The following is a 72,089-nucleotide window of genomic DNA, read 5'->3' as shown; positions in this document are numbered from 1 at the left end:
CAGACTTGGCTCTAGGGATGACTCAAAACAACAAAACAAATCGTTGTACAGATATGTAGGATCTTCAAAGAGACACTTCCGAATAATACAAATGTGATAACAGAGCTTTGAGCGCACCGTCAATACGTTCATGGTGACCTCGAGCCCTCGCCATGTTTCGGAACAAAGGGCAAATAACTGTTGAATTCGGAGACCATCCACAAATTACGAATGTACTGTTAATCCCTACCACGCCATCTCACTCCAAGGACCTTCGTATCGATCGGCATGATGACAGGTGAGAAAAATATACAGAGAACCCCTCAACAAGCCTCCGATTGATGACACCACACAATCTATTTCCGGGCATTGGTAGTGTATTGATGAAATAATAATTACCAACTTTGTAAATCATTTAACAGTTAGGGAGGGAAATAATCAAAGCTATCAGGTTTATGTAGCAAACGTTTGTAGACAGAGCTGACGACTAGGTCTGTTTTCCTAAATGGCATTGATGGTTTTATTGTGTTGTTGTGCTGGAATTGTTTCCAAGCGATTGTTAAAGGAAAGATGTTGATTAATTCCTGATGAACCAGTTGTGGATATTGAAATGTTTACCAGTTCCCAATCGGGTAATAACAGCGGAGGTAATCCAACACCCAAGCTGCGACTAATGCCAAACCATCTCTATGCATATTAAATCGGCAAATGACATTCGCTGAATGTGTAGTCATTTCCAAATTTAAATATGTCAAATTGTTTGAATTCAATTGGGAAGGTCGGGTAGCCAAGTGGTTAAAGCGTTCGCTCGTCCCGCCGAACACCCGGGTTCGATTCCCGACATGGGTACAATGTGTGAAGCCCATTTCTGGTGTCCCCTGCAGTGATATTGCTTGAATATTGCTGAAAGCGGTGTTAAAGCTCACTCACTAATTTAATTCAATCAATAAATAGTTTCATCTGAAACATTTTCCATGTTATTTCCAGACCTTTCCTTCCTTAACTTATACTATCTCTAGCCCTACGTGAGTGAGAGTGTTTATAAAGACTCTTTGAACAGTACTCTAGTTGTATCACGGCGTGTCAACTTGGTGTGGGAGGTGAGGTGAGGTGAAATGGGGTTTAACGTCGCGTCCAAGATTATTGCACTTATATAGCGACGTGCATGTACGTGTGTGTGTTTGTGTGGCTGCTTGTACTAGTCCGGACTGATGCCGATTTATAGTGCTAGCTCTCTGAGATACCATGCCGCAGTTTAACATGAATACCCCACTCAGACACAGTATACTGACTCCGAGCCGACCAGTCCTTGGTTTAGCCTCTTAATGCCGAGCGCCAGACAGGGTAACAACAACTACCATCTTTTAACGTCTTTTGGTATGAACATCTGAACAATGAATTGCGGTGCCTAAGACGACTGGGTCACCCGTGTCCCAAATCCTAATAACTGCGCGGTGGGGTAGCATAGTAGTAAAGACATTGGCTCGTCACGCCGAAGGTCTGGTTTCGAGTCCAACATGGTGTATGAAGCCCATTTGTGGTGCCATCCGCCGTGATATTGCTGGACTATTGCTAAAAGTGAAGAAAAATATTCATTTTCGTGTCTTGTATTGATAAATGTCGCTTGTTATCTTAATGGTGAGTAAGTGAGTTGGGTTTAAGGCCGCTTTTAACATTATTCCAGTTATATCACAGCGTGTCAGCTTAATGTGGGAGGAAAGCCCAAAGTGATGCAGGTCTTAGACGTTTACCGCATTGGTTAAACCCACGAGCACGGGTATGGTGCTGACAAACCTAGAAACATAATCGGGGCGAACCGGGATTCGAACCCACAATCATAGGTTTCTAGCATGTCCAAGGGACGCCACACTGCACAGCGAATCGCGGCGCCTTAGACGATTAGGCCACCCGTGTCCCCATGTTATCGTATTGATTATTGACACGATACAAACTTAATACATGCTGTCATTAATAACAGAAATACCATGGAATTGTCTAACTATGGGCCTATGAAAGAAAGAAAGAATAAAAATAAAAATAAACAAAATAAACAAAAAAATATACAAATGATATTTATGGAAGAAGAAAGGCTGATATCCCGTGGGATCGAACCACTGGCCTTCCACTCTCCAGGCAGACACTTTATCCACAACACCACAGAGAGTAGCACCTATCAAAGAATGTGATAGAACGTCTTTTTCATACAATATCCTAAAATAGGCCATTATAGTCAATGAAATACGTATCAAGAACAATTGGAATCATTGCCCCTGGTTTTCGAAACCCTTTAATCAATAAAAAAATCGATTTAACTTCGGTCTCTTATAAAGATAAGTGGCACTAGACATGCTAAGGAGCTGAAGGTTCGTCCATAAAATTATCGTCGAGACGTTTATCACAGTAGCTGGCTGTTAGAAAACAAAACTTATTTTTTTCTTATTTATTTTTCGAAAGAAAAGATCGATGAAAGCGATTTCAGGGAATTAAAACTAAGCTTCCAAATCTGATTTCCTTTCATCAATGGGCATATGGACTACTTAACTAAAAATATCATGGATAAAGTGCATATTCCAGTTTCCAATAGATAATTTCCGAAATAACCTTTGAATGTATACTTGACACGAAACGTGTCCATTCCGAAATCCCTGTATGGTAATCTAATCCCCAAAACATCCCATTTCCTGTTATACGACAATCAGTTATCATGGTAAATGTTTTCAAACTTTCCTTAGAGACGAGTTCTGGAGATGTTAGAAGTTAAACTATCAATTCGATCAATAAGATCTATCAGCTTTCACAGACATAACCAGCTTAAAAAGATGTATGAAACGATTGTCTTGATATCAAACAAGATACTTTTTTCAAAAATGTTCCCTCGACAGGAAATATTGCAATGGCGTTATCTGTTTTCTTCTCCCTCTACGATAATGAATAAATCGTGGTCAATAAATCTTTCATAGTCCATCAAGGTCGAGTTGTTTTGTTATCTCAAACATGAGTTGATGTTTTCTGTTGGTGTCTCTATATACATTTATATATTAAAATATCGGATTCTTCTTAGGTAGTCATGGAAGCATGGTCTTAAAGGAAGACATCGAGTGATATCCAATGGCTGGAAGATCTAAGGTAACACGTGATCTAAAAACGTCAAAATGGGTGTGAAGTTGAAAATATATAATGTTATGAAAAAGAAAATATTGTCTGAGTTAAATAGAAGTGTTTTTCTCCTTTTAGAAATCAAGATTGTAGATCTTGAAGCTCTGACTGAAACTATACATTTTCTGCCTCAAACAAGAAAAAGATCCATCCACAACACCGCACCACACAACACCGCACCACACAACACCGCACCACACAACAACACCCCACACCCACCATGCCACACAAAACAACACCACACAATCTCACACCACACAACACAATCTCACACCACACTGCCCCAAACCCCAATTTTAAATGCTTCGCAAACCCCGTGATTTGAAATGATATCACACGAGCGTAAGTAAAGATGTCAAATAAGCAGCGCTACAAATTGACGCTCGATGCCTTCCTCTAATCTCACGACGACCTTTCTTCAACTTATCCTGTTAAGAGCGGTCGACATCGTACGTCAGCTGGTGGGACGTGTCGTAAGTAGAGTTAACACTGCTCCTTCAGCGTGGCTTGTGACGAGATTAGCAATGTCTGTGTCTAACAGTTGGCTGAAACACATATGGTAACTGGATTAACCTAGCGGAACAGCCCTAGATAAAGACCTTGGCCTGAATATAAAGTAAGGCATGGGTAAATGAAATCAAGCTATCGCCAAAAACGCTTTAACGAGTCCACAACCAGCAGGGTCGACCTCTAATACGTTGTTGTTATAGAAGAAAAAGAAGAAGTAGAAGAAGAAGAAGAAGAGGAGGAGGAGGAAGAAGAGGAGGAAGAGGGAAACTAATACAAATGAAAGAAGATAACGAAATAGAAGAAAAGAAGAGGTGTTAGAAGAAAATGAAGAAGAAAGAAAAAGGAAAAACAAGGGGAAAAACGAAAAAGAGGAAGAAGAACAAAAAAATAAGAAGAAAAGTAAAAGAAGATCAAGAAAAAAGAAAAGAGAATGAAGAAGAAAAAAAGAAGAAAAATGAAAAGAAAAAGAAAAAATAACTGGAAGCAGAGGAAAATGAACAAAAAGAAGATAAAACGAAGCAAAATAAAATAAAAAGATAAAACAAGAAGAGGAAGGAGAAAAAGAAAAAGATGAGGAAACAGAAGTAGACGATTTATTCTCAGTAAAATCTCATAAATCACAACATGAGTAATATTCTTCTAATGGAACATACACACACCTCTTTATCATAGTTTGCCAGTTTAACTGGAATGGGCTTGACATCAGATGACACTAAATATCAAAATTAAACAGTCGTTGGATATTAACAAAAGTAACCGCCTCAGTAACAAATTGGGACGTTCCAACAAATTATTTTTATCGATGCATTCAATCTGTATATACTGTTATATACAAAGTTATGGATCGAGAGTCTATTGTGGGGATATGATTTTGTTTTGATGATTGAGCACATTTTGTTTTGATGATTGAGCACACATGGTTTTAAAAATATCCCCAAAATATTCATAAGCTTTTTTATTCAGTCTATGATAGGCAAGTGAATAGAAAAAACAATATTTTTAAATATTTTCCTGAACGTTGTCCGAATAACACCGATCGCTTAGTAAAAGTCCATATATTAAAGTGGTATTAAGAAGCTGTAATATGACAACGAAGATAGAATTGACTGATTAATAATAGCATCAAGGAAGGGTGTTTTTTCTTTAAATATCCTGTTTATAAGCCAGAGTACTGGCATAGTTTGGCACCGTCAATATATGACGTCACACCATGTTATCAGGGTCGGGCACACAGGAGTCACTATACACATAGGACACGTGACCAATGGCTACTTGACGACCATTAGGACGCTTTTTACTACAACCGTCAGTCTCTGTGGTCGAAGAATCAGCAATAAAACCTCTACTGCGGAAATCTGATAAAGTGAAGCCACGTTCTGTTTGGCTGGGTTTATTACTACGTCTAACAACGCTGTATTTTTTTCTTTGACTCATTCGTGTCTCTCGCGTGTACCTGTAGGTGAATTGGTCCCTTGGCGTGATAAAGTAAGTGCCAATCTGGCAAGGGTCGCCTTGAGATAGATTGCGCAATTAAAACTAACGGATTGGTGACTCAACAGCCTCCCTGTGCTCCTTGCCTCATACGAAATGAATATAATATACGTGAAGCCATACTCTATGACAAGAGGCAGGATATAGCGACGGTCCTTAAAGTAAAACTATGAATAAAACGAATTCACCTTTTTACTGAACTCTGGCGTCCCCCGTCACCTATGTACCGAACTCTGGTAACCCCCGCCACCTATGTACCGAACTCCGGTAACTCCCGCAACCTATGTAACGAACTCTGGCATCCCCGCCACCTTTGTACCGAACTCTGGCATCCCCCGTCACCTATGTAACGAACTCCGGTATCCCCCGCCACCTATGTAACGAACTCCGACAGCTCCGCCACCTATGTAACGAACTCTGGTATCCCCCGCCACCTATGTAACGAACTCCGACAGCTCCGCCACCTATGTAACGAACTCTGGTATCCCCCGCCACCTATGTAACGAACTCCGACAGCTCCGCCACCTATGCAACGAACTCTGGTATCCCCCGCCACCTATGTAACGAACTCCGACAGCTCCGTCACCTATGTACCGAACTCTGGTATCCCCCGCAACCTATGTACCGAACTCCGACAGCTCCGCCACCTATGTAACGAACTCTTGCATCCCCCGCCACCTATGTACCGAACTCTGGCATCCCCCGTCACCTATGTACCGAACTCTGGTATCCCCAACCACCTATGTAACGAACTGGCATCCCCCCGCCACCTATGTACCGAACTCTGGCATCCCCCGCAACCTATGTACCGAACTCTGGCATCCCCCGTCACCTATGTAACGAACTCTGGTATCCCCCCGCCACCTATGTACGGAACACTGGCATCCCCGCCATCTATGTACCGAACTCTGGTATCCCCCGCCACCTATGTACCGAACTCCGGTAATCCTCCGCCACCTATGTACCGAACTCCGGTATCCCCCGTCATCTATGTAACGAACTCTGGTATCCCCCGCCACCTGTGTACCGAACTCCGGTAATCCTCCGCCACCTATGTACCGAACTCCGGTATCCCCCGCCACCTATGTACGGAACTCTGGCATCGCCGCCACCTATGTACCGAACTCCGGTATCCCCCGTCACCTATGTACCGAACTCTGGCATCCCCGCCACCTATGTACCGAACTCCGGTATCCCCCGCCACCTATGTACCGAACTCTGGTATCCCCCGTCACCTATATACCGAACTCCGGTAATCCTCCGCCACCTATGTACCGAACTCCGGTATCCCCCGCCACCTATGTACCGAACTCCGGTATCCCCCGCAACCTGTGTACGGAACTCTGGCATCCCCGCCACCTATGTACCGAACTCCGGTATCCCCTTCACCTATGTAACGAACTCTGGTATCCCCCGCAACCTATGTACCGAACTCTGGCATCCCCCACCACCTATGTACCGAACTCCGGTATCCATCCGCCACCTTTGTACCGAACTCCGGTATCCCCCAACTCATTGACCACTGTGTCAAAACAACAGGCTGGGCGAAGACGGTAATAAAATGATCGAGCCACGCCATCCTGTCCTTAAGATACTGTGATTGTGCCAAAGATGGGCATCCATTCACAATGTGTTGGACTTTCTCATTAAATTTATAACATAATCTACATTTCATATTTACATTTTGATGCAAAATTACGCACCGACGGTTTCGAGTTGGAAGTGAATGGTCCTGAGCAGCAGAAAGCCTTCTGTTTTACTTTTCAGGCCAGCCAGGACTCTGTTGGGTTGCAGACCTTCTCAACACACTGTACATAAACTCAATGCAGTGGTCGTTCAGATAGATTATTAATATTATTATAATTACAAAAAAGACAAAACCTTTTCATAATCATTAGGGGCACGGGTGGCCCAGTTGTCTAGGGTGCCGCGATTCGCCGAGAGTTGCGTCCCTTGAGCCCGCCAGAAACCTATGATTGTGGGTTCGAATCCCGGTTCGCACCGATTATGTTTCTAGGTTTGTCAGCACCATACCCGTGCTCGGGGGTTTCACAAAAGTGGTAAACATCTGAGACCTACATCACTTCGGGCTTTCCTCCCACATGAAGCTGACACGCCGTGATGTAACTGGAATACTGTTAAAAGCGGCGTTAAACCCGACTCACTCACTCACCATAATCATTAGAAATATGTGCTAAAAGCAGAGTCCATTGTACGATTCCGACAAGATACACTTTACATTCATCAGATACTATACCATTACATCACTTTGAAGTGGATCATATATAGGCGCACGTGCGTGTGTGTGTTGTCTGTGCGTGTGTGTGTGTGTTGTCTGTGCGTGTGTGTGAGTGTTGTCTGTGCGTGTGTGTGTGTGTTGTCTGTGCGTGTGTGTGTGTGTTGTCTGTGCGTGTGTGTGTGTGTTGTCTGTGCGTGTGTGTGTGTGTTGTCTGTGCGTGTGTGTGTGTGTTGTCTGTGCGTGTGCGCAAGTGTGTACATTCCTTGTCTCTCTACTTCTCGCCTGCAATCAAATGTCTGAACAGAAAATTAAGGAGATAATTAACCTCATTATTTTCCTCCAAGCTGATTCCGAAACAACTTCCCCATTGAACAATAATCGATACCCTCTTAAAAGGTGTAAAAATCAATCAACGCAAGTACCACGGCGAGGTGATGCCCCCTTCATTAGGAACTGCGAACGATAGTTGAACTTCTGAAGTGTTATTGACCCGATTGACACTTTCAATACATGCTTTTTGCCTTGCTGTCCTTAGTCCATTGGTATTTTCGCTGTTCTGCAAATTAGTTAACCACAACCTCGTGTGGCGATATCACCTTGTTGGTTCACAACCAATATTTGTACTTTAAGATAAAACCGTCGGTTTCTCCGAAGATATAAACGTCGTTTCGTCCATTTTTATTATCTGAACTTACATTTGTGGTACTGTAAACTACGTTTATAACGAACACACTTACAATAAACTGACGGATATAACGAAGTACGCTTATAACGAACTACGGTTATTACGAACTAAATTTAGTGGTCCTTTTAAGTTCGTAATAACCGTAGTTTACTGTATATACCAGACGTTGTATCTGTTCGTTTTATCTCAAATAATAAACATTCGTTATATATTAAGCTACATCCGTTCGTCATATCCGAATATTTATTCGTCCGGTATGTTCAAAGTTGCAGGTTGGATTTGACAAACAAAAAAACGTTATCAAAACGTTACTAGGTTGAAAACGGCCCCCATACACCAAAACGTTAGGTCCAAAACACAACTTGAAACCCGCATCAAGTACATCGCAATGGTCGGTTGGTTGGTTTGTTGTTTAACGTCGCACTCATCAATACTCCAGCTATATGACGGCGGTCTGTAAATAATCAAGTCTGGACCAGACAATCCTGTGATTAATATCATGATTATCGATCCACGCAATTGGGATCGATGACATGCATCAACCAAGTCAGCGAACCTGACCACCCGATCCCGTTAGTCGTCTTTTACGACAAGCACAGTCGCTTAATGTTCTGTGAGGAGTGGTGCGTAGGCTGTAGTTAAATCGCTCACTTGTAGCATCGAAGTCCTGGCTTCAATGCACCACAGTGATACAATTTGTGAAGCCCATTTCTGGTCTCACTCACACACTCACTCACTCACTCACTCACTCACTCACTAATTCACTCACTCACTCACTCACTCACTAATTCACTCACTCACTCACTCACTCACTCACTCACTCACTCACTCACTCACTCCTAAATGTTTAACAGACTCTATTCATAGGGCTTAAGAATACTGCATCACTTCAGAGAGATGCTGTTTACTTTTAATAAATCATGATGTGTTCCGCATGGTTCGAGTTGATGGAAATCGACAGCAAATCGTGCGAGAAGAAGCTCCATTGTGAAAATATATTAAGAAAACGTCGACTTATCTGACCAACGACCGGACACCACCAAGAAATAGACGTTATAATTGAGGTCGTTTCAATAAGCGTGGGACTCCTTGTGAAGACTTTAACGTAAGTGTGACCGATAAAACCAATAAAGTGTCTTGTACGTCTCCTCCACATCGTGCTCTTGGCATCCCCTGCCCTCTCGGAGGTCCAGCAGTTCCTGCTCTGATGATCAGCATGAACACTAATTGCCGCCAATATCCCCTGTCACCTGTTCCTCTCACTAGGTCACTCGCCAATCACCCCGTTATACCGGACCACGTTTATCCGCACACTTCTCCTTACGGTCGAGAATGTCTGTTTGTTTACAAATGTTTTTTATTACGTTCCTATGAGTACTTATAAATTAATAATCTGGAACCCCGTGGAGATTCTGGATTAAACTAAGCCCCAGTAACCAGCAAATTAATTTAATTATATTTAAAGAAGTTTTAGTTCGAGGCCTAGGGTGAATCTTTTTGAGCAACTAATCAACTTTCTACACTGAAACCCCGATAATCGCGGGATTAAAGTGTTCCGGATGAAATCTCCCAGATTGTGTTTGTTTGTTTGTTGGTTGGTTGTTTAATGCCTTACTCAGGAATATTCCAGCTGTATGATAATCTGGAAATAATCGAGTCTGGACCAGACATGCTCGTGATTGACATTATGAACAACGATCTACGCAATCCGATGGTATGCATTAACAAAACCAGTGAGCCTGACCACCCGATCCTGTTAACGCATTTTACGACAAGCTTGGGTTACTGTAGAAAATTCATAGAGTAAGCTGTTGCTGAAGGCGTATTATATTCTAAATCCCCAAACGAGGCTCAATATAATTTAGTGTCACTGAGTTTTTCACATATGTCCTGCTAAGTTGTGGTTAGTACACAGGCGTTTTGTGTAGAAAGGGAAACCCATTGTGACGTATTATGTCACGTGCTATTGCAAGTCTTCCAGCCTTTGGGTATATCTCGATGGTGTCCTTTAGACTTAGGTAGTAGTGCTGAGCTCGCTTTGTTGAACAGGACCCCAAATCGATATCGTTTCTTCGATCCAATGAAGTGTGTCGCACACCGGGGCACCTTTAAGCCGAGTGATCATGAGACGAGCAACGAACACTAGACAGTAGATCAGTGATCCTGCCCGTATTGTTTCCGCTCGTAAATAGAAATAATGGTTTGGTTTTTTTTCCTAATTTCCAGCTGCTTTTACACTTGATTCCCTATTCCGTGAAAAAATAACGTTAAAATAAGTTTTTTTAAATCCACTTAGAAATCTTTGTGCGTTCGTCGACACGATCGAATTCTCTATGACGCTGGTTCCCGTTTGTGTGGGAGAGATCGGAAACCAATTCAAATATGTTGAAAGGACGTAACTCAGTGCTTAAGTTCAGTACAAAGATTTATGAGTGTTTCTTCTCTATCATCTATCAAATGTGCACTTCAACACTTAATGGAGGGTACTGGTGGCCCAGTCAACTAAGACGACGATGTTTGCCTAGCAGAGTTACGCCCCTTAGTTGTGCAAGATCCACTGATTTTCAATAATCCCTGTTTTCATACCTCCCAGCTGTACCCGTGAGATTAACCAAAGTGGTATCGTCAATGACTCGGAATAGCAACTTCGATAAATGCATATGCCGTGCAATATGGGCATCCGATCTTCGGCGCTCCCTCGTTTTGGCGCTGCTGGCCTGTTGAAAGAGGCTTGAGAGCATCCTCACTTACTCTTAAAACAATGGGTATTTTGAGGGAAAAATAATAAAGTTATAAATATATCAACTCTTTGATTATATAGGTCAGGCAGTAATTTTCTAGGTGATGTTCAAATTTAGTTAGATATTGAAGGAAACCACACCACCATTAAAGACAAGGCTTTATTTTGTTAACAGTGTATTTTGATAAACGGAATTGATGTACTGACACGAATTCTGAAATACGATAATGTAAAATACCAAGCTTAAGAAAGTATACGTTAAACATTGGATTCAATCCAAACATTGAAACCGTTAAAAATACCAAAACGTTACTTAGCTGAAAACAGTTTCCGAAACTCTAAAAACTTAGGGCACAAAATAAAACTGTGATACGCGTTTAAAAAACATCACCATCGAATAACCATTTCTTGTATGTTTAGTTTTCAGCAACCTTCAAGCTGAAACTGGGGTTTCTATTGGTGAAGAGATATTTTCAACATTGACATTGCCGTTATCAATACTGTAGCATTATCATTGGCATCATAAGTATTGTATTGGCGTACAATTGTATTAATTCACCGTACAATTTGTACCTGTTGTATAAACTCTCATGATGAAGGGCCATCAACTTTGTTGAGTTGAAAATGACTCCCAAACCATGTGTACGCTGGTCGAAATAACAAATGAATTATAAGAAATATGTTCTTAAAATGAATACGTTTTTTATGGATAGAACATTCTTTTATTCTTTGTTCGACGTTTCAGAGCTACTTCTTGCGCATTCATCATATGAGTTATGAACCCGAAGTAGCCCTGAAACGTCGTACAAAGAAGAAAAGAAGTTGCTCTCTATAAAGAAAGCGTAATGTATTCATGTTCTCCCAACTTCTAAATGCCTAAAGACTTTATTCTTTAAATGACTTCTCCAATTCAATAAGAAAGTTAAAAAAGTATTTTTAGATGACTTAAGTTAAGTAAAATCCTTTTCGTCATCATAAGAAATCTTTACAAAAATCAGGGTCCATAGTACAATTCCGATTTTATCATAATTATGTGTTTGTGAAACAATCAAATAGTCGCGAAACGGTGAGGGTATTATGCCACAAACACATGCAAATCAATTGTTCACCTTGAAAAAACACAAGAACATATGGTACAACTTAAAATACTTTAGGGAATTGCAGCGGATACATTTTTTGTCAGTGATGCGTCAAATTTGGAAATCTCTTACACATGTCTACGATAAAACTTTTTGAAAGCTTTTCTGACGCCTCGCATGCTGTAACCGTGATTAAACAACTTTCGAGTAAGAGTCGTATGACGCTCTTTGAAATCTTTGTAGAAATCACAGCCTCGAATGCTCCAGAAACGTATCGAAATGTAGATACCAAAGAACATTGGAATATTGCCCAACATAAAGGGAAAGTTAAGTTTTGGATAGTTGCAATCATCTTTCTTGTCAAACAATTAGTTTTTGGAATTCTTCACTACCTTAATGCACCTTCTTGATGTTTATTTTCACTTTTCACATAAATAACGTAAACGATGTTAATAGAATATATCAAGCATATTCCAGATGTGTGACATTTGGGTAATCTGATTCATAAGCTAGTAGCTGGAAGTCCATCTCCATCATTCCGGTTAATGTTGCATATATACAAGATATATGGAGACTCGCAGAGATCGGGTGAAGTCAGGATCACTACCGCACATCAAACACGGTTTTGACCCGTGAAGATCCGGGGTGGAATAGGTCTTCAGCAACCCATGCTTGTGGTAAAAGGCGACTATGCTTGTGGTAAAAGGCGACTAACGGGAACAGGTGGTCAGGCTCGCTGGCTTGGTTGATGCAGGTCATCGATCCCAATTGCGCGGATCGATGCTCATGATGTCAATCACTGGTGTCTGGTCAAGACTCGATTATTTTCAGACCGCTGTCATATTGCCGGAAGATTGCTGAGTGCGGCGTTATACAACATACAAACAAAAACGGTTTCGCGAATAAGAGCGCAAAGTTATAGGAATTGGTAGATCTTCGCAAGTCCAATACATATGTTCCAAGTCCTCTAGGTATTGATCTCTCAGAAGCTTCACAAACTTTGGCGAAGAACTTGTATTTTCTGTATTCATAAAGAACATTTAAAAAGTCATATATCTATAATTTATTCAAAACCCTTATTTAATTTCGCAGAAAACATGGAATATTTCTTAAGCAAAGGATATTAGGGATGATTAATAAAAATCTAACCCAAAGCATTTAATGTATAAATTGCCAATTTCGGTTTCCAATAGAAATTTCCTAAACGTCTTTTCAATGTAGATTGGAAACGAAACCTCGTAAATCCGAAAATTCCCAGGATGACTATCCAAGTTTTAGAATCCAAGAAGCGCTGCATCTCCCGTTATATTTCGATCGGTTATCGCGAGAAAGGATTTCCATCTTTATATAGAGACCTGCTTTGTCTAGTGAGCAATGATAAATAAAGACTTTGTTCAGTGGATGCACTCATTAGCTATTCCAGAGTCAAATTGTTTGAATTGAAAGACGCCCTCAACGATGCATGATGAATATAAAAAATGGCCATTCTAAAGATTATTTTTATCATCCAAGGAAAAAGGTTGATTTGACATTTTTATGTTATCTTTTCGTGTGTTGCCAGCATATCTAGCGTTGATGCTAACCAGGATGGTTCAATAAATCTGAAATACCTCGTAATTCCAATTTTCAGCTGATTCGAAGCGTGTTTATATTCAAACCGTGGCATTGATGGTAAAATTCAAATTTTGGATTTCATAGATTGTTATTGTCATATACTTCGGGGCTCATTGAGTGAGTATGGTTTTATGCCGCTTCTGGATTATTCCAGCAACAGCATGGAGGGGAATTTTGGACATCCAAATTTGATTCCTCAGCACCAGCTCTTGGAATCTACCAAAGTAGTCAACGTCTTCGACCTCTTTTCCTCCCACATTAAAAGATGGAGTATCGTTTGACGCCGGTTTTAGCAATACTCCATCAACATCGCAGCTCGGAAGACAAGGCATGGGCTTCACGCATTGTACCCATCTGGGAAATCGAACGGGTCTTCGGCGTGAAGAGCGAACGCTTTAACCACAAGGCTACCGAAGCCCTGACTCAGCGACAGTAGATTTTGCTAGTATTTGTAGTAATATTATTAGTTATGGTGATGTTAGTTCCCGTATACGGTGTCATATGACGTGAGCAGAAAAATGTGTTTCTTTAACCTATTATGACACCTTATACGGCAACTAAAGACACCATAACGAATTTATTATGCCGAAAGTTTACTCTCTTGTATCTTTGTCTCACATGTCTTGTCAAAATAAAAACCTGACACTTACAACCGGTATAAATGACAGGACCAGTACATATCCTTTCGATACAACACTTTGATATAAACACAAAATTTAACAATTGAATATAGTATGTAAATGTGAACGTTTAAAAACTTTTTGAAGCTAAAATTGATATAAGTGTCATAAATCATGCGTCCTGTATCAGATATCTGCGAATCACTGTAACGCCATAACAGTCCGCTTTTCCCTAACGACGGGTTGCTATCTATTCTATTTTTATGTGACGTCATTGGCGTTACGTTTCTTTTGTGACGTCATCCTGTATTAGGTTTTGTGACGTTGCTATTTGTAAATCAGTGACCTCCGTTGTGATTTTTTTTACAGATACTAAACGTAATACTATTCTGCTGTTGTTTTGTTTTTTCGGGGAAAAGCTTCAAATTCTATCCATTTGAGGTGATATAGTAATTATATTATTTTCCAGGGCATTATCATTTGCAGAAGCTCTAGGTCTCTTCAACAGCCCTCCTTCGTCGTCTACTCTATAATCTTTACATGTAAATTCACGAACGTGATTTTGTTAATAATTAATGTCCTTGCACACCACAATTAAGGATATATAAACACAAAACAGTGTCGAATAACGAGTTATCATGTGAAATATGCGAGATTTCTGACGGTATAAGGTCTCATATAAGGTCAATAACAACCATCATTTTACTGACGGTATATGGGCTCATATAGTTCAGTAGTTCAGCTCTCTGATTGAACAATCTCACTTTGAGACATAATAAATGTATAAATTCGTGATAAATTCTAGGTCGTCTTGCTTTACGACTTCAGGAGTGTCTTCCCATACGAATTCTATGTTGTCTTCCTTTACAACTTCTGGACTGTCTTCCCGCACAAATTCTAGGTCGTCTTCCGTTACGACTACTTGACTGTTTTCGCGTACACATTCTATATTGTCTTCCTTTACAACTTCTGGACTGTCTTCCGGTACAAATTCTAGATCGTCTTCCTTTACGACTGCTGGGCTGTCTTCCCGTACAAATTCTAGTTCATCTTCCTTTACGACTACTGGACTGTCTTCCCGCACAAATTCTATGCCGTCTTCCTTTACGGCAACTGGACTGTCTTCCCGCACAAATTCTATGCCGTCTTCCTTTACGGCAACTGGACTGTCTTCCCGTACAAATTCTAGGTCGTCTTCCGTTACGACTACTTGACTGTTTTCGCGTACACATTCTATATTGTCTTCCTTTACAACTTCTGGACTGTCTTCCGGTACAAATTCTATGCCGTCTTCCTTTACGGCAACTTGACTGTCTTCCCGTACAAATTCTATGCCGTCTTCCTTTACGGCAGCTGGACTGTCTTCCCGTACAAATTCTATGCCGTCTTCCTTTACGGCAACTGGACTGTCTTCCCGCATACACTGTAGGCCGTCTTCCTTTACGGCAACTTGACTGTCTTCCCGTACAAATTCTATGCCGTCTTCCTTTACGGCAACTGGACTGTCTTCCCGCACAAATTCTATGCCGTCTTCCTTTACGGCAACTGGACTGTCTTCCCGTACAAATTCTAGGTCGTCTTCCGTTACGACTACTTGACTGTTTTCGCGTACACATTCTATATTGTCTTCCTTTACAACTTCTGGACTGTCTTCCGGTACAAATTCTATGCCGTCTTCCTTTACGGCAACTTGACTGTCTTCCCGTACAAATTCTATGCCGTCTTCCTTTACGGCAGCTGGACTGTCTTCCCGTACAAATTCTATGCCGTCTTCCTTTACGGCAACTGGACTGTCTTCCCGCATACACTGTAGGCCGTCTTCCTTTACGGCAGCTGGACTGTCTTCCCGTACAAATTCTATGCCGTCTTCCTTTACGGCAACTGGACTGTCTTCCCGCATACACTGTAGGCCGTCTTCCTTTACGGCAACTTGACTGTCTTCCCGTACAAATTCTATGCCGTCTTCCTTTACGGCAGCTGGACTGTCTTCCCGTACAAATTCTATGCCGTCTTCCTTTACGGCAAGTGGACTGTTTTCCCGTACAAATTCTATGTCGTCTTCCTTTACGACCACTGGACTGTGGACTTCTGTTTTGACTGATAAATGAGACCGATTATTCTCTGCCGTAGGCGTTTAATATTAACCTGTACGCAGCACCACGTGACTCCACACACAATCCATATTCTGCAATCTGACGAGTAAAACGTTTACGTTTTTGTAAACATATTAACTTTACACATTTTATACATGTAGTTAGGATGTCAAAATCCTCAGAACTCTGTCTCCATCGCTGTCCAGTTGACTTTCGTTGGTGTTCTGGACTGTTGAATAATACATGGCATTGATGTTTTATGCTTTCTGTTGATTGGATGGTTCATCGAATGAAGTCCGATCTCAGAAGTGGTTGTACATATATAATATGACGCACCAGATAATACATGTAATTTTGGGCTTTGCTTCATGAAATATACATTATATTTGACAACGTGAATCGAAAAGCATATTTAATATACACACGCATGGTGTTCGTACCATATAAAATCTGTATTTTCTTATGAATAATTCTGAAGCTGGGTATTTTACTGGGTGCACGTGTACCCAAACCTTGTACCAAATATGGGAATGATTGTAAATCTACTTTGGAAATCGGAAAACATGTGGACCCGTTAATAAGCCATGCAGGTATTAATGAATGGATGTAAATGAGTTTGTGAGTTTTTGTTCATTGCCGCTTTCAACATTATTTCAGTTATAGTGTAACGTCTTGTCAGCTTCATGCGGGAGGAAAACCCGAAGTAATGCAGGGCCCACTTGCACAAAGCGATCTTAGCGCTAAGACTATCGTAGGCCTATATTATAGTATGGGAGTTACGATCATCTTAGCGCTAAAATCGCTTTGTGCAAGAGGGCCCAGGTCTTTACCACTTTAGTGAAACTCACGAGCATGGGTGTGGTGCTGACAAACAAGAAACATTATCAGGCGAACTGGGATTCGAACCCACAATCATACATGTAGGTTTCTGGCGTGCCAAAGGGACGCAACTCTGCACAGCGAATCGCGGCGCCTTAGACGACTGGGCCACCTGTGACCCACGATTAACTATTTCTGGCACGCCTAAGCTAAATCAGCATTTAATGCTCTTGTGGTCGAATCCTGGATACGCTCCTTTTGTGATCACCGTTCCTGTCCTGGCCTTTATCAAAGCGGTAGGGGCGGTAGAGTAGCCTAGTGGTTAAAGCGTTCGCTCGTCACGACAATAAGACCCGGGTTCGATTCTCCACATGGGTACAATGTGGGAAGCCCATTTCTTGTGTCCCCCGCCGTGATATTGCTGGAATATGGCTAAAACAGGCGTAAAAGCATACTCATTCTCTCACTCAAAGCGGTAAACGTCAATAATGGTAACCCCTCCTACGTTAAAGGGGGACTGTGTTCTACGATCCGATTAAAGGAAGTCATCGAGTGATACCTAAAGGCTGGAAGACCTTAAAGTTACACGTGACCTACATACGTGACTGGAATTCCTGTTTTGTACAGAACACCAGTGTCAGAACTGGAATTTATGATAAATGCGTTGAAAAAGTATTGCGAAGATTTAAGCCTCATTTGGGGAGAGAAGCAATGCTAGAAATTAGCGCTCGATGACTGCCTTTAATTCCAGTCTAGATCCAGACGTAAACAGAAACTGAGACGTCCTTCTGTGTAATTAAGGCCATTATTAACTGCTAAACAGTAGCAGACAATCAAGGAGCATTTCAACGTCTTGAATCAATTTTGCAATGATTGCCAATTTGTTCGATCATGCTCTTCAGCTAAACTGACAAGTGAAATATTTATTTATCAATGTTATTGTTAAACCAAAATTTACCCACTTGCATCGTGTATTGTTTGCCTAGACCCCTCAACATATCGTAAATACTTGTCATCGTGTCTTCAAACGCTCCTCATTAAATATTTGTCCCTTGCTTAAACTACGCACACGGTTAATCAATATTTATCGAACGAAGCACCGAATTGCCATGGAAACCGTTTCAGTACCGACACATTGGTTAAAACAAACAATAATATAACCCTTGTTTTTGTTAAGTGATTGATGCGATCTGAACAACACAAGCACTATATTGTCACACGTTGGCAAAACCGCCATCGTATAGTCATCAGCGTTCATCCAACATGTCATTGCAACACGTCAGGAAATTCTGTCATTGTACGCCGTGGAAGAACCAGCTCGCTTCCTGGAAGAAATCGGTTAATTTCCACGGCGTCATGTAAAATGTAAACATATACCGTTGTATTGACATTGAGAATATAAGCACTATCAAGTAACTCTTGAACGATTTCTCTTTTTCAAAATATTGAGATATAAAAATCTATATTCTTTATATTTTTATAACACGTTGTTTCAAGATTATGACCATGGCATCGAAGGGAGTCTAATCGGATATCTGTCACCCGCATCCGTGGTCTAATGGTAGGGGTCCGCCTGGAGAGCGAAAGGTACGGGGTTCGATGCCAAAATACTGTGTCTGAGAGGGGTATTCATGTTAAACTGCGGCATGGTATCTCAGTTGGCTAGCGCTATAAAATCGGCATTAGTAAGGACTAGTACAAGCAGCCACACATACGCGTTCATGTACGTCGCTATATAAGTGCAATAATCTTGGACGCGACCTTTAGAGCCCTCATTACACGGGGCTGCGACCAATGCACGTTGTTGGTGGCCCAAAGAAGGCACAAGGGATGCAGAAGCATCGCCCAGATTTACGGGACAGTATTTCAGCAGAACGTATCTATTACCTGGCGACCATTGGGCGACCACTGTGCCTTCATTCTGCAACAACGGCAATGCTTGTGCCTCCCTTCTGCCTCCTTTGAGGCACCTTTGAGCAACCAATCCCCTCGGCGACCTTTGTGCGACTGTTTTGAACATGTTCAAAAATTCACGGCGACCATGGCGTCCATGGCGATGTCTGAACCTCCTGTCTACCACCTTGGAACGACCTAGGCAACCATTCTGCCTCCTTTGAGCCTCCAACGACGACCTGGCAAATTCTATGGTCGCACACGGGAGGCACAAAGGGCCCATAAACTCTATTTCACCTCACCTCACTTGGTCAACATACAACGTACACTCGGGAAGTAAGGCTAATGTATGTATGACCCAGATCTACTTTGACAGCGCACAAACTGTTAGCGTGAATATAGATGTCCTTATATGGGTTTATAGTATAGCGAGTGTAATAGATATGTCGTTTCTATATCACAGTCATCATATTCTCTATTATTAGAATCCCCGTGTTGGTTGGAAACGATTCTTCTTCTAATCTCTCTTGAATGTAGAAATAATTGTTGAAAAGGCGCATTGGGCCATGAAAAATTGTTCAGGGTTCCGTTCCACAAATGGATCTTAGTGCTGAGACTACTGTAGCTCTCATTCTGTAAAATAATAATAACCATAATAATGATTAATAGTAATAACGATGGTAATAAGTCAAATGATCAGTGCGATTCTGGTTTTCGAAGCCACGATCATAGATTTCTGGCACACGCAAGGGACGCAACTCTGCACATCGAACTGCGATGCCTTAGGCGACTGGGCAACCCGTGATGCCTGGTATTAAAATGTGTTCAAAGGTTTTAAGTGACAATAAACTCAACTCGCATACATTGATGCACCCCCCCTCTCCCCCCACCCCCCCTCGGGCCCCACTTATCTGTCGTAAGACGCGACTTGTGGATCATAGGGTCAAGCTTTCTTTGACATCTTGTCAATTTAGCCTGACGTCGTCGATCTTTGCCACAATATCAATCTCTGGATTATCTAGTAACGACTCGAATACTTACGGGCAGTCGAATGTTCGAGCCATCCAAAATGTGTTCATTTAATTGACATTGTAGTAATTATCACAATAGTCTCTTCATCTAACATGATGACTTTCAAACGGTTACTTCAGAAACGTCAGACCACCCCGATTGACCAAATGAACTCCTCGACAACAATAAAACGTATGTCTTCACCACAAAGCTCTGATGCAGGCTACAAGATCTATTCTCAGCTCAACCCCCGGGACGAGGAGAAGCGGTGGCAATGACACGCCCTTCTAACACACACACACACACACACACACACACACACACACACACACACACCTCCTCCTCCTCCTCCGACCTGTCAATCCTGGCGTTCCCTTAACGATAACTCCGACTCGCGTTCTGGCTTATTGACAAGTACAAGACAAATGGCATGTCCCTGGTCAAGAACCTGGGGTCGGACTTGTGATCCCTGTCCGTTCGATTGACCACTTCGTTACAGCTACCGGAATTAATGGCCTCTCCGTCGGATATGGCTGACAACTGCCAAAGGTTCAAGAGAGCATGAGGACTTTAATCTTAAAGGATGTTTTAAGAAGCCCATGAGAGAAACACTTTAGGTTTATTCTACCTCAGGGGGCAATTCTGTCTCTCATATTTATTCATATTTTCATGTGGACTGATACAGTGAATAGAAATATCGGAAAATAACTTAATTAAGTCATACGCTTCCTGCTTATTCCGTGATGCGGAAATCAGAAAGGAAAGTTCAGATTATTGGCCTTTTCATCGCCGTTTTATGTTGGTTGTTCCTTTGTCGGTGTGTAATTAAGTTAACAGGGAGGGATGCTCAGAAATTCAATCATAATTCTTACGAATTTTGAGAAATGGAATACAGTCGCTATTCTTTGAAGAGATGTGGTTATTTATTGGCCATTTTAGATCACTCGGTTGCCAATTCATATGCTGTGTCCTTAGTGTAACGGTTGAGTGAGTGATCTGGCTTTTATGACGTTTTTAATAACAATATCGCTGCGAGGATCACCAGAAATGGCATCACGCGTTGGACCCATGTGGAGAATCGAACCCGTTCCTTGGGCGGACGAGCGAAAGCTTTAACCACTTGGCTACCCGACCGCCTGGGTTGATTAAAGGATATATATCACGCCTTCTACACATTGTATTGATGCAATTGTACGCCGTTCATGCATGAGTCTTGTCTATTGTGGAATATGTTTAATGCGTACATGTGTAATCGAATCCTAGATACGCCCCGATTGTGATCACCGGTCCAGTCTTGGCTTTTTATCAAAGCAGTAGGGGCAGTGGGGTATGCGAGTGGTTAAAGTGTTCGCTCGTCACGCCGGAAGCACGGGTTCCGTTCCCCTTATGATTACATTGTGTGACAATCTGTGTCTCCCGCCGTGATGTCGCTGGAATATGTCGTCCTTCCTTAAATAAGGGGGTACGGTGGCCCAGTCGTGTAAGGCGCCGCAATTCGCTGAGCAGAGTTGCGTCCCTTTGCTACGGAAGAAACTCGTGATCGTGGGTTTAAATCCCGGTTCGCCCTGATTATGTTCCTAAGTTTGTCAGCACCATACCCTTGCTCGTGGGTTTCGCCGAAGTGGTAAACGTCTGAGACCTGCATCGCTTCGGGCTTTCCTTATCACACGGCGTGATATACTGGAATACTGTTAAAAGTACATTGTGTGCTTCACTCATTCTGCATTAACGGGCGCCTCGCTCGGCCTGTGTGTCCGCCATTCTTACACATGATTGGTAACGGGGCTCACTCACTCACTCACTCACAATCCAAAATCCCACTCACTCACAAACCAAAATCTCACTCACTCACTCATTCACTCTCACTCACTCACTCACTCACTCACTCACTCACGACCTCACTCACAACCTCTATCACAACCTCACTCACTCACTCACTCACGACCTCACTCAGAACCTCACTCACAACCTCACTCACTCACTCACGACCTCACTCACGACCTCACGACCTCACTCACGACCTCACTCACAACCTCACTCACGACCTCACTCACTCACGAACTCACTCACGACCTCACTCACGACCTCACTCACGACCTCACTCACGACCTCACGAACTCACGAACTCACTCACGACCTCACTCACGACCTCACTCACGACCTCACTCACGACCTCACTCACACACGACCTCACGAACGAACTCACTCACGAACTCAATCACTAACGACCTCACTCACTCACGACCTCACTCAAGAACTCACGACCCGTGAAGATCCGGGTAACATAGTCTTCAGCAACCCATGCTTGCCGTAAAAGGCGACTATGCTTGTCATAAGAGGCGACTAACGGGATCGGGTGGTCAGGCTCGCTGGCTTGGTTGATGCATGACATCGCATCCCAGTTGCATAGATCGATGCTCATGACGTCAATCACTGATGGATTGTCTGGTCCAGATTTGATATTTTGCGGACCTCTCTCTCAAATATTTGGACTATTGCTGAGTACGGCGTAAAACATCAAACACATATACACACACAAATTATGAAAGAACAATTTCACGAAAAGCGTGCTTCGTACCGAATGCTAACGAATGTAGAATATGTGGAATTAACGATACATATAGTTATTACATCAAGACTAATGGTAAACGAGGTTTAGCTACGAACACCAGCCAATTACACCAGATCACGCGAGATCCCGTTCTCACCTGTCCCTTCTCCTCAAGGGAGACAATTTGCAGGATATTAGTGTCGTAGAGCCAGACTGGATGAAATGTCAATTAAATTGATATCCGAGTTGTATTATGTGTATGCCTGTAAGGACACTCTGAGACCTGCAGACAGAGACGGTTCCTGTGCAACCGATCCATTCTCCCCTTTGTGAAGCCACAAGGGTATTCCACTCCCTCGTACGTTTTGATACATTATTCCGACTGTTGATATCTTCCTGTGTAAGGTATAATTACCTTTCCTTCGTGTGGTATTTTCTGCACACGGACATTAAACATCCACGTTCGTTTCAGGAAATGATTCCGACTTTTAACTTATTCATCTGCAAGGTATTCAGGATCCCAGTTCGTTTTGGAATATGCATCCGGCTTTTTGTATATTCCCCTTCAAGGTATTTCAGATCCCCACTCGTTTTCCGTTATCTCTGTTCGTTTCAGGATATGATTTCGACGTTTCAATTACTCCTATTCAAGATACCTTTTATACCGTTTGCGTACTCTTTCTGTGACATTTCCCCGTCATGTATGCTCTCATGCACAATGTTAGACTACAACCCCTGTTCGTTTCAGGATATGATTCCGACTTTATTTTGTCTATTGCCATGGTCACATAAGATATAGGTTTTTGTGATGGAAAACCATTTGAAGTGAAATGTGCAATCGATGTGAAATGTAGAATTATTGATTATGGGGCCTCCAAGTTGTAGTGTGATGTCAAAGTGGTTTTGTGTTTGTGCATTGGCAAGGAAACATTAGGGTTTATGATTCATAGTATGCATAACTCGATACAAGGGATTTTACCTGTGACAGGATTTTTTTTAAAGGCAGTCATCGAGCGGTCATTCCAGGCGCTGCTTACCACACGAGTCTTTCATTGTCGTGCTAATTTTACTGTGACGTCTTTCATTCCACTTTTTGTAGTTATAACATTGTTGCCGTGTGCAGAAACGAATTCCATTGCACCTTTAGCTCGCAATCTCATTCAAATCAGATTTTAGTTCTCGCTATCGCTAAACAAAGATCTGAGGACGTCCCATTAGGGGTCACGTCAGAATTGCCTTTCATCCAACCAATCAGAGCGTGGCTTACCAGATCATGAACGTGGCAGTCGGAATGTGTTTTCTTATCGTGCAACCAAGAAATATTTAACACGGGGTATTCCGAACGACAGTTACGGGTTTTATGATTATATCCATACAATCTAGGCCATCTATAAGCCATTCCAGAATGTTCTTCTTATCAGTTTTAATTTTCTTAATCGAGAATACGTCAAAATAACTTTCGAAGCGTAGTCGTCAGTTTGAAACTAGTGTCGTAAAGCTAGAGAAAGCTGCCTTCTGATTGGTTAATGTCAATTTCTTGTCAGTCATTTCATTAGTCGGCCAAAATTAGCGAAAGGTCGTTCTGACGTGACCCGTAATGGGATGTCCTCAGATCGCTGTTTAGCCGTAGCGAGAACTAAGATCTGATTTTAATGAGATTGCTTTAGGTCGACAGCTTCCTTTAATTGGGTGCAGTTTTATCGGGGGAACATTGGTGGGCAGGACGTATAATTTGTTTGTTGGTGAGTGAGTAAGGTTTTACGCCGTTTTTAGAAATATTCAAGCAATATCACGGCGGGGGACACCAGAAATGGGCTTCACATGTGTACCCATGTAGGAAATCGATCTCTGTCTTCGGCGTGACAAGCGAACGCTTTAACCATTAGGCTACGCCAACTACCGCTACTGTTCAAACACATAAAGTGCCATAATTTGCTTAAAGGCAATTAGACCGCCTCTGTGGTCTAGTGGTAGAGCGTCCGCCCGGAGAGCGGAAGGTCCGGGGTTCGATCTCCGGCCGCGTCATACCAAAATACTTTAAAAGATGGTACTTGTTGTTACCCTGCCTGGCGCTCGGCATTAGGGGCTAAAACAAGGACTTGTCGGCTCGGAGTCAGTATACTGTGTCTGAGTGGGGTATTCATGTTAAACTGCGGCATGGTATCTCAGTGAGCTAGCACTATAACTCGGCATCAGTCCAGACTAGTACAAGCAGCCACACACACACACGTGCATGCACGTCGCTATATAAGTGCAATAATCTTGGACGCGACGTTAAACCCAATTTCACCTCACCTCACTTTAAACTTGAATGGAAGGGACTGCCCAAGATACATTCGTGTGTAAGTTTACATATGAATGTAAACGTGAATATGAACTGCATAACTTTAAGACATTTATGTAGTAACGTACTCGGCAAATCCTAAAAGATATTTTGGGGGAATATTCTATTCTCACTCCACACATTATTTGTTTGTTTGTTTGTTGTTTAACTCAGTAATATTCAAGATATATGCTTATCGTAAAAGGCGACTTACGGGATCAGGTGGTCAGGCTCGCTGGCTTGGTTGATGCGTGGATCGATGTTCATGATGTCAATCACTGGATTGTCTGGTCTGGACTCGATTATTTACAGCATAGTTGCCTTTTACGGCAAGCATGGGTTGCTGAAGACCTATTCTTCCCCGGATCTTCACGGGTCTGATGTATGCAATGTCGCCCATGATCCTCGTATCAAATACATAACAATTTCTTGTTTCATTTCTAGCCACCATCACACATGGGTTATCAGGAAAGTTACAGGGAGCATGGTGATTCACTTTTCTTGTTTCACAGTTGCATCCCTTAGGGATGTCAGATCGTTGGTTCGAATCTCGATTCGATCCCCTGGTCTCTACATACTGGAAGACGTTAAAAGATGGTTCTTGTTGTTGCCCTACCTAGCGCTCGCCACCAAGGGGCCAAAACAGAGACTGGTTGGCTCGGAGTCAGTATGGTTTTTTTCTTGGTGGGGTATCCATGTGTTCAATTCCGCCGCCGCCGCCGCCGCCGCCGCCGCCGGCACGATAAAACCGTACGAGTACAAGTGGCCGCACTCACTCACTCACTCACTCACTCACACACGCACAATCATTGGTATGCAGTAATATCAGTATTCCAATATTTAAACCATGGTTCTCTATTTGTTCATTAACCTAACTGAGCTCACTCACTCACTCACTCACGCACGCACTCACTCACTCACTCACTCACTCACTCACTCACTCTCTCACTCACTCACTCACTCACTCACCCACTCACCCACTCACCCACTCACTCATTCATTGTTTTAGCAGTCAGCGTCTGGATCAGCCAAACCAGTGACAACCAAGGGACAACACCGCATTGGGAACGATTACACGTGGTCAGCTAAATCAACGACTGGCCACCCGGTCCCCATTTAGCCGACTCTTACGACAGACATGTGGTTCTGGGGACCTGTATCGACTGGATTCCCTACAGGATATGAAACGACAACATGAAACGTCGATATTGTCTTGGTGTGACTTGACGCTGACCTATTAGAATGACATTCAATATATCAGTCCTTAATAGGATTTTCATACTAATAACTGTGTGTATTTTCTTGCACCAACAGACAGCAGATGGCAGATTTAGATCGCTCTTTGTAACGCATAATATATGTTTACTCTTTAGGTTCGAGTTTCAGTGCTATTCATATAGATAATTGTCTGAGAGAAGGGAAATGAATTCACACATTGCTTCCAATATATCAACTTAAGCATTCTATTAACCTAGAAAAAACAACGTTTGTGAGAATGAAATACTAGTTTAGTTGGGTTTTTTACCGGGATTGAAAATGGAAAGATATTAAGTAAATCATTTTCATCGTCCTACGTGACGTTTTTTGATCAGCAAAGTCAAGGATTGGATCCCTTAGAGGAATAACTAAATTGGAGTGAGGATGTAAGGAGTCAAAAGAAAAAAAGCTACACACCAGAAAGCAAACGCCAGTTAAAATGGGTCAGAGGGCAAAGCAGTGGTCAGAAACAGTTGTCCAGAATGCAAAGGTCAAAAGGCAAATGACCAGAGGGGAGCATGGCTTCACAGAAGCCAGAGTTTAGAAGGCAAATACCCTGGCCAGAGGTCAGAAGGCAAATACCCACAGACAGAGGTCAGAAGGCAAATGCCAAAAGCCAGGGATCAGAAGGCAAATGCCAAGAGCCAGAGGTCAGAAGGCAAATACCCACAGCCAAAAGTCAGAAGGCGAATACCCACAGCCAGAGGTCAGAAGGCAAATACCCTGGCCAGAGGTCGGAAGGCAAATACCCTGGCCAGAGGTCAGAAGGCAAATACCCACAGCCAGAGGTCAGAAGGCAAATACCAACATACAGATGTCAGAAGGCAAATGCCAAAAGCCAGAGATCAGAAGGCAAATACTAAAAGCCAGAGGTCAGAAGGCAAATACTAAAAGCCAGAGGTCGGAAGGCAAATACCAAAAGCCAGAGGTCGGAAGGCAAATACTAAAAGCCAGAGGTCAGAAGGCAAATACTAAAAGCCAGAGGTCGGAAGGCAAATACCAAAAGCCAGAGGTCAGAAGGCAAATACTAAAAGCCAGAGGTCGGAAGGCAAATACTAAAAGCCAGAGGTCGGAAGGCAAATACCAAAAGCCAGAGGTCGGAAGGCAAATACTAAAAGCAGGAGGTAAGAAGGCAAATACCAAAAGCAGGAGGTCAGAAGGCAAATACCAAAAGCAGGAGGTCAGAAGGCAAATACCAAAAGCCAGGGGTCAGAAGGCAAATGCCAAAAGCCAGAGAACAGAAGAAAAAGGCCGGAATCCTGGGATGAGAAATGTCAGATATAAGAAGGCAAAAAGACGCCAGTGGACAGAAATGCCAAACGCATCAGTGACAGAAAAGCCAAACAGGAAAGGCCAGAGCTCAAACGAAAAAGTTGAAGGCAAATATGAAAAGCCAGAGGTCAGAATTCCGTAGCAAATTAAGAGATCAGATGTGTCAGATCAGAAAGCCCAAATTATATTCTGAAAAGCAGTTTTTGTGATACATTGCTTTTAACGACACTAAATCAGTGTTAACGACACACAATATGTGCAACAGCTTCATCACCTTTTAAATGTGTTGCCATGACAACAGTCTCACATACTTGAGATGTTCTGACTTTTAATATTTCATTCGCACCTATTTAGTCCAGTCTGATGGAAGTGAGAGTCAGATTGATGTCATATAGGTCAGATTGATTGATCAGCATTTTTTTCTAAGGATATTGATAAAGAAAAATGCCTACTTTTCTGAAAGTAGTGCAACTTCTCTTTTCTCGTGATTTCATAACACTTCTGAATGCCAGTAGACTTCGACATTTGTCAGACTGGACATATCTGTTTTTAAACGTTCATAAATGTCACAATGGTGAAAATTGAGCGCTGCAACGAATATGATGATAGATGCGTCTCGGGCTTCTGGGAATCTCTGTTGTATGTGATTGCCAAATAATGCACTTTTAAAAGTTTTGATTGTTGCTTATTGCAAGTTGGTTGCAAAATGTCAAACGGCTCTACAAGAACAGGATCGGTGCTTGTCTTTTTCAGAGTGAAACTTTAACTCTGAGACAAGTAATCATTCATTTCATATAGATAATGCCACTGCAATTGCATTTGATTGAACATTCACCATTGGTTATCTTTTTTCACAGACATTTTGGAAATGACACAAAAATCCATTACTCTTCCCCTATCACCAGTCATTGAGAGTGATCTTCCTTGTCAAGTGGATGGAGTGAGTGAGTGAGTATGGTTTTACGCCGCTTTTAGCAATATACCAGCAATATCACGGCGGGGGACAACAGAAATGGGCTTCACACATTGTCCCCATGTCGGGAATCGAGCCCAGATGTTTTTCTCTGTACGTTGCGGTGACCCTTCACTGCTGTCGAAAGCCATGCAAAAAATGTGCAAATATACATACACATGACATAAATGATTTTGACAAGAATCTATAATATTTATTAATATAGCAGACAAATGGGTGTTTATTGTAGTGTTAATGCTAAATGTTATGGCTATGTTGGATTTGTTTGTTTATTGTACAGGATGCTTTGTATTATTGTATACGTTCTCGGCTCCACAAATAAGAGCGACGTCGCTTTGAACAGTTTTCCAGTTATGTCACGGCGACGAGTCAGTTTAATGTGGGAGGAAAGCCCGAAGTGATGCAGGTCTCAGATGTTTACAAGTGTGGTGAGTACATGCATTTTGTTCTCAGTATTGTGGCCTTTCTTAGAAATAATCCAGTAATATCATCGTAGTTGGGGCATCAATCTAACAAGCGAATCCTTTAACCACAATCTACTAAATCGACCCGAGATAGATTAAAACATATGGTATATTATCACTATAATGTAAAATTAAAAACGTCAATGCCAGAGATTAACCAGTCTCGATTATCTGGGAAAACAGATTCCATTGGTGTTACGGACTAGTCAAAATGAGTAAAGACTCGCGAAGAAATCAGTAAAGACTCGCGAAGAAATCAGTAAAGACTCGCGAAGAAATCGGTAAAGGCTCGTGAAGAAATCAGTAAAGACTCGCGAAGAAATCAGTAAAGGCTCGCGAAGAAATCAGTAAAGGCTCGCGAAGAAATCAGTAAAGACTCGCGAAGAAATCAGTAAAGACTCGCGAAGAAATCAGTAAAGGCTCGCGAAGAAATCAGTAAAGGCTCGCGAAGAAATCAGTAAAGACTCGCGAAGAAATCAGTAACGACACCAAGTTGAGTTGGCGAAAAGGGTAAACATGTCCTGCTTCATCGGTAGCACGTCACTACATGGCTGAAATATTGCCGATGTGACGTTAATTCTTAACTCACTCACTCACTCATCGGTAGCACGCACCTACAACTATTCTCCAAGTAACATCAGCTACGAAAAGCCTAGTTCATAAGAATCCAAGCTATCCCCTAGCGCGTAATTTTTCTGCACATTTCAGGCAGAACGCCATTTTATGCCCATTGTAATCCTGTATTACATCCCTGCGGCCTCCGTGGACATCCAGCCCCAAGTTCCCGGCCTCGATTGTTATCTTTTGCCCACGATATTGTGTTAGTCTCATTAGTGTAGAACATTTTTTTTCATGTGTCAAGGGTATCATGAACAATGGACTCATTACAGATCTGTTTTTGCCATTCAACAAAGCAAGATCAAATTTGCTTACGTTCCGCTATTTGCTATCATTACTGCCTGAGTGATATCACCTGACCAGGAGCATTTAATCAGACTCCAGCAATCCGGATTCGGATGTTTACACATGCCAGATTTTCTTTTCACCCATGTTTGTACGAAACTGCGGCTCTTTAGGAGTATTCATCAGATTTATTTACAATTCTACTTTGCGCTGCTTTCGGGGTTATTAAATTTGAGGAATTAATGACATTTTCTTCCTCTGCTTGGAATTGGGGATTAGTTCTCATAGTGTGGGATTTGTTAATAAGCAAAGAAGGCTCGTGGAGAGGATTGGTTATAGAAATACAGAAGCAGTGGGGACGCGTGGTGAATACAGACAACGTTTGAATGTCGTAATAATTCTGGAGATCATTGGTAGCAATGAGCTATGTGTGGGTGCTGCCGGTCGGGCGGGACATGATAACCCCTTTCGCGAACACCTGATGTTATCCCTTGTTTTCAGTGGTCCATTCATATTATTTTCACAGCTCTTTTGAACGCCGTGATATAACTAGAATATTGTTAAAAGCGACGTTAAACCCAACTCACTCACACTCACTCACTTTTGCCCTTTACGCCACATGGAATTGGTTTCGGCGGATAATCTAGACTGGTTATTCCCTTGCATTGACAATTTATATATATTTCTCAGTTGTGATATTTTATAATTGAAACTGAGCTTTTAGCCAAATCTATCATTGAAACAAATCCCCGATCTCTGCCGAGTGATGTGAAAATGACATTGTCACTCTCGACATTGGTGATCAAACACTCTCCACTGGTCAAAGTTCAAGGTCACTGGCCATTGTTCAAGATCGGGGTCGATGGAGGGGAACTACATCATGGATAGAGAGTGACCCAATGGCACTTGGTAAATAGTACTTGTAAACTGCTTGACATGTTTGTTTATTCCCCAGACTTGTTTGTCATTCCGCCCTCGGGTGGCCATTATGTCAACTTGGTTCCGTCTTTGCGCAAACGGGAATAGCGAAACATAGTCTAGATACCACATCTGCTTTTGATCTGAAAGTATAGAGATCTTAAGATGATACAGCACGGGTTCATTTGCAACGCTGGTTGTACGTTAGTGTGAAATCACATTGAATTTCACGGACCAAGTTCCACTCAAGGTCGAGACATTGCAGTTAGTGTATAAATGGCAACATTGCAACCGAAGTAATTATGAACTGTTAGTTTTATGTACACCTAAACAGGAGTTACGGGACGAAGGGGTTTAAAAAAACTAAAACAATATTACCAGCACTGCCAATAGGACTTAGCATCCCTTTAAGATTCTTAATTTAGCTCCAGTGTTAAGCTCATTTGTTTTTACATGACGTGTGAGTTACGGTCGTTTGTTGTGAGTTACCATGGTTCGTTGTGTGTGACGGTTCTCAGTTGTGTGTTGCCATGGTTGGCTGTGTGTTACGGTCGTTTGGTGTGTGTTGCTATGCTTGGTTGTGTGTGCTACGGTTCTCGGTTGTGTGTGCTACGGTTCTCGGTTGTGTGTGCTACGGTTCTAGCTTGTGTGTTGCCATGGTTGGCTGTGTGTTACTGTCGTTGGTTGTGTTGCCGTGGATTGTTGTGTATGTTACGGTCGTCCGCTCTCTCCTGCCATGGCCAGGTATATGTTACGGTCGTCCACTGTGTGTTGCCATGGCCGGGTGTGTGTTACGGCCGTCCGTTGTGTGTTACCATGGATTGTTGTGCATGTTACGGTCGCCCGCAGTCTGTTGCTATGGCTTGGTGTGTGTTACGGTTTTCGGTTGTGTGTTGTCATTGCTGGTTGTGTATGTCACGGTCGTCTGTTGTGTGTTGCTATGGTCGGGTGTATGTTACGGTCGTCCGCTATGTTTTGCTATGGACGGGTGTGTGCTACGGTTCTCGGTTGTGTGTTGCCATTGCTGGTTGTGTATGTCACGGTCGTCCGTTTTGTGTTGCTATGGTCGGCTGTGTGTTACGTTGGGTCGTTGTGTGTTGCATGTTGCCATGGCCGGGTGTGTGGTACGGTTCTCCGTTGTATGTTGCTATGGTCGGATGTATGTTACGGTCATCATGGATTGCCATGTGTTGCCAAGGATTCTTGTGTGTGTGTGTGTGTTACGGTCGTCCTTTGTGTGTTACCATGGATTGTTGTGTATGATAAGGTCGCCCACAGTCTGTTGCTATGACCGGGCGTGTGTTACGGTCGTCCCTAGTGTGTTACCATGGATTGTTGTGTATGTTACGGTCGCCCGCAATCTGTTGCTATGGCCGGATGTGTGTTACGGTCGTCCCTAGTGTGTTACCATGGATTGTTGTGTATGTTACGGTCGCCCGCAATCTGTTGCTATGGCCGGATGTGTGTTACGGTCGTCCTTTGTGTGTTACCATGGATTGTTGTGTATGTTACGGTCGCCCGCAGTCTGTTGCCATGACCGGGTGTGTGTTACGGTCGTCCGTTGTATGTTACCATGGATTGTTGTGTATGTTACGGTCGCCCGCAATCTGTTGCTATGGCCGGGTGTGTGTTACGGTCGTCCGTAGTGTGTTACCATGGATTGTTGTGTATGTTACGGTCGCCCGCAGTCTGTTGCCATGACCGGGTGTGTGTTACGGTCGTCCGTTGTGTGTTACCATGGATTGTTGTGTATGATAAGGTCGTCCGCAGTCTGTTGCTATGGCCGGGTGTGTGTTACGGTCGTCCGTTGTGTTTTCCATCGTTAGGTCCAGAGGCACTTGACCAACTGTTTAATCAATTACCAGAGATATCAGTCCCGAATCCCAGGGAGGTGGTATCGCCTTGGCATTTACGTTCCTATAAAACAATCAGTGATAAAAAAAATGAAAATGTTGAGCTCGATATCATATGTCACACGTAAAGGTTATCAGACAATTAAATCAGATACATTCGCTATACCCACGCTACTTCTTATTTACTTATTCACGAAATGAGGTTATTTCGAAATAAGTCGAAATAAGTGACTTGGCCAGGCCCAAAACAATCCTTTATACTCAACACACTTTTAAATTATGTAAACGCCCTTACATACTGAAGTATGATTTTAGGTGGTATAAAATCAGCAGCAGCGGCATGCTCATCGTTGTCATCACATTCTCCGTCGTTGTCATCATCATCATCAACAGAAGCAGCATTTTCTTCATCCTCATCCTCATCCTCATCATCATCATCATCATCATCATCTCTGACGTCATCATTGTCATTATCGTTGTCATCGTCACATCATCATTGTAATCATCTTCATAATCATCACCAGCACCATTCTCATCATCGTCATCGTCATTGTCATCATAACCGACGTCACCTCTTTCATTATCGTTTTCATCGTCACCAAAAATTAATGTCGTTATCAATATCACTATTATCATCATTGTCATCGTTATTATTATCATCACCACTATCTATAAACATCTCTATTATTTCTGAGCGTCTGGAGTCTCGCCGGAATGATAACTGCGGGACTAAGTCTCGGATCTCTAAAACATCTGTCGGTCTTTGTGTTATCATTTCTCTGAGATATAACGCATCCCCATCATCTAATCCGAATTTGTCTGTGTCTTTGAAAGTATTTTCCTGCAGACTGATCCCACCACTGGTGGCAGACAGAAGATGTGTTCATTACCTGTGTTGTTTTACCGCGTTAGGGTGTCTGAACCAGACCCCACTTGGCTGCCACTCTGTTAGCATAACAAGGGCATGAGAGCTATATGTCGTGAGGTAAAGTCAACACCGATAAGCCGCTGTGGTCAGTCGTCAACGTTTTTACGAGTGGATCGGTGAATTTCTTTAAAATTCAAGCTTTAAGCTTCACCTGTATTTCATTGGGCGGACAAACCAGTGACTGAAAATATGAGCAACGAGCCACGCCCTCCGGCGTGATGACACCCAAGTGACACCCACTCGATCCATCCTCGGATTAAGCTTGGGTCCTTTGGATCTCTGATGACCTGGAATCCCACGGGGATTATACTACAGCTAACGCCACCTCAACACATGAATCAAGCGACCCGTGAAGATCCAGGGTAGAACAGGTCTTCAGCAACCCATGCTTGCCTTCAAAGGCGACTATGTTTGTCGTAAGAGGCGATTAACGGGATCGGGTGGTCAGGCTCGCTATCTTGGTTGATGTATGTCATCGTATCCCAATAGCGCGGATAGATTCTCATGATGTCAATCACTGGATTGTCTGGTCCAGACTCGATTATTTACAGACCGACGTCATATAGCTGGAATATTGCTGAGTGTGGCGTTAAACAACAAACAAACAATCTAGCATAAATCAAGCATGAAATATTGATGACTATCTCTACCCTAATTCCTAATGGGGATCAACGTTTAGTCGCTTTACGGAAACGCAACTTTGCTGTATATATGCTTATAACGAACTACGGTTATTACGAACGAACATTAGTAGTCCCTTTGGGTTCGTTATAACTGTAGTTTACTGTATGTGAATACAAAACGGCAACGCCAGAGAACATTCAACCTCGACCAACACCCGAAACAGATTCCACTGGACGCAAAAGGCGAACAACAGTCAAACACATATATGAATGGACCATCGAAAACCAGTTACGCCATGTGCTGTGCCTGTAGCCGTGGGTTGATTAACTAGTTGGCTCAATATTTCTGAAAGGGGTGAAGTGAAATTAGGTTTAACGTCGCGTCCAAGATTATTGCACTTATATAGCGACGTGCATGCACATGTGGGTGTGTGTGGCTGCTTGTACTAGTCCGGTTTGATGCCGATTTATAGTGCTAGCTCACTGAGATACCATGCCACAGTTTGACATGAATACCCCTCAGACAAAGTTTACTCCGATCCGACCAGTCCTTGTTTTAGCCCCTTAATGCCGAGCGCCAGACAGGGTATCAACAAGTACCATCTTTTAACGTCTTTTGGTATGACCCGGCCGAGGATCGAACCCGGAACTTCCGCTCTCCGGGCGGACGCTCTACCACTAGACCACGGAGGCGGTCATTTCTGAAAGAAAGCAGGGGATGACTGTATTGAGTACGTGACCTCCATGTGTACATGTCCGCTCTGGCAATCAGTACTGTCAGCAGAGATCTAGCTCCTCTCCGGTAATGAAGCTATCGCACCTGGTAGTTTTTACAATTGGGTTACAGTAAAGTTAATCTACGACCCTCTGGCTGAGCAAATTGAATTACAACGTCCCTCAACGTTTTTAAAAGCGAAACGTGTATTTCGTATCTTGTGTCACAAATGTGTGAGTTGGGTTTAACTCCGCTTTGAACAGTATTCCAGTAATACCACGGTGTGTCAGCTTGATGTTTTAGGAGTGAGTGAGTGAGTAGGGTTTAGCGCCGCTTATAACAGTATCCCAGTTATATCACGGCGTGTCAGTTTAATGTGGGAGGGACGCCCGAAGTGATACAGGTCTCAGACGTTTACCACTTCGGTGAAACCCACGAGCATGGGTATGGTGCTAACAAACCTAGAAACATAATCAGGGCGACCCGGGATTCGAACCCACAGTCATAGATTTCTGGCGTGCCCAAGGGACGCAATTCTGCACAGTGAATCGCGGCGCCTTAGACGACTTGGCCACCCATGCCCCCGTTTGTCAGTAAAATATTTGTATATTGTATGTATGTAGATTGTTTGTAGATTGTATGTACGTAGAACGTTTGTAGATTGTATGTACGTAGAATGTTTGTAGATTGTATTACGTAGAATGTTTGTAGATTGTATGTACGTAGAATGTTTGTAGATTGTATGTACGTAGAGTGTTTGTAGATTGTATGTACGTAGAATATGCGTACGTAGAGTGAGTGTACCTATAAGCACTGTACGTAAAACGCATGCTACATTGTTATCCTTACCATCATGTATGGCAGACACTGTCTTTAAAACGTTCTTGCTGCGAGATGAGAAGTTACCGAAACGGATCTAATTGTAATTCCCTCTTGGCGCACACAGTCTTTAAAAACTTCTGGCATCCGTAAAATTTAAAAAGTCAAAATTAGATTTTAGAAACCACTTTTTCAGACGGGTAGTTAACATCATGACCGATAGATGTGTTTGGCATGTATCGCCATATCTGCCTACAAATCATACTGTGGTTGGGTTGGTGCCAATATGAAGGTACCTTTAGGGTTAGAACGTAGCACTGCTGTTATGTCGTTGTCAAACCTGAAAGTCCAATATACAACGATGTCTTCATACAGGACAAAGCATCAGTGTACACACATCAGTTTACAGCGGTGTCTTCAATCATGAAACACCAGTATCAAACTACGTCTTCATATATGAAACATCCGCTTAGAATTACGTCTTCACATATGAAACCTCTGTTCACAGCGGAGTCTTCACTCACGAAACACCAGCATCAAGCTACGTCTTCACATATAAAACATCAGTTAAGAACAACGTCTTCATATATGAAACATCAGTTAAGAACTACGTCTCAACTCATGAAACATCAGTTTATTCTGACGTTTTCACTCGTGAAACATCAGTTAAGAACTACGTTTTCACATATGAAACATCAGTTTACAACGGCGTTTTCACCCATGAAACATCAGTTAAGAACTACGTTTTCACATATGAAACATCAGTTTACAACGGCGTTTTCACTCATGAAACATCAGTTAAGAACAACGTCTTCATACATGAAATATCAGTTTATTCTGACGTCTTCACTCACGAAACATCAGTTAAGATCTACGTCTTCATATATGAAACATCTGTTTATTACGACGTCTTCACTCATGAAACATCAGTTAAGAACTACGTCTTCATATATGAAAAATCAGTTTACAACGGCGTCTTCACTCATGAAACATTAGTCGACAAAATCTTCACATAAGATGACATGTTCAAAGGATATTCACATAGCATGTATCTCATGACACATCCAATAGTTCATAATCATGTCTTCACTGATATACATCTGTCAACGAGATCTTCACACATAAGAAAACATTTACAGAGGGTCTTCATTTTCATTCTGATTATCGGTGTACAAGAACAATCAACGTTCTTTTCAAACAAATTGCAAGGCATCCAAACGTGAAATATTGGCGAATTACATATTCACAAATTAAACATGAAATTAATAAAGCAGTTTTATATGTATTACTTTACTTAAAGTCAAATGCTAAGGTTAAGGTCTTTTTTAAACAAAAGATGTTAGTTAGTTAGTTACCCTGTCTGACCTCGGCATTAAGGGGCTAAAACGAGGAAACGTCAGCTCGGTTTACAGTGTCTGAGTGGGGTATTCATGTTAAACTGCGACATGGTATCTGAGTGAGCTAGCTAACATTTTCCATGTTTTCGGTTGTTTTTATACATGATTTATCACATATCTGTATGACAAATCGTGTTAATTTGCAAAAGGATACGATAACAGTAAGTGAAATATCAAAATATTTAAAAACAGACTCCATGTCCCTTATGGGCCACCGTAGCAATGGGACAAAGGACAATAAATCGGTATTCGGGACCTTTGTATTTCGGTTGACTTGACACGTTAAAAGCGTTACTGTGCATATGAACACACCAGGATTACCTGTCACAACCCCACATTCCCTATAAGCCGATTGCCTACATGGTGGATTAATTCTTTAAACATGATCATTGTTCGTATTAATGAGTGCTTGTATTCACGAAAAGCTTCTAAGTTTGCTTGACGAACAAATCTGTGATTTTCCAAAATTAATTATGTTAAAAAAAAAACCTAGATCCACCATGGCGTGAAATATGCCACTTCGTCTTCGGTTTAAGTAATTAATATTTTCGTTCGTATAGAGAAACAAAACGACAGAGGTGGAAAGACAAATTAGATTAGACTCGTATTAAGCAGGAATAAATGTTTTTCAAAGCACATCGGTCTTAATTGTGCTTGAGACGAAGAATTCACAGTTAGAAAATCGAAATCGATTCAGGGAGGCTGCGCGTTAAATTTCTGATTAGGTGTCTGTGAGTAAAGTTTACAATTTCCCCCAGAGAGTTGATAACTTTGTGAGTAGATTATAAAATTGATTATCCACGAAAACAATAAAACGTAAAACCGAAGGCAGGTAGGGTTGTTTATTTTGTTGTTTAAATTACTCTGTGTTTTTTTATTGTCGATATTTATTTGGAATGTTAAAAGGATAATTGAGCTGTGGTGCGAGTGTATTTGAGGATATCAAGTGATCGAGTGAGTGAGTATTGATTTACGCCGCATAAGGTGAGGTGAGGTGAAAATAGGTTTAACGTCGCGTCCAAGATTATTGCACTTATATAGCGACGTGCATGCACGTGTGTGTGCAATGCAGGAGCTCCTCTACGTAATCCAAAACAGGAAAAAGGGCACAGCCCCAGGATTAGACCTAACTTCTTACCAAATAATTAAGAAACTCCCCCTAAAATTACTCCAGGCACTACTCAAACTATACAATCTCATCTACCTAATCGGACAGGTTCCTACTCCCTGGAAACAGGCCCTAGTCATACCAATCCCTAAACCTAATAAACCAGCTAATCAAGCTAACTCATTTAGACCAATATCCCTAACTTCAAACTTATGTAAAGTAATGGAATCAATGGCTAAAAATAGATTACAACATTACTTAACCCAAAAAAACATCATAAACCCAGATCAAAGCGGTTTCAAAGCCGCTCAACCCTAGATAACCTCGCCCGACTAGAGCACGATATTAAGAAAGGACAACTAAATAAACAATATATCACAGGCATCTTCTTAGACTTCTCTAAAGCTTTCGACATGGTATGGCACGCGGGCTAATACAAAAACTTCAAAAAATAGGACTCAAACGTCAGATAATAAACTACATCCAGGACTTCCTAAACAATCGTAAAATAACCGTGGGTATAGACCTAACACTATCGGACCAATGTCCCCTAGAAAATGGTACTCCCCAGGGCAGTATCCTCAGCCCCACCCTCTTCAATATAATGATAAACGATCTATTCGAGGGCCTATCCCCTAAAGTAAACACATCGAAATTCGTGGATGATGGAGTCCTCTGGATCCGCACTAAAAGCATTAAAATAGCCCAAAATTTACTCCAAAAATCTCTTAATAAAATACAACAATGGCTGACAAATGGGGCTTCTCCCTTCAAACATAAAAACATGAAACCCGCCTCCCCAATCCTTCAGCTAAACAACAAAAAATCATATTTCAAAAACAAACCAAATTCTTAGGACTTATTTTCGATGAACATCTCACCTGGGATGCTCACATCCAAAACCTAAAAACTAAATGCAGTAAAGACCTAAACACCCTAAGATGCCTAACTGGCTCTAACTGGGGAGCCTCCAAAGATACCCTCCTCTCTCTCTACATATCACTACTTAGATCAAAACTAGACTACGGCTGCGCCATATACAACACCCTAAACAACTCTCTATCTAAAAAACTTGACTCAATACAATACCAGGCCCTCAAACTAATTACACGCACCCAACATGGCACCTCCTACACTTCACTTCAGGCCTTAACAGGAGAAATGCCACTAAGTCTACGCAGGGAACAGCTAATTATATAAGCTTAAATTTCTGGGCCGCGTCCCAATCAAACCCTCTCATCCCAAACTTAATAAACCAAAATATCAGCCCCGAAAACCAAGCTCTAGCTCGTAAACACCCCTTACTTACCCCAATATCCCAAAGAATAACAAACTACCTCAATGAACACCAAATTAAAAATCTTAAACAAAACTGCAAACAATCAAATATCTTCACCCCTAAACTTAAAATACCCAAAATAGACACGACACTAGCTAACCAAATAAATAAACAAACCGGCCCAAACATAGCTAAAACCACCACACTAGCATACATACACGAAAATTGGCCAAATTGGTGTCACATTTACACGGGCGGATCTTCAGATCCGACCTCCAAACACACAGGTTTCGGAGTCTATACCACACAACCAACTAAAACTACACAATCCTTCCGACTCCCAAACAACCCATCAATATACACGGCAGAACTAATGGGCATGGCCTCAGCCCTCCATAATCAAGAATTAAAAAAAAAACACAAAAAATCCTAATACTTACCGACTCCCTAAGTGGACTGCAAGCCCTCCAAAACAAAAATACCCAAAACCGACCTAAATTAATAAATCAAATACTTAAAAGCTCCAACGACCTAACTAAGGCAGGCAAACAAATAACCTTCTTGTGGATACCCGCCCACGTAGGAATATACGGTAATGAAAACGCCGATAAAGCAGCTAAACTATCCCTTAAAATCCCAGAAATAAGCTTAAACTTACCAATCTCAAAATCAGAAATTAAAAGCGTAAACAAGCAAAAAATCACCATAAAATGGCATAATCTTTATCTAAACTAAAATAGCCAAATCAAAAAAGTACTCAGCAAACCACTAACCAAACCAAAAATTCTCCATCCATCCAAAAAAACTCGACAGAGTAATCACTAAACTCCAAACAGGACACACCAACCTAAATAACCATCTAAAAAAAAATAAAAAACATACTACAGGTAACTGCCCACACTGCAAACAACTAGAAACCCCAGAACACGCACTCATCCACTGCACACACTACCTAACACATCGAACCGCATTACAAACCACCCTCAATCTAAACAAGGCTCTCACTCTAGAAGCAATACTAAACCCACAAAATAAACTAGAAAACTTCAAGGCCTTAGGCGTATTCTTAATCAAAACGGAACTAATAAAACGCATCTAAAAACATTATAATATACCAAATCAAAATTACATAAACAAACAAACATCCACCATACCCAGCTCCCTTAGTTCTCCTCCCCAACCCCATCGGCATCTATTCCAAATCTCCAAATTCCAAAATTCTATATAAGCAACCCCTAAAGCCCCCTCTTGATTTCCACACACCACTTTCGCCCCTTTCGGAAACACATTAAATGGCCTGGCCGGGCCCTTGTGCTAAATACGCATCAGTCGGAAAGCGCACGTTAAATCTCCAAAGTAAGTAAGTAAGTAAGTACGTGTGTGTGTGTGTGGCTGCTTGTACTAGTCTGGACTGATGCCGATTTATAATGCAAGCTCACTGAGAAAAGATGCCGCAGTTTAACATGAATACCCCACTCAGACACAGTATACTGACTCCGAGCCGACCAGTCCTTGTTTTAGCCCCTAAATGCCGAGCGCCAGACAGGGTAACAACAAGTACCATCTTTTAACGTCTTTTGGTACGACGCGGCCGGGGATCGAACCCCGAACCTTCCGCTTTCCGGGCGGACGCTCTACCACTAGACCATGGAGGCGGTACGCCGCATAAAGCAACATTTCATCGATGTAACGGCGGGGGACACCAGAAATGGGCGTCACACATTTCACCCATGTCGAGAATCGAACTCGTCCCTTTGGCGTGACGAGCGAACGCTTTAACCACCATGCTACCACACCGCCCGGGGATATAAGAATGCTTGTTCCGTGAGGTGTTAGGATTAGGGAATTTAATCATCCATTTTGTATGTGTAGTAGTGAGTGAGTGAGTAAGTAGGGTTTAACGCCGCTTTTAACAGTATTCCAGTTATATGGCGGCGTGTCAGCTTTGTGTGGGAGGAAAGCCCGAAGTGATGCAGGTCTCAGACGTTTAACCACTTTTTTGAAACCCACGAGCACGGGTATGGTGCTGACAAACCTAGAAACATAATCGGGGCGAACCGAGATTCGAAACCACAATCATAGGTTTCTGGAGTGCCCAAGGGACGCAGCTCTGCACAGCGAATCGCGGCGCCTTAGACGACTTGACCACCCATGCCCCCGTTTGTGTACTAATATTTGGGCAGGGTTGAATGAAAAAATACACAGTCACTCGAACCATACAAACCATATATTACGTGTTTGTAACTGTTTCTTTTAGGGTCGAATCCCATACTTGTCGTTGTGTGGACTTTGGTGTGTCTGCACAAAATCTGTTCTCGTCGGTTCAGTAGTAAATTGCTTTCCCCGTGAAACTGGTGGACATTGCCAGTGGTAATTGCGTTTGTACACAACATCAAAGCGCTAGACAGCATGTACAATTAAGATTTTAAATTTGTTGGATTTTATTTGTTTTAAATCGATGAAAAGTTAATGAGATCCGTCCTGATCTCCCTACTAAACACAACAACCGATAGATCTTAAAGGCAATCAACGTGCGCTCATTCGAATAAATGAAAGCAACAAAACACTTTCCATACGCATAAGAAATATCTGCCGAAAGTAGAGTCGATTGTACAATTCCGACTATATCACAAGCATGTGTTTATAAATCACTAAGGATGATACCAGGTGTTCGCGAAAAGGTGAGCGTATCCTGCCCAATCGGTGGTACCCGTCACAAACACATGCAAAGGCTAGTCAATTGCTCACCCTAAAAACACGGGAATATAATTGCCTTCAGAGTATCAAGAATTTGATTTGGAACTTTCTCTTTTGTTGTCTTGTATTGTGTTTTTCCAAATTGATGTTTGGCGTTTTGAAATTGATTGCCCCGAGGAACGTAATTTTAAGCAAAGTTCTATCCAGGATATATATTTCCTTGTTTCATTTTGTTTTATTTAGAACCGGTTTTTCTTTTGGTTATTTTGCTTATTACCCTTTATGGTTCATTGTCTCTTAAAACTGTATGGAGTTCCTCCAGTGTTCGAGCAGCAGCATACACACAACAGTTAGTGTCATGCAATGAACAGTCCGCATTAAGAGAGACAGAAACAATGCCATTTAATTCATCAAGTTCATTCTGTGGAAATGGTTAAACTGTTTAATTAGCCTCCGTTTCTCAGTTAGCTCACCTGACTCACCTGTGCAGCTTCAGTCGCCGGAGCTGGTCACGTATATTCTGCTCTGTCAGGTGTGCATACATTGGCAAGGCTTGGTCCCAATGCTGCTTCAGTAAGCTGCCATTCATTCGTGGTATTCCTGGCCATCCTGTTGCTTTCGCTCACTCAAGAAGTGTGGACTAAAGTTGGTACGTCCAAGATATCCTTGAATGGGTTCTGTGCCTCCCTCTTGGGTAAGTCCCATCGCCTGTTTGGTTGGTTTGTAAGAGCGGAGGGAGGCTAACAGAGCTGCGGAGTTGAACGATGGCTTTCTTCTTGGTAGTCTGTAACCCACTTCTAAACCAGCTTCGGTGGGTTAGCTCTAACTGGGTGATGTACGTTTATTTCAGGGGAATAAATCCTCCCTATCAAGGCCCACCATGGAGACGCATACACCATCAGGCCCCTTACTTAGTGTTAGTATTAGTATTAGTAGTATTTTTGTATTATTAAAAAATATCCAATTATAACATGAGGCAATAATACATTATTTGCCTCTTTAAAAGAACAAAAACAGAAAATAGACTGTCCTCCAAACCAGATACTTCAAATGTAAACATCCAAAGGAAAAACCAGATACGTTCAAGAAGTAAGTTTCTGACAAAAAGGACCCAGAGAGTTCAGAACGATTTGTCTCAATAACAGACCATTTGATTTAAGATTGCCTCCTATTTCTTTTTTATGCATCAACTCACAGTGTGCGTGAAGCTAACATATTGCAGAAAATGACGCTAACACCTCCCTTGTACCAACGCAGCGCACCAAAGATTCAGATAAAGCATAATTTACAAAACAATTTTCTCCTGAATGATGAATGCCTCCTTCACCTAATGCCCGACTGATCATGGATACGGACAAATGTAGCCAGTAACCATGCATTAACAAAGAAATTATATCCGGGACTTTATGTCATTAATGTTTCTTTACAAAAGGATACAAAATTGGCATTCGGTACAGACGTATTACAGTCAAAGAGAATTTCTAAGCTTTCCTGGCGTTAAGCAGTCAAAGAGTTCCGGCTGTTAATGCCGTTTCACCTCTTTTCACACCCGAGTGCGCAATAATCGTGTTTCAGCTATTACCGATAAAGGCATATTTCTAATCAAGCAGTCAGTCGAGAACAAGGTACTACTCTGGTGGTGCTTTAACACACTAATAACTAGTGTATGTTTTGTTAATCACGAGACTATCAATGTCACCGTGACCATATCACGTTGTTGGAATCTTGGTTTGGTTCAACGAGTGTATACATCTCATGTGAAGACCAGCACAGCTCGATAACCAACGACACAGCCGTTAACGTAGAATGGTTAATTATTGAACCTTAATTTAACTTTTAAATTACCCTCAAAAGAACATATTAAAAAGAGTTGTTTCAATGAGAGACATAATGAATGCTGGCCTTCTACTACATTTGGCGATCAATGAAAAGAATATTTAAAACGGGTTTTGTGAAGAATAGAATTGAAATGTCACACTTAAAAGAGCGCAAGAAACGATAGTGGTAATTAAAGATAGATTTTTTCATTTGCACACCATGCATATTCAGTTAAGAGAACGCACCGAGCAATTCAAGACTTCATCCCAAGATCAGGACGCTTCATCATACAAACCATCAACTTTAAGGGTAGTCGATATATTGTCATACATAATCATTTCGTTTATGTTAACTTTTTCAATTCATAACACGGTTACATGAAGTGTTCGGTCCAAAAGCTTCAACATACAGCAACATGAATACAACGAACATCTAAAACAAACAGTTTGGAATGTCTTACTCGTGTAGACATGTACGTGAAGGCAGGGTAGTGTTCTGAAACTCAAACATGCAAATACAAGCTTTCATCGAAATGTCGGTACGCTCAAATCAAGAACTACTTTGAATCTCCCTTATAAAGGGCTTTGTGAAAAAAGAAGTCTGAAATAGAGTTTTCAACGAAATGTCTGTATTCACAACTTAGAACACAAACGTTTGAACTCTCCACAAAATGTCTGTATGCACAAACCGAGTACATGTAGATTGATACACTCAAATAAATGTCTGTATGCTCAAATCAAGAACATGCAAATTAAGGCTCTTGAAAAAATATCTGTATGCATAAACTAGTCACACACAAATTAGAATGCTCAACAAAATGCCTGTATGCACAAACAAAACAATTGAAGCTCCAAATAAATGTGTGTGTTTTCAAACCAAAGACATGTACATTGAGGCTCCTGAAGAAATGTTCTTATTCATCAGTTAAAGACACAGAACTCTCACTAACATGCCCGTATGCACAAACCGAGTACATGCAAAGTGAAGCTCACAATGAAAAAGATGGATGCAATGTGTGGGATAGAATAGAAGTTACAGAAAGACAGGTAAACTCTTTAACCTCTGAGCTACCCGATATACCCAATACACATAAGGCAGCGGATCTAGAGAATATGTCCTTCATACAATTAAACAGTATTATTTCTCATAACCCTTGGAAATAACTCCTCCAGTCAGAACAAAATAAAACCAAATGTTACAACTAAGGTTGAGAGGATACAGATCACTGTTACCACTCAAAACAAACAGTCCACTGTCAGGATGTCCAAACCAACCATACGTATATCACAGCACACGAACTAAACAAAACTCAAGTCCATTACCTGACTAACGAACATGCCTTCTTAAACGACAAAACATTCCCATTCCGTAAATCCACAGTTGCTGCTGAACCAAAAGCAAACATGGATTGTCAGGACAAACAGTTGGTCATGTATTCCAGATCATGTACAACTGCTCCTATCAATGTACGCTAATTCTCATGTCAATACATTCCCATCAATGAATTCCTCGCCATTGTGCATACACCAGGTCGGTCGTTCTTTAATTACATGTCATTAGTTCTTTTCGAAGACTCCCCATGCTAATATTTACTGTCTGCTCAACGATAAAAGACATGCGCATCAATACGGGAAGTGGAAAGTGTCAGCAAGAAGTACGACTCCCGTATTCGGTTTTGACTATACGATCAATCTCTCAAGATTTATTGACATTTAAGCGTACGGCGAAGCGGCATGAGCGTTCATATCTCTCTCCTAGTTTCGAAGTCCAAAATGCTACTGTATAGTTTGGTAAGTAATTTTGAATCTCCTGTTCATGACTGGGAATTGCACAAAAGAATTTCACGGACTTGAGGTAAAGGGGAAACGTAGACTGTTTTCAAGCAGTGCTGTACGTAATAATATCCTAATTCCTTGTCTGCTTCTGTAGACACGGTCGTATATGTTTGTGTACCATATCAACAGAAGAAACAATCTAGAAACTTGTACCGAAACATCTAATTCAACAACTTAATAATATATTTGCCTTCCAAGGATCATGAAATTGCTGCATTCAAGGACATCTAAACACAACCTACGCCCAGGTTGATCTTCAATCCAGATATCTGCGGGCAGATTGCCTAGAGCTAACATATTGCAGAAAATGACGCTAACAATTCCCTTGCACTCATGCAGCGCAGCCAAGATTCAGATAAACTACAATTTACAAAACAATTTTCTCCTGAATGATGAATGCCTCCTTGACATAATGCCCGACTGATGATGGATACGGACAAATTTAGCCAGTAACCATGCATTAACAAAGAAATTATATGCGGGACTTTATGTCATTAATGTTTTTTTTTACAAAAGGATACAAAATTGGCATTCGGTACAGACGTATTACAGTCAAAGAGAATTTCTAAGCTTTCCTGGCGTTAAGCACAGTCAAAGAGTTCCGGCTGTTAATGCCGTTTCACCTCTTTTCACACCCGAGTGCGCAATAATCGTGTTTCAGCTATTACCGATAAAGGCATATTTCTAATCAAGCAGTCAGTTGAGAACAAGGTACTACCATGGTGGTGCTTTAACACTCTAATAACTAGTGTATGTTTTGTTAATCACGAGAGTATTAAGGTCAACGTGACCATATCACGTTATTGGAATCTTGGTTTGGTTCAACGAGTGTATACATCTCATGTGAAGACCAGCACAGCTCGAAACTAACGACACAGTCGTTAACGAAGAATAGTTAATTATTGAACCTTAATTTAACTTTCAAAATTACTCTCAAAAGAACATGTTGAAAGTAGTTGTTTCAATGAGAGACATAATGAATGCTGGCCTTCTACTACATTTGGCGATCAATGAAAAGAATATTTAAAACGGGTTTCGTGAAGAATAGAATTGAAATGTCACACTTAAAAGAGCGCAAGAAACGATAATGGTAATTAAAGATAGATTTTTTTCATTTGCACACCATACATATTCAGTTAAGAGAACGCACCGAGCAATTCAAGACTTCATCCCAAGATCAGGACGCTTCATCATACAAACCATCAACTTTAAGGGTAGTCAATATATTGTCATACATAATCATTTCGTTAATGTTACATTTTCAATTCTAAACATGGTTACATGACGTTTTCGGTCGAAAAGGTTCAACACACAGCAACATGAACACAGCGAACATCTAAAACAAACAGTTTGGAATGTCTTACTCGTGTAGACATGTATGTGAAGGCAGGGTAGTGTTCCGAAACGCGAACATGCAAATACAAGCTTTTATCGAAATGTCTGTATGCTCAAATCAAAAACTTGTACTTTGAATCTCCCAAATGCAGGGCTTTGTGAATAAGGAAATCTGAAATAGAGTTTTCAACGAAGTGTCTGTATTCACAACTTAGAACACAAAGGTTTGAGCTCTCCACAAACTGCCTGTATGCACAAACCGAGTACATGTAAATTGATACACTCAAATAAATGTCTGCATGCTCAAATCAAGAACATGCAAATTAAGGCTCTTGAAAAAATATCTGTATGCATAAACTAGTCACACACAAATTAGAACGCTCAACAAAATGCCTGTATGCACAAACAAAAACATTGAAGCTCCAAATATATGTCTGTGTCTTCAAACCAAAGACATGTACATTGAGGCTCCCGAAGAAATGTTTGTCTTCACTAATTAAAGACACACAAATGAGAACTCTCAACAAAATACCTGTATGCACAAACCGAGTACATGCAAAGTGAAGCACAAAATGAAATAGATGGATGCCATGTGTGGGATAGAATACAAGTTCCAGAAGGACAAGCAAACTCTTTAACCTCTGAGTTAGACCTATAATACAAACGACAGTGGATTTAGAGAATATGTCCTTCAACTAAACAATACTAAACAACTAAACAATATTAATTCTTATTACCCTTGCAACTAACTCCTCCCACACCAACAAAATAACACCAAATTTTACAATTAAGGTTGCAAGGTTACAGCACACTGTTACCGCCAAAACAATATATTGTTCCATCACCGGAAGTACAAACCAGCGATGCGCATATCACAACACACGAATAATATAAATACGACGGCGGATTTAGAGAATATGTCCTTCATACAACTAAACATTATCATTTCTCATAACCCTTGCAAATAACTCCTCCCACACCAACAAAATAAAACCAAATGTTACAACTAAGATTGCGAGGATACAGAACACTGTTACCGCTAAAAACAAACAGTACATTGACTCATCACTGGATATCCAAACGAACCATGCGTATGTCACAGCACACGAATTATACCAACTCAAGTCGAAGACCTGACCATCGAACATGCTTTCTTAAACGACAGGACATTGATGAATTTCCCCTTCCGTAAATCCACAGTTGCTACTGAACAATAAGCAAACATGGACCGTCTGGAGAAATAGTTGATCATGTATTCCAGATCATGTGCAATTGTCCCCATCAATGTACGCTAATTCTTCTGTCAATACTTTCCCATCAATGAATTCCTCGCCATTGTTACATACACCAGATCGGTTTTTCTTTAATTACATGTCATTAATTCTTTTCGAAGACTTCCCAAGCTAATATTTACTGTCTGCTCAACGATAAAAGACATGCGCATCAATACGGGAAGTGGAAAGTGTCAGCAAGAAGTACGACTCCCGCTTTCGGTTATGACTACACGATCAATCTCTCAAGATTTATTGACATTTAAACGTACAGCGAAGCAGCATGATCGTTCATATCTCTCTCCTAGTTTCGCAGTCCAAAATGCAACTGTATAGTTTGGTAAGTAATTATGAATTTCCTGTTCATGACTAGGAATTGCGCAAAAGAATTTCACTGATTTGACGTCTAGGGGAAACGTAGACAGTGAAATCCTGTGTGATAAGTTAGTTATCAAGATATGTAAGGATATCCCAATTCCCTGTGTGCTTGTGTAGACACGGTCGTATATGTTTGTGCATCATGTCAACAGAAGAAGAGATTGAGAAACGTGTACTGAAAAATCTCATTCTACAACTTATTAATATATTCTTATTCCAGTGATAATGCTGCATTCAAGGACATCTAAACACAATCTACGCCCAGGTTCATCTTTATTCCCGGTGTCTGCGGGCAAGATTGCCTCATATGATGTGACATGCGTCAGAACAGCACATTTGAAGGAGTAATGAACGTAGTGTGTCGAACACTTGAAATTCAGAAATTCCATATACCCCCCTTCTTCAAAGAACGGGGGGTAAATAATAGACAGAACTGCAAACTAAACACTTCAAAAGTAGGAAACCAAGATGCTTTCAAGAAGGAACTTTCCAACAAATAATACCCAGATCAGTTAAGAACGATGTGTCCTCAAATAAAGACTTGTAACTTAAGACTTGCTCTTGTCTCGTTTTAAGCACCTACTCACAGTGCAGAAAATGCAGAAAATGACGCTAACCCGTCCCCTGCACCCAAGGTTCAGATAAACTACAATTCTCAAACAAATTTCTCCTGAAAGATGAATGCCTCCATTACCTAATGCCCGACTGATAATAGATACGGACAAATTTACACAGTGAACATGAAGAAATGTTGACAGTGACTTTATATTATTAATGTTTCATTGCAAAATTATACAAAATGGCACGTGGTACAGACGTTTTACAGTCAAAGAGAAATTCTGAGTTTCGCAATAACCTGATATCACCACTAATTGATAGTGATGCATTAACACATGCTCATGATATAGTCGGAATCGTGGCTCGTGTTTTTGGCAGATATTTCTTATGAATATGGAAAGAGTTTTGTCGCTTTTGTTTGCAGGTGGTAGGTAAAGTGAGATATTTCCTGCTGTCAATGCCGTTTCACCCCTTTTCACATACGGATGCGCAATAATCGTGTTTCAGCTACTACAGATAAAGGCATATTTCTAATCAAGCAGTCAGTCGAGAACTAGGTACTACTTTGGTGGAAATGTAACACTCTAATAACTATTCTATGTTTTGTTAATCACAAGAGTATTAAGGTCATCGTGGCACATTACGTCGTTTGAATCTTGGTTTGGTTCAACCAGGGTATACATCTCATATCAAGCCTGGCACAGCTCGATAACCTAACGCTCAACTCGTTAACGAAGAATAGTTCAAGTAATTTATCATTTCGTTTATTATTGAGCATTAATTTAACTTTTAAATTACCCTCCAATGAATATAATGAGTTGTTTCTATGAGTTACATAAAGACTACACGCTTTCTCCTACACAGCTTTATAGTGCGATCAATAAAAAGAATATTTTAATGGATTCTGTGAAAATGAAATGTCACCTTTAAAAGTGCGCAGGAAACGATAGTTGCAATTAAAGATAGATTTGTTCATTTGCACACCATGCATATTCAGTTAAAAGAACACACGGAGCAATTCAAGACTTCACCTCAAGGTCAGGATGCTTCATCACACAAACCTACTTTAAGGGTAGTCGATATATTGTCATGCATAATCATTCGTTAATGCTAAAACAATTGTTTTCAATTCTTAACACGGTTACATGAAGTGTTCGGTCCAAAAGCTTCAACACACAGCAACATGAATACAGCGAACTCTAAAACAAACAGTTTGGAATGTGCTACTCGTGTAGACATGTACGTGAAGGCGGGGTAGTGTTGTGCAACACGAATATGCAAATAAAAGCTTTCATCGAAATGTCTGTATGCTTAAATCAAGGACATGTAATTTGAACCTCTCAAATAAAGTGCTTTCTGAATACGGAAATCTGAAATAGAGTTTTCAACGAAATGTCTGTATTCACAACTTAGAACGCAAAGGTTTGAGCTCTCCACAAAATGCCTGTATGCACAAACTGAGTACATGTAAATTGATGCACCCAAGTAAATGTCTGTATGCTCAAATCAAGAACGTGCAAATAAAGGCGCTTGAAGAAATATCTGTATGCATAACTAGTCACACACAAATTAGAACGCTCAACAAAATGCCTGTATGCACAAACAAAAACATTGAAGCTCCAAATATATGTCTGTGCCTTCAAACCAAAGATATGCACATTGAGGCTCCCGAAGAAATGTTTGTCTTCACTAATTAAGGACACACAAATGAGAACTCTCAACAAAATGCCTGTATGCACAAATCGAGTACATGCAAAGTGAAACTCACAATAAAATAGATGGATGCTATGTGTGGGATAGAATACAAGTTCCAGAAGGACAAGCAAACTCTTTAACCTCTGAGTTAGACCTATAATACAAACGACAGTGGATTTAGAGAATATGTCCTTCAACTAAACAATACTAAACAACTAAACAATATTAATTCTTATTACCCTTGCAACTAACTCCTCCCACACCAACAAAATAACACCAAATTTTACAATTAAGGTTGCAAGGTTACAGCACACTGTTACCGCCAAAACAATATATTGTTCCATCACCGGAAGTACAAACCAGCGATGCGCATATCACAACACACGAATAATATAAATACGACGGCGGATTTAGAGAATATGTCCTTCATACAACTAAACATTATCATTTCTCATAACCCTTGCAAATAACTCCTCCCACACCAACAAAATAAAACCAAATGTTACAACTAAGATTGCGAGGATACAGAACACTGTTACCGCTAAAAACAAACAGTACATTGACTCATCACTGGATATCCAAACGAACCATGCGTATGTCACAGCACACGAATTATACCAACTCAAGTCGAAGACCTGACCATCGAACATGCTTTCTTAAACGACAGGACATTGATGAATTTCCCCTTCCGTAAATCCACAGTTGCTACTGAACAATAAGCAAACATGGATTGTCAGGAGAAATAGTTGATCATGTATTCCAGATCATGTGCAATTGTTCCCATCAATGTACGCTAATTCTTCTGTCAATACATTCCCATCAATGAATTCCTCGCCATTGTTACATACACCAGATCGGTTGTTCTTTAATTACTTGTCATTAGTTCTTTTCGAAGACTTCCCAAGCTAATATTTACTGTCTGCTCAACGATAAAAGATGCGCATCAATACGGGAAGTGGAAAGTGTCAGCAAGAAGTACGACTCCCGCATTCGGTTATGACTACACGATCAATCTCTCAAGATTTATTGACATTTAAGCGATCGTTCATATCTCTCTCCTAGTTTCGCAGTCCAAAATGCAACTGTATAGTTTGGTAAGTAATTATGAATTTCCTGCTCATAACTAGGAATTGCGCAAAAGAATTTCACTGACTTGACGTCTAGGGGAAACGTAGACAGTGAAATCCTGTGTGATAAGTTAGTTATCAAGATATGAAAGGATATCCCAATTCCCTGTGTGCTTGTGTAGACACGGTCGTATATGTTTGTGCATCATGTCAACAGAAGAAGAGATTGAGAAACGTGTACTGAAAAATCTCATTCTACAACGTATTAATATATTCTTATTCCAGTGATAATGCAGCATTCAAGGACATCTTAACACAATCTACGCCCAGGTTCATCTTTATTCCCGGTGTCTGCGGGCAGATTGCCTCATATGATGTGACATGCGTCAGAACAGCACATTTGAAGGAGTAATGAACGTAGTGTGTCGAACACTTGAAATTCAGAAATTCCACATATCCCCCTTCTTCAAAGAACGGGGGGAAAATAATAGACAGAACTGCAAACTAAACACTTCAAAAGTAGGAAACCAAGATGCTTTCAAGAAGGAACTTCCCAACAAATAATACCCAGATCAGTTAAGAACGATGTGTCCTCAAATAAAGACTTTTAACATAAGACTTGCTCTTGTTTTGTTTTAAGCACCTACTCACAGTGCAGTAAAAGCAGAAAATTCCACATATCCCCCTTCTTCAAAGAACGAAAACGAAAATAATAGTCAGAACTGCAAACTAAACACTTCAAAAGTAGGAAACCAAGATGCTTTCAAGAAGGATCTTTCCAACAAATGATACCCAGATTGGTTAAGAACGATGTGTCCTCAAATAAAGACTTGTAACTTAAGACTTGCTCTTGTTTCGTTTTAAGCACCTACCCACAGTGCAGAAAATGACGCTAACCCGTCCCCTGCACCCAAGGTTCAGATAAACTACAATTTACAAACAAATTTCTCCTGAAAGATGAATGCCTCCATTACCTAATGCCCGACTGATAATAGATACGGACAAATTTACACAGTGAACATGAAGAAATGTTGACAGTGACTTTATATCATTAATGTTTCATTGCAAAATTGTACAAAATTGGCACGTGGTACAGACGTGTTACAGTCAAAGAGAAATTCTGAGTTTCGCAATAACCTGATATCACCACTATTTCATAATGATGCATTAACACATGCTCATGATATAGTCGGAATCGTGACTCGTGTTTTTGGCAGATATTTCGTATGAATATGGAAAGAGTTTTGTCGCTTTTGTTTGCAGGTGGTAGGCAAAGTGAGATATTTCCTGCTGTTAATGCCGTTTCACCTCTTTTCAAATACGGATGCGCAATAATCGTGTTTCAGCTATTACAGGTAAAGGCATATTTCTAATCAAGCAGTCAGTCGAGAACTAGGTACTACTTTGGTGGAAATGTAACACTCTAATAACTATTCTATGTTTTGTTAATCACAAGAGTATTAAGGTCATCGTGGCACATTACGTCGTTTGAATCTTGGTTTGGTTCAACAAGGGTATACACAACTCATATCAAGCCTGGCACAGCTCGATAACCTAACGCTCAACTCGTTAACGAAGAATTGTTCAAGTAATTTATCATTTCGTTTATTATTGAACGTTAATTTAACTTTAAAATTACCCTCCAATGAATATAATGAGTTGTTTCTATGAATTACATAAAGACTACACGCTTTGAGTCTCCTGAAGAAATGTTTGTCTTCACCAATTAAGGACACACAAATGAGAACTCTCAACAAAATGCCTGTATGCACAAATCGAGTACATGCAAAGTGAAACTCACAATAAAATAGATGGATGCTATGTGTGGGATAGAATAGAAGTTCCAGAAGGACAGGTAAACTCTTTAACTACTGAGCTACCCCATATACCCAATACACAAAAGGCAGCGGATCTAGAGAATATGTCCTTCATACAACTAAACATTATTATTTCTTATAACCCTTGGAAAAAACTCCTCCAGTAAGAACAAAATACAACTAAATGTTACAACTAATTAAGGATACAGAACACAGTTACCACTAAAAACAATCTATTGTCTCACTACTGGATGTCCAAACCAACCATGCGTATATCACAGCACACGAATCATACCAACTCAAGTCCATTACCTGACTAACAAACATGCCTTCTTAAACGACAAAACATTCCCATTCCGTAAATCCACAGTTGCTGCTGTACAATAAGCAAACATGGATTGTCAAGAAAAAACTGTGTGTCATGTATTCCAGATCATGTACAACTGCTCCTATCAATGTACGCTAATTCTCATGTCAATACATTCCCATCAATGAATTCCTCGCCATTGTGCATACACCAGGTCGGTTGTTCTTTAATTTCATGTCATTAGTTCTTTTCGAAGACTCCCCATGCTAATATTTACTGTCTGCTCAACGATAAAAGACATGCGCATCAATACGGGAAGTGGAAAGTGTCAGCAAGAAGTACGACTCCCGCATTCGGTTTTGACTATGCGATCAATCTCTCAAGATTTATTGACATTTAAGCGTACGGCGAAGCAGCATGAGCGTTCATATCTCTCTCCTAAGTTCGCGGTCCAAATGCTACTGTATAGTTTGGAAAGTAATTTTGAATCTCCTGTTCATGACTGGGAATTACACAAAATAATTTCACTGACTTGACGTAAAGGGGAAACGTAGACTGTTTTTAAGCAGTGCTGTACGTAATAATATCCTAATTCCTTGTGTGCTTCTGTACACACGGTCGTATATGTTTGTGTACCATATCAACAGAAGAAACGATTGAGAAACATGTACCGAAACATCTAATTCAACAACTTAATAATATATTTGCCTTCCAATGATCATGAAATTGCTGCATTCAAGGACATCTAAACACAATCTACGCCTAGGTTGATCTTCAATCCAGATATCTGCGGGCAGATAGCGTAGAGCTAACATGTTATAGAAAATGACGCTAACAATTCCCTTGCACTCACGCAGCACACCAAAAATTCAGATAAACTACAATTTACAAAACAAATTTCTCCTGAATGATGAATGCCTCCTTCACCTAATGCCCGACTGATGATGGATACGAAAGAAATTATATCAGGGACTTTATGTCATTTATGGTGTTTTTACAAAAGGATAAAAAATTGGCATTCGGTACAGACGTATTACAGTCAAAGAGAATTTCTAAGCTTTCCTGGCGTTAAGCACAGTCAAAGAGTTCCGGCTGTTAATGCCGTTTCCCCTCTTTTCACATCCGAGTGTGCAATAATCGTGTTTCAGCTATTACAGATAAAGGCATATTTCTAATCAAGCAGTCAGTCGAGAACAAGGTACTACTCTGGTGATGCTTAAACACTATAATAACTATTGTATCTTTTGTTAATCACGAGAGTATCACGTCGTTTGAATCTTGGTTTGGTTCAACGAGTGTATACATCTCATGTGAAGACCAGTACAGCTCGATAACCAACGACACAGCCGTTAACGAAGAATAGTTAATTATTGAACCTTAATTTAACTTTTAAATTACCCTCAAAAGAACATGTTGAAAAGAGATGCTTCAGTGAAAGACATAATGAATGCTGGCCTTCTACTACACTTTGCGATCAATGAAAAGAATATTTAAAACGGTTTTTGTGAAGAATAGAATTGAAATGTCACACATAAAAGGGCGCAAGAAACGATAGTGGGAATTAAAGATAGATTTCTACATTTGCACACCATACATATTCAGTTATGAGAACACACCGAGCAATTCAAGACTTCACTCAAGGTCAGGACACTTCATTATACAAACCATCTACTTTAAGGATAGTCGATATTGTGTCATGAATATGCATTGCATTAATCGTAAAACAACATTCAATTGTTCACAATGACATGATTTGTTCCGGCCGGAAAGCTTGTACACACAGCCACATGACTACAGTGGATCGTCTAAAACAAACAATATGGAATGTGTTACCCATGTAGACATGTGCTTTGAGACAAGCGAGAACATAACGACGGCAACATCAGGAACATGCAAAATTAATGAAATCGTGAATCCTTTATTTAAAGGACATGTAAATTGCAGCTCACAAATAATTGGATAAAAATAAAATGTCTAAAAACCTCTCAATAAACTTACTGTATTCAAAAAAAATTAACCATTATGATGATGACGAAATTTTTGACGTAGTTTCTGACCAAGTATTCACTGGCCATTCTGAACGTGCATTTTAACAAATAAAAAACCCGAAAAAAACTATGAGTCATTATGAAAAAAAATGTAGAAAACATATATATCACCCACAACACGTTGAAGTCGGAGCAATCACTCGAAAGTGTTGATTCTGGGCGTAAAACCAACAGATTCTCATGATTTCTTAATTACAGAACATACTGGTCACATATTAATTACACAATTCAGAACTTTCAAACTAAATTCATGTATGCATAAAACGAGTACATGCAAAGTGAAGCTCACAATCAAATAGATTGATGCCATTTGTTGGGATAAAACACGAGTTCCAGAAGGACAAGCAAACGCTTTAACCACTGATCTAGACCAAATATGCACACGACAGCGGATATAAAAGAACATATCCTTCATACAACTGAACAATATAAATTCGCATAACCCTTCCAAATCACTCCTCCCACAACAACAAAATAACACCAAATGATACAACAAGGCTTGCGGGGTTTCAGAACACTGTTACCGCAAACACAATACATTGTTTCATAACATTGTTCCAAGTGTAAACCTGCGATGCGCATATCACAACACACGAATAATATAAATACGACAGCAGATTTAGAGAATATGTCCTTCATACAAATAAACAACATTAATTCTCATTACCCTTGCAAATAATTCCTCCAACAAGAACAAAATAAAACCAAATGTAACCACTAAGTTTGCGAGGTTACAGCACTGGTTACCACCAATACAATATATTGTAACATGACCGGAAGTACAAATCAACATGTCTGATAACGTTGCACATATCACAGCACGCGAATGACACCAACTTAAGTCGGTAGCCTGAATACAGGACATGATCTCTTAAACGACAAAACATTCATTCCGTAAATTCACAGTTGCTACTGAACAATGAGCAAACATGGACCGTCAGGAGAAACAGTTGATCATGTATTCCAGATCATGTGCAATTGTTCCCATCAATGTACACTAATTCTTCTGTCAATACTTTCCCATCAATGAATTCCTCGCCATTGTTACATACACCAGATCGGTTTTTCTTCAATTACATGTAATTAGTTCTTTTCGAAGACTCCCCATGCTAATATTTACTGTCTGCTCAACGATAAAAGGCATGCGCATCAATACGGGAAGTGGAAAGTGTCAGCAAGAAGTACGACTCCCGCATTCGGTTTTGACTATGCGATCAATCTCTCAAGATTTAATGACATTTAAACGTACGGCGAAGCGGCATGATCGTTAACATCTCTCTCCTAAGTTCGCAGTCCAAAATGCTACTGTATAGTTTGGAAAGTAATTTTGAATCTCCTGTTCATGACTGGGAATTGCACAAAACAATTTCACGGACTTGAGGTAAAGGGGAAACGTAGACTGTTTTCAATCAGTGCTGTACGTAATAATATCCTGATTCCTTGTGTGCTTCTGTAAACACGGTCGTATATGTTTGTGTACCATACCAGGTTCTGCAGTCCAAGATGCAACTGTATAGTTTGGTATGTAATTATGAATTTCCTATTCATGACTAGGAATTGCGCAAAAGAATTTCACTGACTTGACGTCTAGGGGAAACGTAGACAGTGAAATCCTGTGTGATAAGTTAGTTATCAAGCAGTGCTCTTTGTAAGGATATCCCAATTCCCTGTGTGCTTGTGTAGACACGGTCGTATATGTTTGTGCATCATGTCAACAGAAGAAGAGATTGAGAAACGTGTACTGAAAAATCTCATTCTACAACATATTAATACATTCTTCTTCCAGTAATAATGCGGCATTCAAGGACATCTAAACACAATCTACGCCAAGACTGACCTTTACTCCCGGTGTCTGCGGGCAGATTGTCTCATATGATGTGACATGCGTCAGAACAGCACATTTGAAGGAGGAATGAACGTAGTGTGCCGAACACTTGAAATTCAGAAATTCCACATATCCCCCTTCTTCAAAGAACGAAAACAAAAATAATAGTCAGAACTGCAAACTAAACACTTCAAAAGTAGGAAACCAAGATGCTTTCAAGAAGGATCTTTCCAACAAATAATACCCAGATCAGTTAAGAACGATGTGTCCTCAAATAAAGACTTGTAACTTATATTAAGACTTGCTCTTGTTTCGTTTTAAGCACCTACCCACAGTGCAGAAAATGACGCTAACCCGTCCCCTGCACCCAAGGTTCAGATAAACTACAATTTACAAACAAATTTCTCCTGAAAGATGAATGCCTCCATTACCTAATGCCCGACTGATAATAGATACGGACAAATTTACACAGTGAACATGAAGAAATGTTGACAGTGACTTTATATCATTAATGTTTCATTGCAAAATTGTACTAAATTGGCACGTGGTACAGACGTGTTACAGTCAAAGAGAAATTCTGAGTTTCGCAATAACCTGATATCACCACTATTTCATAATGATGCATTAACACATGCTCATGATATAGTCGGAATCGTGACTCGTGTTTTTGGCAGATATTTCGTATGAATATGGAAAGAGTTTTGTCGCTTTTGTTTGCAGGTGGTAGGCAAAGTGAGATATTTCCTGCTGTTAATGCCGTTTCACCTCTTTTCAAATACGGATGCGCAATAATCGTGTTTCAGCTATTACAGGTAAAGGCATATTTCTAATCAAGCAGTCAGTCGAGAACTAGGTACTACTTTGGTGGAAATGTAACACTCTAATAACTATTCTATGTTTTGTTAATCACAAGAGTATTAAGGTCATCGTGGCACATTACGTCGTTTGAATCTTGGTTTGGTTCAACCAGGGTATACACAACTCATATCAAGCCTGGCACAGCTCGATAACCTAACGCTCAACTCGTTAACGAAGAATTGTTCAAGTAATTTATCATTTCGTTTATTATTGAACGTTAATTTAACTTTAAAATTACCCTCCAATGAATATAATGAGTTGTTTCTATGAATTACATAAAGACTACACGCTTTCTCCTACACAGCTTTATAGTGCGATCAATAAAAAGAATATTTTAACGGATTCTGTGAAAATGAAATGTCACCTTTAAAAGTGCGCAGGAAACGATAGTTGCAATTAAAGATAGATTTGTTCATTTGCACACCATGCATATTCAGTTAAAAGAACACACAGAGCAATTCAAGACTTCACCTCAAGTTCAGGATGCTTCATCATACAAACCTACTTTAAGGGTAGTCGATATATTGTCATGCATAATCATTCGTTAATGCTAAAACAATTGTTTTCAATTCTTAACACGGTTACATGAAGTGTTCGGTCCAAAAGCTTCAACACACAGCAACATGAATACAGCGAACTCTAAAACAAACAGTTTGGAATGTGCTGCTCGTGTAGACATGTACGTGAAGGCGGGGTAGTGTTGTGCAACGCGAATATGCAAATAAAAGCTTTTATCGAAATGTCTGTATGCTTTAAGCAAGGACATGCAATTTGAACCTCCCAAATAAAGTGCTTTCTGAATAAGGAAATCTGAAATAGAGTTATCAACGAAATGTCTGTATTCACAGATCAGAACACAAAAAGAGGGCTCTCCACAAAATGCCTGTATTCACAAACCAAGTATAATTGAAGATCCCAAATAAATGTCTGTAAATTAAAACCAAGGACATGCACATTGAAGCTTATGAAGAAAAGTTTGTCTTCACAATTTAATAACACACAAAGTAGAATCCTCAACAAATGTGCATGCAAAGTGAAGCTCCAAGTGAAATAGATGGATGCCATTTGTGGAATAGAGTTCCACAAGGACAAGCAAACGCTTTAACCACTGAGCTAGAACTAATATACACACGACAGCGCATTGAGAGAATGTGTCCTTCACACAACTCAACCATGTTAGTTCTCATAACCCTTGCAAATACCTCCTCCCACACTAATAAAATAAAACCAGATGTAACCACAAAGGTTGCGAGGTTACAGCACACTGTCTTTTGTCCCATCACCGGAACTACAAATCAACATGTCCGATAACGTTGCACATATCACAGCACACGAATAACGCCAAATTAAGTTGGTAAACTGACTGAAGGACATTATCTGTTAAACGACAAAACATTCCTTCCATAAATCCACAGTTGCTGCTGAACCAAAAGCAAACATGGATTGTCTTGATGTTGTATTCCAGATCATGTACAATTGTTGTACTCTCAATGTAAGATAATTCTCCTGTCAATACAATCCAAACAACGAATCCTTCGCCATTGTTACATACACCAGATCGGTCGTTCTTTTATTACATGTAAATAGTTCTTTAAATATCCCGCCGTGATATGGCTGGAATATTGCTAAAAGCGGCGTAAAACCAAACTCACTCACTCAATTAAAAACACCTTACAAATATTTAGTAATTTACTATTTACTAATGAAGCCTATCTGGATGATATATGGATATGTTTTCGATTGTCGTCTAGATGCTTGTCTATATGATGGCCTAGATGATCGTCAGGATATTAGTGCAGATGACCGCTTTGTTGACAAGATGGTGGTCTAGATATTGGTCTAGCTGACTGCCTTGATGTCTAGATGCTGGTCTAGATGTCTAGATGCTGGTCTAGATGACTAGATGCTGGTCTAGAGGACTAGATGCTGGTCTAGATGCTGGTCTAGATGACTAGATGCTGGTATTGAAAATAATCTAGTTAATCGTCTCGATGTTAGTCTTTTTGACCTCTTTGATCTAGATGCTGGCCTAGATGACTAGATGCTGGTCTAGATGCTGGTCTAGATGACTAGATGCTGGTCTAGAGGACTAGATGCTGGTCTAGAGGACAAGATGCTGGTCTAGATGCTGGTCTAGAGGACTAGATGCTGGTCTAGATGCTGGTCTAGATGACTAGATGCTGGTATTGAAAATAATCTAGTTAATCGTCTTGATGGTTGTCTAAATGTTAGTCTTTTTGACCACTTTGATCTAGATGATGGTCTAGATGGTAGTCAAGATAATTATCTCGATGATGGTCTAGATGGTGATCTTGATACCTGTCTCGATGACGCTCTTGGTGGTGATCTTGATACCTGTCTCAATGATGGTCTAACTGATGGTCAAGATACCTTCCTAGATGATGGTCTAGATACTTGCTTAGATGATGGTCAAGATATCTGTCTCGATATTGGTGTAGATGCTGACCAAGATTACCAGATACCTGTCTCGATGAGGATACATTCCTAGATGATGGTCAAGATAATGGTCTAGATGATGGTCAAGATATCTGTCTCAATATTGGTCTAGATGCTGACCAAGATAACTATATACCTGTCTCGATGACGGTCTAGATGGTGATCTTGATACCTGTCTCGATGAGGGTCTAACAGATGGTCAAGATAATGGTCTAGATGATGGTCTAGATTTCTGTATCAATATTGGTCTAGATGCTGACCAAGATAACTATATACCTGTCTCGATGACGGTCTAGATGGTGATCTTGATACCTGTCTCGATGAGGGTCTAACAGATGGTCAAGATAATGGTCTAGATGATGGTCTAGATTTCTGTCTCAATATTGGTCTAGATGCAGACCAAGATTACTAGATGCCAATCTCGATGATGGTCCAGCCGTTCTCCCGCCACGCCCCTAAAACTTCGATTCAAAACCGAGAACTTGTGTAACATGTTCATACTGTCCTTCGATGCTGCTTCTAAAAGCTGCGTCAAACGACACAACGTGTCGTCACCCCAAATACCCTTGGGTGTACTTCCACCCTGTACAATTAATACTCCTGAAACCACTAGGCATGAACTCGTCTATTGAATTACCCGGCACGCACGCGTCAGCACGCGATCAGTATTGTACCAGATTTCCTCTAAATCGATGGTCTGGAATCCAGTTGTCCCAAAGGTATTATCGAAGCGAAATGAGAGGGAAAATACCCCTGGGAACCCAGGATGGTCACATCTTCTGCTCAAATTATACTTACAGATACTAACCTTTCCAAGTCACAAAGCTCCTTTGGGACGAATAAAGGTGAATATTTCATAGCGATTTTTTACGGCGTGGTTGTCTTTTTCAGAGTTACCTTGAGCACACGCAGAGGGTGCAGATTATTGGTTCGGCACGTAGAGAACTAGGGAACCAAAGGGGTAATAAAAAAGCACCTAAAAGATATAACACTGAACAGTAGCAACGGTTAGACAAGGACATGTGATTTTAACAGTGTTTCATCTGAATAATGTTTGACATATGATTCAAAATATGCTATAAACTGAGGGGCAAAAGAAACTCTACCTCTTTTTCAACTGAGCGATTTCAAGTGAGCGATATAAAATATTTTAAAAATAAATACACTGCTGCTTAGTCAGCACTCCATGACTACTTCTACTTGGTTTCGTTTTTAAAAAATATAATTTAATATAAACTTTTTTAATAATTAGAAAAATGGTTTCGCATAGTACACAGCTGTTGCTGGGTATCTTAGACTTGTTCTCTTTGAAAATCAATACATTTGCTTTTTTCGGCACAAATTTAAAATATTACAAACACGGTAGGGTCATGTGGTTGCAAATTCACTTCTTACCCCAGTTTTCAATGAACCAATATATTTCTAAACACAAATGCCCAGGTTGCAGGAATGAGTAGTGGTTAAATAGACCTAATCAAATTATACAATAGTTCTTTCAGTTTTTGATTACATAAATAACAAACTCGGCGAACTTTCTTTTGCCTCTTGGTTAATTAGATTCAGTATCCCTACGTGTAATCGTAGATGGCATGTGCCTTTATTCAATGTGTTATCCATCATTTCAAATAATATTTTCCAAATGGGGCGAACGGCGTCAAGAGGCTCATATCATACCATCACTGTCAGACCGCCTATAGAAGATTGAGTCAGACAAACCACGTTGGGAACATTAGCAACCATCCATAACAATACAGATCAAATATTATAACACCCAACCATCAGTCTCTACAAGCATTGCACCCAGAGAGGACCAGTGTTATTTAAATGAGCTCGAAAGATTGTGGGTTGGGGGCGGTTACAGAAGGTGTGGGCGGTCTGTTTGTTTTACAGAAAAAAAAACTATTTATCGAATTCACAAACCGGATTTGAATTAAAATCAAGTCACACACAATTTCCATTTGAATTGAACATTGGAATTAAATATCAAGGTGAAACAAAACAAGAATCGATAGAAACATGGCGGAAAGGGGACTCGTCGTCACGAATGTTATGTACATATATAAGCAGTCAGTGACCCATCCACTTCCCATTGACTGTGACACCAACTGAAGGGGTTTTCAAATAGAAACTTATATTGTTTCTCCTTTGCCATTGCGTGAGCTAGATGATGTGTGCATAATAGATCGAGGGACCAAGAATATCCAGGTATCACCTCTTAAAAGGAAATGTGGTTGGGTCAATAGTCATCCATTTACGTGTACACTACGTTTCAAAACCAGTGTTTCCTCGATCGCGACTTGATCGCGATTTGATCGCGACTTGTCCGCGAACGTTTCACGAGTTCTATAGATTAGCAAAAACAAAAGTTCTCTCCACCGCGAACTAGGTGCGAACGTTTCTCGGCGCGGTGGTGATCCTCAATTTGTTCACACACTTGCAATCTTAGTGACCCTCTGGTAAAACCAAAGGTCCTCTCAGTGACGACCTGCCTGCAAACGTTCGCGGCACGGTCGCGGTCGTAGTCACATTTATATATATTACTAGTAATACACAGGTCGCCTCCATCGCGCACTGGGTGCGTACGTTTCGCGGTAAGGTCGCGGTTGTTGTGAGAATGTGTTTATATAATGTGTTAATATACTGCTAGTAAGAACATAGCCTCCTTGATCTCTACTTGGGGCACGGATGGCCCAGTCGTCTGAGGCGCCGCGATTCGCTGTGCAGAGTTGTGTCCCTTGGGCACGCCAGAAAACTATGATTGTGGGTTCGAATCTCGGTTCGCCCCGATTATGTTTCTAGCTTTGTCAGCACCATACCCGTGCTCGTGGGTTTCACCGAAATGGTAAACGTCTGAGACCTGCATCACTTCGGGCTTTCCTCCCACATTAAGCTGACACGCTGTGATATAACTGGAATACTGTTAAAAGCGGCGTTAAACCCAACTCACTCACTCACTCACTGACCTCTACTGTAGCGCGAAATGATCATGATACCGTTGCGATAATGGGTATTTCTTTCTAAACAGTACTGTATGTATTCAGTAGTGACTCCTCTGAAAAATGGTCAATGAAATGATATATTGGGAGGTAACTTATTTTCGATTTGATGGGAAATATCGATTCAGATAATGATCTCTTGGTTTTACTCACACGGTGCTAAGTCCAAACGTGACATTGCATTAACGATAGGATGAATTATATGTTTACCCATGAATGATATACTGGTTATTCAATGTTTGTATAATAAATGCGATAGTGATTATTTGTCACATATAATAATGTGTCCATTACGTGGAGTACCTGTTAATTGTTTGGTACACAAGAGTTAATGAAACATATCCATTTTCCAACGATCAACATTTTCAATACTTGCAACGATTTCTAAACATTGATTTTAGGACTATGGGGAACTTTTCAAAGGGAATTATCATGTCAAAGAGAATTTTTGCAAACCTCTTCTCGTCAATTTAACATTTCAATTTTAAAATTTAACTTCATATTTGGAAGATAAACTGAAAGTCAAAATTACCAAAAGGGATTTTCTAAATTCTCATGATCCTTGTCTTATTATTTTTTACAAGGAATATTGCTTTCACTTTAGCTTGCAGTTAGCCTAAGTCTCATCTCTAGGAAATACATTGACGGAAATATATAACGGAGCAAGGACACAAGATGACTTCCAGGATGACATGAGGCATTTTACTGCTGGGTGAACAGAGGCATAGCTCGAACAACGTCACTTGCCTAAAGGCCCCGTGAAGATCCGGGGAAGAATAGGTCTTCAGCAACCCATGCTTGCCGTGAAAGGCGTCTATGCTTGTCGTAAGAGGCGACTAACGGGGTCGGTTGATCAGGCTCGCTGACTTGGTTGATGCATGTCATCGTATCCCAATTGCGTGGATCGATGCTCATGATGTCAATCACTGGATTGTCTGGTCCATACTCGATTATTTATCGACCGCCGTCATATAGCTATAATATTGCTGAGTGCGGCGTTAAACAGCAAACCAACCAACCAATCATACACTCCTTGTTAATTTAGGACTCAGGAACTCCATAGACACAGCTCATATATAAATAGCATTAACCTCAAATAGCCTGCAATATACGTCAGTTCAAGAATCATTTGGGCCAGTTCGTGTGTATGTCTGTCACCTATATAGCGGTGAACATGACTTGCATTGTATATCTATGTGGGTCACACAAGACTCATTGATTGGCCCCGGATCCTCGCGTGACTGATTAGGTATTCTCCTTACAACCTACATAAAATCATAGCAATATTCTCTTCCGCTTGATTTACACGTGCCATGTATAAAACTGCTGATTAACTACCATTTGACATACCATATCGATCAAGCGAAAGCAAATCAATGGCTATTGTTTTGGTCTAAAGGACAAAAACGTTCGGCTGATTATGGAGTGAGTGAGTGAGTATGGTTTTACGCCGCTTCTAGCAATATTCCAGCAATATCACGGCTTCACACATTTTACCCATGTCGGGAATCGAACCCGGGTCTTCGGCGTGACGAGCGAACGCTTTAACCACTAGGCTACCCTTGGGTATTTTTTTAGATGCAAGACATATGTAAAATCAAATATTATTACTGAGGGGTTCTTTGACGATGAACTTGAAATCATACGCGCATTCTGATTGGTTTGTCGTATTTTCGCACATAACATTCATCGATAGGGGGACGAGTCTTCGTGCAGGTTACGGAAAGGGGCGAGTAGTGACGAATGGCTTAAGAGCTGATCAATCAAGGTTACAATATTAAATGCCTCAGTAATCGAACAAACGACCTTCCGCTCTCCGGGAAGACGTTCTATCCACCAGACCACGGAGGCGGTCTTCGACAAAATGCGATTTTGACTATATTTGGAACATAATTACTATAGTTCTTATTAAACGTTGGGCGGAAATGAATTCTGTCAAATCCGCGTTACCTATTCCATTGTTATAAAATATACAAAAGAAAACCAACGCTTTTAGCTGAGATAACCAGAGTTTGAATTACCCTGCATTGTTAAAAAAGCAATCAACCTCTATTTATTTCCTGTAGTAAATCCCTAAGATCCATCCATTAATCTGGAATCAATAGCCCAGGTACTATAGAGACATCGTAAAGTGCCTAATTGTAAATTAATTACGGAATCATCTATCCCTGGGCTCGTGTAGCAGTTGATGGTTGGACCAAGCAGTGCTGCTTCGATTCCTGCAAGTCTTGAAGGTTAAATTACAGTTAACGCTACACACGGAAGTCGAGGAACCATTAAAGTCACTAAGTGGTTTTTTAATAAAATAATATCGCTAATGACACTGCCTGGAGACTTCAATTGACTTAACTTCATCACATGTTTCGATATGTGAGACTCCCCCCCCCCCCCCCCTATGGGTATGGAGCATAACAAGTGCGAATATGTGATTCATCAGACACAGTTAGGTTGTCCAACACAGCTCTATGCGTCGCATTAGACCACTGAGTCAACAGTCACCCATCCTCGGTCATCCAGGGTATTACATCTCCATCCTATAACCACTGTGGACCCATTTGTCACCAAAGCTTTGCTTCGGAAGTGACCATGTCCATTTCTGGTTTCAGGAACCAAGGTATTTCTGTTACTTATGGGCTTTTAATCAAAAATAATTTAGAATGCCTCTTCTGAACAAGAGTTCCTCACATACCTATATTTCAAAAATGTAACCCCTATAGCGCTCTCTCAATTCAATCGAATCCAAAGACGAATATACTTTGATCTAGAAAAGATGCTCTCCTGAGAACAATGGCGGTAATGGTATAAGAGCTGAGCACTGGTGATATCGCTGTTTGTTCAGTCATGCAAATTTATTGGATTATCTCAGCGTCGTGTCATTCGAACCGAACAGAATCTAATGGAATAGATCCATGCTATATATATGTATCTTAATAGAATTGGGATATAATACCCTCGAAGATCGAGGATGGGTTACGATGTCATCAACCCAACAATCTGAAGATACTGCTGTTGGGGGGGGGGGGGGGGGAGGGGGATTTAGCGCGTTTCAACCCAGATTTTAGCCTTTGATGTTTCGCTTCCTCTTATGTTTTGCACACAGTTAGGCACTCTATTGTCAGGTAGTTGACTACTGATATTTATGCAACGTAAAAGTTCAGTGTTTGTTTAAAAAAATGAGGATGCATCCTTAGCATATTAATTTAAACTTTACATCCTCTATGTGTATTTGATTTAAACAAAGCATTTTAGTTCGTTACCAACTAATAAATTTTTCTTTATTTCAAGATGAAACTTAGCGCTAAGACTGTCGTATTTGTATATCTAAACAGGGCGGTTACGGCCCATTGTACCCATGTGTGGAATCGAACCCGGGTCTTCAGCGTGACGAGCGAACGGTTTAACCACTAGGGTACCCCACCGCCCCATTGTCATCGAAATGTGCGCTACTGAAGCTGGTATGACGGCAACACGAGTACTGAGAGACCTACATGTTCACGACACGACGATCTACCATCTTATTGCAGGTAATGTACAGAAAAAACACTGCGCAGGCGTTACGTCAAGATAGCGTTATCGTCCGTTCTCACTTGCGCCAACGCCATCTGCCAGCGTTAACCACTGCCAGACAGGTTGAACCTACCACGTACCTGTGTCAGAAGCCACAATGAATTGAATATCAGTAGCACGCCTCCGGTGCCGACGTTAGTACTTTGCATGGACGTTTTTTCTTGAGCGTTGGAAAGGCTGTAAAGACGATCTTCTGGGTATTGCATTGGTTTGCACGTAAGATGTATATTTTCAGGTCGTGGCCAAGCTAGATGATGTATTTTCACAGTCCCGAGGCTGATATTAGTAAATCGTGTCTTTTATGCCCTGCAGAATCAAATGCAGTGTCTCGGCCATACTAATAGTTTGCAAGGCTGACAAGTCCTGATCACAGATGAGCTCTACGCGTTCAGTCGTACAAAGAACTGAACAAATCAGGTAGCAAGGGAGCAGTCATTGTATCACAGTGGACGGTATCATGCTATTGCTGTGTTGCAATTATATTATAAAAGTGTACTTCAGCATGTTTAAATACATGTACATGACAGTGAATGATGGATACATTCTATTACATTGTATCATTCTGTAATTTTCAGAACCCTGGGCAAGTAAATTCCGTGTTAGAAGAAATCTCGGCTTTGTGATTTCTGTTTGATTCTTTCTAATAATCCTTACCAGAGAATGAGAGGCAGTAAAAAGCACTTGTAGACAGACACGGAGACAGTCAGACACGGAGACCGACAGACTTACAGACATGGAGAAAGACAATATGTTTCTTGCAGCTGTTTAGACAGCGTTTGTTGTATTGTAACAAACAGCTAGAGTATACAGATGAAAATGTTTGAGTCTTGTAAATTAAGGTATAATTCACACGTCAAGATATTATTGGATATGGAATATTATGTTACAGCTTTCAGAAATAGAGACCATAGACGTATGCTGTGCCTGTTTAGATTACGTGAATTGCCTATACGGAGTAATCTGGGCAGAAGAGAGAATATTGTTTAATCACAACGCTTTTGTCAGCTATGTAACAATGGTTGTATTGAGGACGATGTCCATTTTGTGTTTGTCTGCCCGTTTTACGCATCATTAAGACAAAAATATATTCCTGTAAGATTCTATAACAATCCATGTATAAATACTTTTAGCAATCTCTTAAATAGCCAAAATGACTGTATACTCAGAAATGTAGCTAAGTATGTGAAGGAAGCTCTATTATTACGTACCTAATATTGTAACCTTAGTATTGTTTCCAATGTAAATAGCCTCAATTGTGTGTTACTATATAAACTGACGTCCAAAAGAAACTTTACCAGAGTTTAAAATCACTCTTGCTCAAAAACAATAAAACAAACATGCATGAAGTAAAGTGTATTGAGAAGATCAATATATCAACATAATCAACACTGAAAATGACAATCATACCGCGACCGAGAATGACGCCAGAGCCCCCCCAAAGTTGGGTATGGTACAAAACTCGAGCTTTCAGAATCATGGACAATAGGCAGAGTACATAAACAATCGCTCACATTCAATAACAAGTCATTAGTAGCGTGTGTGGACTCCAAATGCCTCAATACACGCAAAAACTCTTCGACGCACAGAAAAAGTCAGTCGTCTGATGAGGTCACGTGGGATTGGACGCCATTCTTCTTGGAGGGCCAAGATCAGTTCTTGCCGGTTGGCTGGAGAGTGTGGTCGTAGTCAAACACGACGATCCATCAAGTCACAGAGGTGTTCTATGGGGGACATGTCGGGTGAGCGTGCAGACCACGGCAGGACGTTGACGTCGTTGGCTGCGAGGAAGTTAGTGACAATTCTGGCTGTATGGGCTCTAGCGTTTTCATGCTGATAAATGACACCACGTGGCTGCTGTTGGAGAAATGGTAGGACAACTGGACGAAGAATGTTATCCATGTAACGCTGAGCTGTCAAGTTTCCATCAACGATGACCAGCGGTGTCCTCTCCTGCCCACAGATCCCTCCCCACACCATGACACTCCCTCCACCATATGGTACGACCTCCTGCACGCAACACGCCGCCGTTCGTTCAACGGTCGTTCGGAAAACACGTTGTCTTCCATCAGCCCTAAACATACAGAATCGACTTTCGTCAGTAAAGACAACCCTCTGCCAGTCATGTCGTTGCCAACGTCGTACAGTCCGGGCCCATCTCAATCGCAGACGACGATGTTGCGCTGTCAATAGCTGTCCTCTGTATGGTCCAAAAGCCCTGATTCCATGAGCCCTGAGTCTCCTGGCCACTGTCTGTCGACTAACCCTGTGACCTAAGGCATTTGTCACCGATGACGTCACTGTCAGGAAGCGATTTCGGAGGTGCAAGGTACGCAAGTACCGGTTATCATTGGGCGTGGTCACCCTGGGTCTGCCTGTTCTTGGCCTGTCTCTGCCCTGTCTGTCTGTAACGTTGCATCAAGTTGGTAACGGCAACACGGGAAGGTTCGTGCAAGGTTCGTGCAACATGGGCGTGGGTGGTTCCCGTCTGTAACCATACCCAAGGCTCGTTCACGTTGTTCGACTGTGAGTCGTGGCATTTCTTTTGTGTGTTTTTTTATCACTGTGGATGTCTGACTTGCCGTTGCAATCGTTTTATACCCTTACCCCCACGTGCATTTGCAGTTGTCCGTGGTGCACGTGTTTTACACTTTTTCGCGTGTTATCTCGCAAACATGTGACAGACGATTAACATTTTCTGCAAACATTATTGTTGTATTTAGGTTATGTGTTTAAGATAGACTTCATCGAAAAAAATTATACTTTGTCTGAAATTTATATTTTCAGTTGGTAAAGTTTCTTTTGGACGTCAGTTTATAACTGAAATGTACATGGGCCTATGGCCTCCCATACATGAATAAACATATATATCACAGAAAGACAGATAATCAGATAGACCGACAGAATCAGAGAGAGAGACAGACTGAGAGCCAGACGCGGACAGGGAACCACACACAAAGAAAAGAACGTTTTGACCTCCCTCTGAGTGTCGCAAAGCTCTCTTTACGCGTGTGCATGTATGCGTGTATGTGTGCGTGTATATGTGCGTGCATGCGTGCGTAAACGTGTGCGTGCATGACATGATACGGGAAGTGGTACGGGAAGTGGTACGGGGAGTGGTACGGGATGTGGTACGGGAAGTGGTACGGGAAGTGGTACGGGATGTGGTACGGAAACTGGTACGGGAAGTGGTACGGGAAGGGGTATGGGAAGTGGTACGGGAAGTGATACGGGACGTGGTACGGGATGTGATACGGGAAGTGGTACGGAAACTGGTACGAGAAGTGGTACAGGAAGTGGTACGGGATGTGGTACGGGATGTGGTACGGGATGTGGTACGGGATGTGGTACGATAACTGGTACGGGATGTGGTACGGGAAGTGGTACGGGATGTGGTACGGGATGTGGTACGGAAACTGGTACGGGAAGTGGTACGGGATGTGGTACGGGAAGTGGTACGAGATGTGGTATGGGATGTGGTACGGGAAGTGGTACGGGATGTGGTACGGGATGTGGTACGGGATGTGGTACGGAAACTGGAACGGGATGTGGTACGGGATGTGGTACGGGAAGTGGTACGGGATGTGGTACGGGATGTGGTACGGAAACTGGTACGGGAAGTGGTACGGGATGTGGTACGGGAAGTGGTACGGGATGTGGTACGGAAACTGGTACGGGATATGGTACGGAAACTGGTACGGGATGTGGTACGGAAACTGGTACGGGAAGTGGTACTGAAGTGGTACGGGAAGTGGTACGGGATGTGGTACGGAAACTGGTACGGGAAGTGGTACGGAAACTGGTACGGGAAGTGGTACGGGATGTGGTACGGAAACTGGTACAGGATGTGGTACGGAAACTGGTACGGGGGGTGGTACGGAAGTGGTACGGAAGTAGTACGGGGAGTGGTACGGGGAGTGGTACGGAAGTGGTACGGGAAGTGGTGCGGGAAGATCTGAAGATGGATGGCTGCTACAGCAGAGAAACTCATTTGCCTCAAAGATCCCCATTACGCCGATCTGGACCCGATAATGACAAGACTCGGCAAGGGCAATACGTGGCCTACACGGGAGATGTCTGTGGCCGTTACGCAAGATGTAGCCATGGAATTAGCCCAGTCACTGTGATACGTGCACTTAAATTGATGGAAACTACATCGATTGAAGCCCTCAATACTAGCTTTATTGTTCTCAACAATTGTGTCTCGAGGGACCTCGTTATGGGACAGTTTCTCTTTACTACAGTTCATTA

The 72,089-nt window shown here is 41.1% G+C and overlaps 3 protein-coding genes across 3 annotated transcripts; 1 reads left to right on the top strand and 2 right to left on the bottom strand.

Annotated features, from left to right (window-relative positions):
• Nucleotides 1–14,873: 14,873 nt before the first annotated feature.
• Nucleotides 14,874–16,013, bottom strand: LOC139470469 (probable inactive protein kinase DDB_G0270444). Its single transcript, XM_071252878.1, has one exon. It carries the CDS (start codon nucleotides 16,011–16,013, stop codon nucleotides 14,874–14,876), a length of 1,140 nt encoding a protein of 379 aa, XP_071108979.1.
• A 10,681-nt stretch (nucleotides 16,014–26,694) lies between these two features.
• On the top strand, nucleotides 26,695–27,474 carry LOC139470468 (octapeptide-repeat protein T2-like). Its single transcript, XM_071252877.1, has one exon. The coding sequence runs from the start codon at nucleotides 26,695–26,697 to the stop codon at nucleotides 27,472–27,474; it is 780 nt and encodes a 259-aa protein (XP_071108978.1).
• A 2,981-nt stretch (nucleotides 27,475–30,455) lies between these two features.
• Nucleotides 30,456–71,848, bottom strand: LOC139470467 (tetra-peptide repeat homeobox protein 1-like). Its single transcript, XM_071252876.1, has 3 exons — nucleotides 70,926–71,848; nucleotides 32,739–32,895; nucleotides 30,456–30,545 (listed from the first exon to the last, which is right to left on the bottom strand). The coding sequence occupies exons 1-3, from the start codon at nucleotides 71,846–71,848 to the stop codon at nucleotides 30,456–30,458; spliced, it is 1,170 nt and encodes a 389-aa protein (XP_071108977.1).
• Between the last annotated feature and the right edge of the window lie 241 nt (nucleotides 71,849–72,089).

The sequence above is a fragment of the Haliotis cracherodii genome, unplaced genomic scaffold, assembly GCF_022045235.1.
Source record: "Haliotis cracherodii isolate W230 unplaced genomic scaffold, xgHalCrac1.p SCAF_20, whole genome shotgun sequence".
NCBI classification, from domain to species: Eukaryota; Metazoa; Mollusca; class Gastropoda; order Lepetellida; family Haliotidae; genus Haliotis; species Haliotis cracherodii.
The sequence above is the reverse complement of the archived record's forward strand: the minus strand, read 5'-3'. Positions and strand labels throughout refer to the sequence as shown.

Coding starts and splice junctions, on each gene's coding strand:
- LOC139470469 (XM_071252878.1), bottom strand. CDS start 16,013: ATGCGGGAAGACAGTCCAGTTGCCGTAAAGGAAGACGGCATAGAATTT.
- LOC139470467 (XM_071252876.1), bottom strand. CDS start 71,848: ATGGGGATCTTTGAGGCAAATGAGTTTCTCTGCTGTAGCAGCCATCCA. Junction 32,896..70,925: donor CACTTCCCGTACCACTTCCC/GTATCATGTCAT, acceptor TGATGACGTCAG/AGATGATGATGATGATGATG. Junction 30,546..32,738: donor CTAAAATCATACTTCAGTAT/GTAAGGGCGTTT, acceptor TCCATGATGTAG/TTCCCCTCCATCGACCCCGA.
- LOC139470468 (XM_071252877.1), top strand. CDS start 26,695: ATGCCAAGAGCCAGAGGTCAGAAGGCAAATACCCACAGCCAAAAGTCA.